This window comes from Rutidosis leptorrhynchoides, chromosome 2 (genome assembly GCF_046630445.1).
Source record: "Rutidosis leptorrhynchoides isolate AG116_Rl617_1_P2 chromosome 2, CSIRO_AGI_Rlap_v1, whole genome shotgun sequence".
NCBI classification, from domain to species: Eukaryota; Viridiplantae; Streptophyta; class Magnoliopsida; order Asterales; family Asteraceae; genus Rutidosis; species Rutidosis leptorrhynchoides.
The window spans coordinates 711,898,636-711,970,724 of NC_092334.1; the positions used below are offsets into that span (position 1 = coordinate 711,898,636).

At 33.0% G+C, this 72,089-nt stretch overlaps 1 protein-coding gene and 1 long non-coding RNA gene across 7 annotated transcripts; both read right to left on the minus strand.

Moving 5' to 3' along the window:
• Window positions 1-38,041: 38,041 nt before the first annotated feature.
• On the minus strand, window positions 38,042-40,126 carry LOC139894213 (E3 ubiquitin-protein ligase RSL1-like). Of its 3 annotated transcripts, none has more exons than XM_071877428.1 (3): window positions 39,839-40,126; window positions 38,430-39,273; window positions 38,042-38,306 (listed from the first exon to the last, which is right to left on the minus strand). In XM_071877428.1, exons 2-3 carry the CDS (start codon window positions 39,269-39,271, stop codon window positions 38,237-38,239), a joined length of 912 nt encoding a protein of 303 aa, XP_071733529.1. In that variant the 5' UTR covers window positions 39,272-39,273; window positions 39,839-40,126; the 3' UTR covers window positions 38,042-38,236. The 3 variants fall into 3 exon arrangements, with proteins under 3 accessions (XP_071733529.1, XP_071733531.1, XP_071733530.1); XM_071877430.1 differs by lacking the exon at window positions 39,839-40,126 and adding an exon at window positions 39,503-39,665; XM_071877429.1 differs by lacking the exon at window positions 39,839-40,126 and having other exon boundaries at window positions 38,430-39,496.
• Window positions 40,127-60,619: 20,493 nt separating this feature from the next.
• Window positions 60,620-63,160, minus strand: LOC139894214 (uncharacterized). 4 transcript variants are annotated; one of them, XR_011774851.1, is made up of 6 exons: window positions 62,971-63,160; window positions 62,026-62,894; window positions 61,802-61,847; window positions 61,526-61,671; window positions 61,353-61,430; window positions 60,620-60,922 (listed from the first exon to the last, which is right to left on the minus strand). It is a non-coding gene; the product is annotated as an uncharacterized lncRNA (long non-coding RNA). The 4 variants fall into 4 exon arrangements; XR_011774853.1 differs by having other exon boundaries at window positions 61,526-62,470; window positions 62,859-62,894; XR_011774852.1 differs by having other exon boundaries at window positions 61,526-62,181; window positions 62,306-62,894.
• Between the last annotated feature and the right edge of the window lie 8,929 nt (window positions 63,161-72,089).

The window sequence follows — 72,089 nt, forward strand, 5'->3', positions numbered from 1 at the left end:
CTGATCCTTGTCCTCATCCTTACTATCGCAACATTCCTTCTCCTTTTCCAACTTCCACCAGAGGAATCTGCTTTCTTCTACTTCGCCCTTGGGGTTATAGTGTTTTTAATTTTCCCGTGTCTTTATGTTGCGATAAACATTGATATACATGGTTTGTAATTTATGTGTTGTTATCAGGCTTTATATTCTCCCTTATATTTCGAAGCTCTATGCTTTTGTTTTCTCTTCCCGACTTCAAGTCAAGCGAGTAATGGTCCAGAATTTGTAGATATAAATTTTCAAATGATTATAATGTTCTAAGCAGGAAGGAACGTGATAGCACGATTTGATTTTCAAATTTATCAACATCACGGAAGATAGAACCATCAAGTATACATTTTCTTGATATGTTCAGAAGTTAAATAGAATGAAAGAGTTATGTAACATGGCACATGATGACGTTATGATCTGTGAATCATCATGTTCCAATAGAAGCTCAGCATGACTTACTGTAATATAATCACGTTGGCCAAGCGTCATTATATTATACTAACTCATGCTTCAATTCCCAACACTTCTCCACAATTCATTCATAATTTATACTTAGATTTTACAGAGGTTTCCAATATAATGGGGTACAGAAAACACGAAGAGGTAGATAATTTCGAACAAGAATATTTATGAAAATATCCTCAGAAATATCGAAGATATTTATGATGATATTTTGGAGTTTCTAAGTTCGAAAGTTGATAAGGAAAAATTTTCCGCAAGATTTTAACATGACTTCGGAGCAAGATATTCTCTAAAGATTTCATCAGATCCAGAATTACCTGGATTCTTTGAATATAGGGTTTGGTCCTTGTATTTGTCCTTGGTCTCCTTCATGGTTAGCTCAATTTGTTTTTCAATACCAAATTTTCTATTGAGTGTTTCTAACACTCCATTCTTTATCATCAAGCTCTTGGCCATTTAGGCCATCTACAATTTTACTGTTTCCTCTGCATTTATTGCAGGCATATCTGAATCGTCGGTTATCAATCCGAGGTGGTTTCAGGAGAATTGTGTTTTTAGATGATTAAACGCTGATGGTAATATGGTGGAATATGAAAGGTTCCCCAGTAACAATAAAGAGTACGCATATATATCAAGGTTATAATAAGGTTGTTTTGGATGAAAAGTCGGAGTTGACTTGCTGGAGCTGTGACAAAATTTGCTACTCTGAAAAAGATTACCAAATTATTTTGGGTAATAATAACACTAAAGGAATTAGCACAGCTACGTATTAAACGTTTACTCAGTTTCCGAGGGTTTTTCAGGTGCGTAACTATATGCATTAATCTTTTCTTCCGTAGATGAAGTGCGACTGGTTCATCCTCTAGATTGAGGTGTTTTCAAGTATCATGAAAGGTTTGAACGCAGATTGAAATCGTCAGGATACAAATGAGGTTTAAGATGAAATCAAGTGGCAAATTTGAAGAATTGTTTAGTTTCATATGTTATAATCAATATTTTAATTCATTTTAATTGTCCAATGTCATTAGTCCACAGTCGATAGTCCACAGTAACAGTCCAATAATTCATATATAGTTTAATATATAATATACGAATTAATTAATACGTGTCGTGACCCATATACGTCTCAGACTCGATCACAACTCAAACTATATATATTATTTTAGAATCAACCTCAACCCTGTATAGAGAACTCGATCATTACTGCATATAGAGTGTCTATGGTGATTCCAAATAATATATATAGATGCGTCGATATGATATGTCAAAACATTGTATACGTGTCCCGATATTTAAAGTGCGTAAAATAATTACAGAAATTAAATGACGATAAATAAAAGTGCGATAATTAAATTGCGATAAATAAACTGCGATAAATAAAATGTAATCAGTTAGCTAGGAACAGTTAGCTGGAACAGTTAGCGTGGATTCTTAACAAAATTTTTCATAGTTAATTTTTTTGTTTCTAACAGATTTTATTTTGTCATATGTTTTCTTCATATGCCACTTGTTGGATTCTGGGAAGTCAAAATCCAAATATGAAATTGAATGAAAATGGTTATTCTGTGGTGAACGGATACGTATATCGGTGGTTGTAAGTAGGATAGTAAATGACTGTTGAATCAGCTTCGACGAATGTACAATGTAACTTATTAAGATGAAATCTAATTATTCCTCGGGTATTACCTACCCGTTAAAAAAAAATTCACCATTAATATTTTGTACAAAAGAACTTTTAATTACAATCTTTATGAAAACATATATACATATATATTTTCTTCAGATGAAATCATGAATTTAATGAGTTAATATGATATTAATCTCATTTGCTTTTCGGTTTGAGCTAGAATAAGAAATCTCTAAAACTTTTTGAAACCACATATTCTTCGCAGAATATCAATGAAGTTATGGATCAATACTTCATCGTTCATTATTGTTGGTACTCCTTGGTATCTATGGTGCGTATGATGTTGATGTTTGTCGGACAGATTATGATGTCGAGACGTGTGATGCGGATGTTGTTTGTTAGTGGTGATGATGGTATTGTTGATGTTATTGATGGTGGTGCTGATTATGCTGCTGGTGCTGCTGCTGGTGTTTGCAACCTTCGCACCATGTTCTCCAAAGCCGTCACGCGAGCGCGAAGTTCGTTAACTTCTGCTAGTACACTGGGATGATTGGCGGTTGGAGCGAGCGAATGAACAAGATTTGTAATATGGGATAGTATATAATCGTGACGAGATACTCTAGAAATGAGAGAGAAAATGATGTTTCGAATATGTTCGCCGGTAAGTGCTTCAGGTTCATCGCCAAGAGGGCAATTTGGTGGATGGAATGGATCACCTTCTTCTTGTCTCCAGTGATTTAGTATATTACGAACCCATCCCCAATTCATCCAGAATAGATGATGAGAAATTGGTTGATCCATTCCGGTGACGCTGCTTTCGGAGCCCGAATGGAAATCCATATCGGCATAACTGTCGGAATCTGAAGAATTCGAACTAGATGCGGAATCCATCTTGTATAATGGGGAAAATGAATTTTTGGTATGGAATAGATTATAGGAGTTAGATTTGGTACTCTTCAATACATAATTTACATATGTATATATAATACCAAAATCCCGTAAATTACGGAGAATCTTTGAAAAGGTATCAGTCAAAGTTCGCAATAACAGATATGCTAAGATAAGAATTCGTCTATATACTATTAATGCAGTAAATGCAGTAAAATGTGTCTAGACTTATGAATGATAAGCAGATAATTTCCTAAGGATGATAAGCAGATGATTAATGCATCCTAACAACTACTAGTTAGACACACTAATGCAAGACCTGGTTCGCTACGACCACCGCTCTGATACCAACTGAAAGGACCCGTCCGAATCCACCTGGACGAAGTCATCAACATTTGGTCCCATTGCGATGATCGGCTCCAAGTAATGTCCTTATATTGAGCAAATGCACAGCGGAAGACTTAATTCGTACCTGAGAGTAAACATGCTTTAAAGTGTCAACCAAAAGGTTGGTGAGTTCATAGGTTTATCATAACAATCATTTCAATATGTTAATAGACCACAAGATTTCATAATCATAAACATAATACACTCGCAAGTGTATGTAAAGCATTCTAAGTGGTTGAGCACTTGGTAACCATACTTAACATTTAATCAACGTCGCATATTCCCTTTATTATGAAATCTCACTACACCGTACCAAGTGTAGTCACCAAAACGAAGTACTGTGCAACCGTTGAATACTGGTCGTCCAGTCCGGTTGGGGTTGTCAGGCCCGATAGATCTATCAACAGGATTCGCGTTTACAATACCCATGTAAATAATAGTTACCAAGCTACAGGGAAATATACCAGTGGTACAACTCAACGTAGAATATATTTTTAAGTACTTGTGTCTATTTTGTAAACATTTATAAAAGCAGCGCATGTATTCTCAGCCCAAAAATATATATTGCAAAAGCAATTAAAAAGGGAGCAAATGAAACTCACTTTTGCCTTGAAGGTATTTAATTCGACTTGGTCTCCGATAGATATCACGAACCTAACCATATATATAATATATCAACATATTTTCTTTTTAAGTAATCGTTACATATATATATATATATATATATATATACTTTTAATACTTTTAATATTTTCTTAGTCCGTAGTTAGCAGTCCGATGTTAGTAGTCCACAATTAGTTGCTTAAATAAAATAAATAAAGACCCAATCGTATTCGTATTGATCAGAATTGATCTCGACCCATGGTACCATGTGGTCAAATGACGTGTTGCGTACATAAAGTACCGTGTTGTCAAATGACGTGTTGCGTACAATCATGAGGTCTTATGATTAATCTTCTCGTGTTGTTTACGGGTGGTCCTGAAATATATAAAATCAAATCATAAGTAATTATATATAAAATATCATATTAATTAGAAAAGATATGATTAATTTACTTTTTCTCCAAATATTTTCGTAGCTAAACTAGCTTCGGATACCCAATCTTGTTTTAGTCGTAGTTTCTTCATTACAACTCCGTTTTTGTTGGTTCAACTTGCCACTTCCTTGGATCAAGTCAAATTTTAAGAATATGAACTGAAAATACCTTAGTTTGTATTCAAAATCATAGGTTATAGGTCAAACTTTGGTGAAACTTATGAAAGTGATCATTTTCCATCATAAAAACAACATTTAATGATCATTTTTCTAAAAATACTTACACTTTGAGTTAAACCATGAAATTTTTATGTGTTAACATATTCATAAGAAATATCATTTTTCCAGAACATAAACTTCCAATTCAAAGTTCAAGATGGTTTTTAATTATTCAACCCAAAACAGCCCCCGGTTGCACTCCGACGACGTAGATTCAGTTTTTAAGATGTTCTTTGTAAAAACAAGTTGTATCTTGTTAAGTTAGCATATCATTATGATATATTACAGGTCTTGAAGTGTTTTAAAAGTTAAGTTAGAAGGATCTATTTAGTTTGCGAACAAATTTGAAATCATTCAAACTATGTTCTTGTTGTTAAAATTTTACAACACAAAATAAGATAGCTATATAAATATGAATCGAATAAGGTTATGAATAAGGTTACTACCTCAAGTTACTTAGACAAAGTTACTGCAAAAGATAAGAAAAATCCTAGAACCAAAAGAGTGGTGGAGTGGGATTGAAAGATTGGACGTAAACTTGTATTCTTGGAAGGATTATTGAAGTGTTCTTGAAAGGTTTTTCTTATGATGATTATAGATTGGTTTTTGATCTAGTTTTTGATTTAAGTGTTGAAGGTTTGCTGAATGGTTTGAGTATATAATTAGAGAGTGTTTTAGAGATATAAAATTGGAGTTAGAAATCAAAAACATGAAATGATATATAAATAAATATGAAATGTGCTATATGTATGTAAAAACAAAATCCTAATTTGTAATTTTGTATAATTATTGTATGCTAGAGGTCAAAAAGTGTTTCCCTCTCATTTAGGGCAGTACTTTTGGTGATTAAGATTTTGATTTGATGTGTATATACTAATAGTAAATACGTATAGAAGCTGGGTATGATACGGGTACATATACCCTTGATATACGTATAAAAATCTTGAGAAAACGGAACGAGGATTCAAGTATAGCTATCTTTTATAAATATACTTATATTGTTTTATGTATAAAAGCCCTTTAAAAGTGATTAAATACATATTTATACGATACATGTATAAGCATTATAAGTTATAAGTATTTATGTCAAAGAACGTTACGTATAGTTATCGTTTTGAAAACTTAAGTTAATAGTTTCAAAGTATACTTATAACTCATTGTTATTAGTACACAATGAGATGTTAAACCATCCTTAGATCATGTTAAATATATATAAATACATATATATACACAAATGTATAATTATCGTATGTTATATAGTTCGTGATATCATCGGTTTGGACGGTCAAACGTTGTGTAAAACTCTTTTCAAAAACATAAGTCTCAACAATTTAGATTGCTTATCATGTTGATAAGGTTTAATTTATGTAAATATTAATCTTATAAGTATAAAACGATCGGAAAAATCCGGGTCGTTACAGAATCACATAAGGGTTAAGTTTAAATTTAGTCAGAGATTTCCGGGTTGTCATAGTCTAATTATTGATAAAGTTACGTGTCGCTAAACGTAAAGTACAAGTTTCCTAAGCGTACGAAAGGACGTTCGAAAAACCGGAACCGGTACGTAAGTCGAGCGTCAACGTACAATTCATCGGTGCTAAAATTAAATATATTATATATTAATTTTATAATATAATATTTAATTATAATATTTAATATAATATAATATAATATTTAATTAATTCTAAAGATTAAATATATTATATATTAAATAATATATATAAAGTTATTTATATTAATCAAAGGATTGGAGTGTCGGCAGGTAATGACTTTGAGATGTATTTTTAGGCCATGCGATCGCATGGCCATATAGGCAAAATCCCATGCGATCGCATGGGGGGTAGGTGAGGTTAACATGTCTTTATAAGTCGATCGTTTTTGCTCAAATCACTTCACAAATTCAATCTCTCCCTCTGATCTCTATATTACTTCGTATTTATTTTATTTATTTTATTATTAATTATTATTAGTAATCTAAATATATTATTAGTAGTATTAGTATTATTGTTATTAGTATTATACAAAAAATATTACGGCGGAGTGCTGTCCAAGTGATTTAAAAATGGTTTTTCGAGCGGGATAGGGCTAAGGAAATTATGGGTTATAGCTATGGAGGTTATGGGTATGGTTCGGGGGTATAGCTCGTGAGGCCAACCTAGCGTTTATCATTTCCGTTGCGTCTACGTAATTTCCTGCAATATTGAATCACAATATTGATACATGAGCATTCATATCTTATCTTTTATATATTAATAGTGTATCCCTGACTAGTGCTCGAGTAGATATGATTATGCATGCTTGTATTCTAAATTTCGTCGTTAAATAGTCTATTATAGATCACGAATTTGATACATATGCTACTGATATAAAGTATATGATATGCATGTTTTTGGAAAGCTGGCGAAAAACTATTAACTTTTAATTTAGAAATCGCGTGATTTCGATGAACGGATTAAAAGATATGGTCAACTGAATTATGTTTGACGTTAATTAAAATTGTGTTTGAAACTGTAAATTAATATTTAAAGAACTTGTCTATGAGATTGATAAACTGAATTTTTAGATATTACTAATCGAGTAAATGAATTTCTATATAAGGCACGGCTCGTTTTGTTGAACAATTGTCAAAGTTGACTGTCGTACCATGTTTTAAAGCTTTATAAACACTATGATCTGATTCTACAAGTATTGGAAAACTATGTGAAATAATAAAATATTTTCGATTGCCATGATAATTCAAATATAATATAGCTCCTGAAATAAATAATATTTTGAGTTTGATAAACTATAAATTCGTTCAATTATCAAGACTTATATTATGTTAATAAACATGTATAGATTTAAAGATCATATTGGGTCAGGTTGACTTTTGAGATGACTTTTGTTAACTTTTGCATGTCGGTCTCGAGCATTAGGATTGTGATACACTATGACCCGACCTAGCTTGTTAGACATTTATTGACCAACATATGTTCTCTAGGTTGAGATCTATGGTTACTTTGCATTCCAAGTTTCGGTCACATTTCGATGAATGACCTTATGTGCTGCTAAGGCGAGTTTCATATGCTCCCTTTTTACTTGCTTTTGCAATCTATATTTTTGGGCTGAGAATACATGCACTTTATTTTAAACACAATGGATACAAGTACATACTTAAATTCTACACTGAGTTTGAACCGAAATCCCTTAGCTTTGGTAACTAGTAGCTGCCGGTTATAAGAACTGGTGGGCGCGAATAGTTGTATATGGATCCATATGGCTTGGCATCCCCGTCTGTTCTAGGTATAGAAACCCTAGCCTGAACTATAAAACAGACGTATGCTATTTGAGTTTAGTACACGTTGGATTTCGTGTATTGTACATGTTGGTTGCATGTATGTTAAAACAGGGGTACTTATTATAACGTTAAAGTTTAGTTACCAGGGTGCTCAATTACGTAGAATATTTTGATAAACGTTTCGGATGAACAACTGAAATCTTGTGATCCATCTTTATATACGGATTATGTATAACCTTAAAACTATGAACTCACCAACCTTTGTGTTGACACTTTTAAGCATGTTTATTCTCAGGTTTCTAGAAGTCTTCCGCTGTTTGCTTATACGTTATACAAGCTATGTGCATGGAGTCATACATGCTTTATTCGAGAAAACTTTGCATTCACAAAATCATCACCATGTATCTTATTTGACTGTATTGTCAACGGATGTATTGTTAAAAACTATTATATACGGTGATTGTCTATACGTAGAAATCATCAGATGTCGAAAACCTTGGATTTATATATTCATTTATGGTGTGCCTTTTCAAAAGAATGAAATGTTTACAAAACGTATCATATAAAGGTCAAAACCTCACTATGAAATCAATGAATGATGTATTCGTCCATATGGATTTGGACGGGTCATCATATATGTGGAGTTCACTTCTACAAGATACCGAACGACACAATATTACCGTTCCGAGACCCGCAACATATTCTATCCCCCAACAACATTTCACTCATCCACGAGGCAGTTTCGGAGGTCCTCAAAATTTCGGTTACGGAGGTCCTCAAAATTTCGGTTTCGGAGATCCTCAAAATTTCGGTTTTGGACATCCACAAGGTGGCGGTTTTGGTGGATGCGGACCGCCACAAGGCGGCAGTTTTGGCAGTTTCGGAAACCCCAACCAAAACATGTATCAATCACAAGTTAACCCACCGTCAGAAGGTTCAGAACCCGAAATTAATGCGGTTCAAGAAACGCAATTTGATACCGAAGAAGTTGAAGAAACACAAACACCCGAGTCGCGTGGAAAAGGAAAACGGGCAAAGGTTATGTGGTTCGATGAAGAAAGTTGAATTTTAGCCGAGTGTTGGGCGCGAGCTTCTGAAAACAACATTATCGGGAACTCGCAAACTACCGGGACATTTTGGTCCACCGTCCGAGAGGAGTACAACAGTTTGGTTACCAAGTCTTACCGACAAGATCAATTAATGGGAAAGTGGAGTAAGACGTGTAAAGACATCAAGATCTTCATTGGAATTTATGAAAAGCTAAAACAACATTGGAAAAGTGGAGAGAATGACGCAGATCTTATGAAACACGCGAAACTTGGAGTCTTTCTTCCGAGAGAACGACACCGACCACGAATATACCAAACTTGGAGCCTTTCCTCCGAGGAGATCCTATCAGACGTCCTCGAGGTCGTGATAGTTCAAAAAGTGCTAAAAGTTCCGGTTCTTTGGATGCGGCTTCTCGACTTTCTTCGGACGAGGCTCGAGCTTGCGTTATTGATTCGTCGCTATCTACAAGGCAAACTATGGAGGAGTTACGAAAAGAAGCACAAACGCGTATGAAATTTGATGGTTTGAGGCTTTTATCTCAAGAAGTTTCTCCCAACATTCCTCCGGACCAATATGAGTTGGTCATGAAATATCGGAGCCAGCTCACCAAAAAGTACATAGCGGAGTACAAGTCCGACGATGAAGAATAAATTATGTATGTTTTTTAATTATGTCTTTTTAATTTTTAGCTTTTAAAAATTGTATTGTTTTTTATTTTTATTTGTACCTTTTTTATTTAATGATAATTTATATTTTATTAATTTTGTTAAAAAAAACGTCTAAAAAATTAAACAACTAAATACAATACTTATAATAAAAGTAATAATAAAAATAATAGATAAGAATAATAAAATATTAATTACTGAAAGTGGGGTCAATGTGGTGGGTCTGATGGATGTTAGTGAATGTGGTTGGAAGAAGCTACTGACGATGGTGTGACAGCAGTGTGGTTCCATAACAGGTGTCATGAATAAGAGTGGTCTAGTATGTAACTATAGCGGGATAAAGAGCTAAAAAGTAGGAAACTTGAGAACCTAGGATCTGACCATGAGTAAAAAAGTAGAAATAAAATAATGCAATGCATACACCTCATTATAATGGTTAATGTGACGATCGCTCCAAATCCATATGGACGAACACGTCATTCATTGATTTCATTGCGAGGTATTTGACCTCTATATGATACGTTTTGTAAACATTGCATTCTTTTGAAAAGGCACACCATAAATGAATATTTAAATCAAAGGTTTTCGACATCTGATGATTTCTACATATAGACAATCACTGATAATGCTAAAAACGAACATATATTTCATAGCATTATTCCTCAAGAAAGACAAGCTTTTAGTTGCAATTGTTCTATTTACAAGTGATATTCGTTTAAATAATAAAAGGTGAAGACAAAAGACAGATTCGACGAATTGAAGACGCAAACGACCAAAAAGCTCAAAAGAACAAAAGACAATCAAAAAGGTTCCAATTATTGATAAGAAACGTCTCGAAATTACAGAAGTACAAGATTCAAAACGCAAAGTACAAGATATTAAATTGTACGCGAGGACGTTCGAAAATCCGGAACCGGGACTAGAGTCGACTCTTAACGCTCGACGCAACGGACTAAAAATTACAAGTTAACTATGTATATAAATATAATATAATATATAATTAATTATATTAATTATATATATATTATATATATATATTAAAAACCGTCGGCAGCAAGAAACTCCAAGGGTGTGAGCTGTAAATATATCTCCGCGACTCGCGGAGTTTGAAGGGCATTTTGCCGCGAGTCGCGGAGCCCCAAAAATCAAGTCTGGCTATAAAGCAAACCGAATTCTGATCAAATTTCATATCTTATTTCTCTATCTCTCTCAATATATACGATATATATATATAATTTATATTTTAATTTTAATTTTAATTTTAATTCTAATAATAAGGGTATGTTAGCGAATGTTGTAAGGGTGTAAGTCGAAATTCTGTCCGTGTAACGCTACGCTATTTTTAATCATTGTAAGTTATGTTCAACCTTTTTACATTAATGTCTCGTAGCTAAGTTATTATTATGCTTATTTAAAACGAAGTAATCATGATGTTGGGCTAATTACTAAAATTGGGTAATTGGGCTTTGTACCATAATTGGGGTTTGGATAAAAGAACGACACTTGTGGAAACTAGACTATGGGCTATTAATGGGCTTTATATTTGTTTAACTAAATGAAAGTTTGTTAATGTTAATATAAAGATTTACAATTGGGCGTCCCTATAAATTATCATATACACTCGATCGGACACGATGGGCGGGGTATTTATATGTACGAATAATCGTTCATTTAACCGGACACGGGAATGGATTAATAGCCACTAGAATAATTAAAACAGGGGTGAAATTACATTCAAGGGTAATTGGTGTAATTGTTAACAAAGTAGTAAAACCTTGGTTTACACGCAGTCGATAACCTGGTGTATTCATTAAACAAAGTATTAAAACCTTGTTACAATTCGAATCCCCAATTAGTTGGAATATTTATCTTCGGGTATAATAATAATTTGACAAGGACACTTGCAATTTATATTTATGACTGATGGACTGTTATGGACAAAAACCAGACGGACATATTGAATAATCCAGGACAAAGGACAATTAACCCATGGGCATAAAACTAAAATCAACACGTCAAACATCATGATTACGGAAGTTTAAATAAGCATAATTCTTTTATTTCATATTTAATTTCCTTTATTTTATATTTAATTGCACTTCTAATTATCGCATTTTTATTTATTGTTATTTAATCGCACTTTTAATTATCGTACTTTTTAATTATCGCAAGTTTATTTTATCGTACTTTTATTATTCGCAATTTCATTATCGTTATTTACTTTACGCTTTAATTTAAGTCTTGTATTTATTTTATATTTTACATTAGGTTTTAACTGCGACTAAAGTTTTAAAATCGACAAACCGGTCATTAAATGGTAAAAACCCCCTTTATAATAATAATATTACTTATATATATATTTGTATTTTTATAAAAGTAAACTAATATAGCGTTGAGCTTTGTTTAAAGATTTCCCTGTGGAACGAACCGGACTTACTAAAAACTACACTACTGTACGATTAGGTACACTGCCTATAAGTGTTGTAGCAAGGTTTAAGTATATCCATTCTATAAATAAATAAATATCTTGTGTAAAATTGTATCGTATTTAATAGTGTTTTCCTAGTAAAATAATAACTATTTTATATACACCTCGCTTCGCATCAAGTTATTTTTGGCGCCGCTGCCGGGGAAAAAAAACTCTTAAACGCCGGAAGCGCAACGCTAATATAAAAAAAAAAAAAAAAAATTTTAGTTACTTTTATTAAAAATTCGCTTTTGTAAAAATACGTTTTAATTATTCAAAAATATAAAAAGAAAAACAAAAATATATGTATTTTTAAGATTTTGTAAATATTTAAGTTTTATAAGTTTCTTTATTTCTATTTTAGTTTATAAAAATATAAGTTTTATTTTAAAATCGTTTATTTAAATATAAAAAACAGAAAACATAAAATTAAAAAAAAAAAAAAAATTAAAGAAAAAAACGCGTAAAAACACAAAGCTGTCAACTGAATTCCTGAACCCCGCGACTCGCGGGGTGTTCTTCTTTATTTGCCGCAACTCGCGGAGACCTTCTGACACACGGACAAAACCCTAATCAAGCATTGATTACGGGTTATTTTTAATTATTATTAATTATTAAACCTAATTATAATTATTATTATTATTATTTTTAGTTTTAGTTTTATTTTTACTTTTTATTTATTTATGTATTTAGTATTAATTAAGTTTTTATAAAATTATAAAATTAATAGTTTTATTAAATAAATAATATAAAAATAATATTTTTATAAAAATTGTACTTTTTACAACTTTTTGTATATTTTTATATTTTGTCCCTTTTTAATCGTTGTAGCGTAATATTTGTATTTTTAGCTCATATTTAATTTTAAACTTAGTTTTTGCTATAGTTATTTTTACTCCTAGATTTTTAGGCTTTGCCATAAAATTCCTTAAGTGCTTTTTCTTTAGACTAAGATTTAGGTGCTTTAGAATTTTGCGACGCCTTTTTAAGTTTTAGTTTCTTTTTAAGTTATTTCCATTTGGGATTTAGTTTTTCCTGTAAGCTTTAATATTTTTAGACCTTTTACTATGTATCAATTATCATTCCAATTAGTAATTTCAATTTGCGATTATAATTTTAAGTTAGTTGTAGTAATAAGGTTAAATTAGTTAAGTATTTTTAAGTTTTGATAAGTTTCTTTTATTTTTCCGTCACCTTTTATTTTTCAATCATTTTTTCTTTTTCGACCTTTTTCGACGAACTCTTTTTCTCTCTTATTTCTCGCCATTCTAGTTTTTAGGACTTAGAATTTTTTCTACTTCTTCTCTAAATTTCTTAAAATTACGAAAATTTATTTTAAGTGGTTAAATTAATAGACATCAAAATTTTCTGGTTCGTAGTAATAGTTGGATTTGTACGTGGACCGGGTTATTGGAGCCAAACAGTCCTCAATTATATTGAGACCAAACGAATCCTGCCCCTCTGCTGCATCTTTTGGCTATTCGAAACGTGGGCAAAATCAGAAAAGTCTATTGATTGGATAACTTATTATAACTTTTCTTTCCTTTTAAAAACTAATAGGATATTCTGTGAATGCACCGAGCAAGACGTTCATCACCTTTTGTACGTTCACCACCTGTAACTCGATCAAGACATCGTTTAACAAATATAACCGCCGTTGATTTTTCTTTAGAATCGTCATCCAGTCGACCAAGTACTTCAGTTCAAATTTCCGATAATCCATTTTTTGAACCCAACCTCACAATTGAGAATCCAGAGAATATTCAGGAACGGTTCATAGATCCTGAACCATTAAACTTTCCTTCGGAACCAACAATCATTCAAACAGAGATTGTTGAGGAACGAACTATTAAAACAGAATCATCTAGTGATACCGATTCAACAAATTCAATTATGGAGAATCTGGAACCTTTAAGTATGGAAGACCGAATGAGAGCTAAACGCACTGGCCAAGGTCACGCAATTACTCATCCAGACATTAATGCGCCAGATTATGAAATCAAAGGACAAATTTTACACATGGTGACTAATCAATGCCAATTTAGTGGTGCGCCGAAGGAAGATCCAAATGAACATCTACGTACCTTTAATAGGATCTGCACACTATTTAAAATACGAGAAGTGGAGGATGAACAGATATATCTCATGTTATTTCCCTGGACTTTAAAGGGAGAAGCCAAAGATTGGTTGGAATCGTTACCTGAAGGGGCGATCGATACATGGGATGTTTTAGTTGACAAATTTCTTAAACAATTTTTTCCTGCATCTAAAGCCGTAAGACTTCAAGCAGAAATTGTTACGTTCACACAGAAGCCAAATGAAACTCTATATGAGGCGTGGACAAGATATGGAAAGTTGTTAAGAGGATGTCCGCAACATGGTTTAGACACCTGTCAAATAGTACAAATATTCTACCGAGGATGCGACATCACTACAAGAAAAGACATAGATATAGCAGCTGGTGGTTCTATTATGAAGAAAACCGAAACTGATGCTTACAAAATTATTGATAACACTGCTTCCCACTCACATGAGTGGCACCAAGAAAAAGACATCATTAGATCATCTAAAGCAGCTAGAGCCGATTCTAGCCATGACTTAGATTCCATTTCCGCAAAGATAGATGCTTTCGAGAGACGAATGGAAAAGATGACTAAGGATATTCACTCTATACGAATTAGTTGTGAGCAGTGTGGAGGACCACATTTGACAAAAGATTGTCTCAGTATTGAATTAACAATGGAACAAAGAGAGAATATTTCATACATAAACCAAAGGCCTGGAAATAATTATCAGAATAATTATCAACCGCCAAGACCGATTTACAATCAAAACCAGAATTATAACCGAAATATTCCATACAATAACCAACAAGGTCCTAGCAATCAACAAGTATCCAATAATACTTATAATCAGCAAAGACCGAATTTTCAAAACAAACCACCACAACAAACCGATGATAAAAAGCCGAATTTAGAAGATATGATGACGAAGCTAGTTGAAACTCAAACGCAGTTTTTCACATCTCAAAAACAAACAAATGAACAAAATGCTCAAGCATTTAGAAATCAACAAGCTTCTATTCAAAATCTGGAACAAGAAGTAAGTAACCTAGCAAGGTTGATAGGTGAAAGAAAACCGGGAAGTCTACCTAGCGATACAAATGCTAACCCCCGGAATGAAACAGCTAAAGCTATTACCACAAGAAGTGGTACAACACTTAAACCACCTGAAATACCTGTAACTTCTGATGAAACTATTCCTACTCCACAAGAACCACAACCTGATCAAGATAAGGAAAAAGAACCGGTAGTTGAAAAGGTTAATGAAGATAACACAGTTAAGGATAAACCTTATGTTAAACCATACCAACCACCACTTCCTTATCCGAGTAAAATGAAGAAAGAAAAACTTGAAGCCGAGCAATCCAAATTCTTGGATATGTTTAAACAAATAAATGTAAATCTTCCTTTCATTGATGTGATTTCAGGAATGCCAAGATATGCTAAATTCTTGAAAGATCTAATCACGAATAGAAAGAAAATGGAAGAACTCTCGGCTGTTACTATGAATGCTAATTATTCAGCAGTGCTGTTGAATAAGATACCAGAAAAACTATCTGATCCAGGAAGTTTCACAATTCCATGTTTTCTGGGTAGTCTTAGTTCAATAGAAGCATTGGCAGACTTAGGTGCTAGTATAAATCTAATGCCGTATTCACTATACGCTAAACTAGACCTTGGAGAATTGAAACCAACCAGAATAAGCATACAACTAGCCGATAGATCAATAAAATATCCTAGAGGGATAATGGAGAACATGCTAGTTAAAGTTGGTACTTTAGTATTTCCAGTAGATTTTGTTGTTTTGGACATGGAAGAAGATTCTCAAGTTCCTCTCATATTAGGAAGACCATTCTTAAACACGGCTAAAGCAATGATAGACGTGTTCGGTAAGAAACTGACCCTAAGTATAGAGGATGAGAGTGTTACCTTTTCAGTTGATAGAGCAATGCAACAACCACAATCTGCAGATGATACATGTTATTATATTAAAACTATAGATGCACATGCAGAATTATTAGAAGAATTTCCAGAATTACAAGGAACAGGAGAATGTTCTTTAGGAGAAAGTAATGAACCAATTGATGAAGCTGAAATGTTAGCTACACTTATAGCTAATGGATATGAACCAACAACAGAAGAAATTCAAATGCTAAAAGAAGAAGACAGATATCGATATAAATCATCGATAGAAGAACCTCCGAAATTAGAGTTAAAGCCACTTCCAAACCATTTGGAATACGCTTATTTACATGGTGAATCTGAATTACCTGTAATAATATCGTCTTCTCTTACTGAAAATGAGAAATCACAACTCATTTCTGTGTTGAAAGCTCATAAACCAGCCATTGCATGGAAGATTCATGATATTAAAGGAATAAGTCCTTCGTATTGCACACATAAAATCCTTATGGAAGAAGGTCATAAAACGTATGTGCAACGTCAACGAAGACTAAATCCTAATATGCAAGATGTAGTCAAGAAAGAGATTATTAAACTGCTAGATGCAGGTTTGATATATCCAATTTCTGATAGTCCATGGGTAAGCCCAGTTCAATGCGTGCCTAAGAAGGGTGGCATGACTGTCATCACAAATGAGAAAAATGAGCTTATTCCTACTAGGACTGTAACAGGATGGCGTGTATGTATTGATTATAGAAAATTAAATGACGCCACCAGAAAAGATCACTTTCCCTTACCTTTCATAGATCAAATGTTGGAAAGATTAGCCGGAAATAGTTACTATTGTTTTCTAGATGGATTTTCCGGATATTTTCAAATTCCAATAGCACCCGAAGATCAAGAGAAAACCACATTCACGTGCCCTTATGGTACTTTTGCTTACAAACGCATGCCATTTGGACTTTGTAACGCCCCTGCAACCTTTCAAAGGTGTATGATGGCGATTTTTCATGACATGATAGAAGAATGCATGGAAGTATTCATGGATGACTTTTCAGTCTTCGGTGATACATTTAAATCATGTCTAGTTAATCTGGAACGAATGCTAATTAGATGCGAAAAATCAAATCTAGTACTTAATTGGGAGAAATGCCATTTCATGGTTAAAGAAGGCATCGTTCTTGGGCATAAAATTTCAAAAGAAGGAATTGAAGTGGATAGAGCTAAAGTAGATGTAATTGCTAAACTTCCACATCCCACCAATGTTAGAGGAGTTAGGAGTTTTCTAGGGCATGCCGGTTTTTACCGACGTTTTATAAAAGATTTTTCTAAAATTGCCACTCCTATGAATAAACTCCTAGAAAAGGATGCGCCATTCATCTTTTCAGATGAGTGTATCAAATCTTTTAATATTCTTAAAGAAAAACTCACTAATGCACCGATCATGATAACACCAAATTGGAATCTACCATTTGAACTAATGTGCGATGCAAGTGATTTTGCAATGGGAGCCGTTTTAGGACAAAGGATTGAAAAACGATTTCAACCTATATATTATGCTAGTAAGACGTTACAAGGAGCACAAACGAACTATACAACTACTGAAAAAGAACTCCTTGCTATTGTCTTTGCTTTTGACAAATTTCGATCATATCTCGTTCTAGCAAAAACGGTGGTCTATACCGACCATTCTGCTCTTAGATACCTATTTTCAAAACAAGATGCTAAACCAAGATTAATCCGTTGGATCTTACTCTTACAAGAGTTTGATATTGAAATCCGAGATAAAAGAGGAGCAGAAAATCTCGCCGCTGATCATCTTTCTCGTCTTGAAAATCCCGAATTAGAAGTTCTAAATGAATCGGCCATACAAGACAACTTTCCTGATGAATATCTATTGAAGATAGATTATAAAGAAATCCCATGGTTTGCAGACTATGCAAACTACTTAGTTTGTGGATTCCTTGAAAAAGGATTATCGTACCAAAGACGAAAGAAATTCTTCAGTGATATAAAACACTATTTCTGGGAAGATCCACATCTGTTTAAAAGTTGTCCCGATGGAATAATACGCCGATGTGTATTTGGAGATGAAGCTAGTAAAATTTTAAACCATTGTCACACAGGACCAACAGGAGGGCATTATGGGCCTCAACTAACAGCAAGAAAAGTTTATGAAGCTGGATTCTATTGGCCTACAATTTACAAAGACGCACACCTTCTTTGCAAATCCTGTGATGCATGTCAAAGGGCCGGAAAAATAAGTCAACGTGATGAAATGCCACAAAATGTCATCCAAGTATGTAAAGTATTTGACATTTGGGGTATTGACTTTATGGGTCCATTTCCAAAATCTCATAATAATCTATATATACTCGTAGCCATTGATTATGTATCTAAATGGGCGGAAGCACAAGCTCTCCCAACTAACGATGCACGAGTTGTAGTCAACTTTTTAAAACGTCTTTTTGCAAGGTTTGGAACACCGAAAGCTTTAATAAGTGATCGGGGTACTCATTTCTGTAATAATCAACTTGAGAAAGTTCTTAAAAGATATGGAGTAACTCATAAAATCTCCACCGCATATCATCCACAAACAAGTGGACAAGTTGAAAATACAAACCGAGCTTTAAAACGTATTCTAGAGAAAACCGTAGGATCAAATCAGAAGGAATGGTCCATTAAATTGGAGGATGCACTCTGGGCTTTTAGAACAGCCTACAAAACTCTAATTGGAACCACACCTTTTAGACTTGTGTATGGAAAAGCATGTCATCTTCCAGTAGAAATTGAACACAAAGCATTTTGGGCTTTGAAGACATGTAATCTTGATTTACATGAAGCTGGACGTCTACGATTAAGTCAACTAAACGAATTAGAAGAATTAAGACATGAAGCATACGAAAATTCGTTAATCTATAAAGAAAAAACGAAGAAATGGCATGATAAAAGAATCAGAAGTTCAAAAGAATTCAAAGAAGGAGACAGAGTTCTTCTTTTCAATTCACGATTCAAGCTATTTCCTGGAAAATTGAAATCAAGATGGTCTGGACCATTCATAGTCAAAAGAGTTTTCCCATACGGAACGATAGAATTGATAAATTCAAATGGGATTGAATTTAAAGTTAATGGTCACAGAGTTAAACATTACATACATGGTCCGATGGAAGTCGACAACGAAGTTAATCACAATTTCGACACCACAGCTAACTAAGTGTGGGGAGAATCAAGTCTTTAAAGGATAATATATATTTCTGTTAGAGTTAGATTGTCTGTTTTCGTGTAGTTCTCGAAAATGGAACACGTATGGTCTTTCTCTAGCAGACCCTAAAGAACTAGTCTTCTCCCCCCATTCTGAATTTTTATTTTTTTTAGGTTTTTACAAAATGAAGACTGCCTGTGAACTAAACCATGGTCTAATGCTACACGCTTTGATCACTAAACGTAATAATGACATACTACCGAGTGAATTAGTATCAGTAATCAGAGAAAGAATGGACGGAGTTAGAAAAGGATCCAGATGCGAAGATAATAAGTTACAATTTGGTAAAGGAAAATCAAAATCCGCAGCGAAAAGAAGAGCACGACACCTAGAACGATGTCACAAATGCGGAAAATGGTCACATGGAGGTAAATGTTCAAATAATCAAACCTATTCAAATACCGAATTTGTTACTTTATGCAGAGACGGACCGTTCATATGTTTAGAAGAAAAGACAATGAATGCTCGAGGTTACGCCTATGCAGCCATGGAAAACCAATTAAACCGACTATCTTATGAATATAATAGATCATATAACTAAGAAATCTATTTCACAGGTATGTCTGTACAGTTTTTATTTTTATTTTTATTTTTAACCTTTTGATAATAAACGCTAATTTGTTCGCTAAAAAGTATTAAATTGGTATTGAATAAAATTAGGTTTGGCGACCGAAATTATTGATATCATTCAAAAATTTATTACATCACTGCGAAATTTAACGTTTATTCTTAAGGTATAAATATCTTTAATCAATCAACCCAAAATATTTCAAAAATTCGTCATGAGTTAAATTAGGTCTTGGAACCGAAATTACTTTACCGAAAAGAGGGGCGCATATTTTTGATAATATTTGATTGATTAAAGTGGGATAAAAAGACAAAAAGATTTTTAATTTTATTTTTACCATGTTTTTAAAATTAATATTTAAATCTTAAATTAATATTGTAAACTTTGTAAAAACAATATATTTAAAATTGTAAATATTTGATAAATTAATATAAGTGTGGTATGAATTTATGAATTTTTAAATTAAGTTTGGTGTGAATTTTTAATTTTTAAAATATGAAATTTAAATTTTATGCATTTCAAATTTTAAGTTTGGTGTGAATTTTTAATTTTTAATTTTTAATTTTGAATTTTATATTTAAGTTGTGTGAATTTAAAAACAAAAATTTACTTTATCTCATTAAGTTAAGAATATGATTTTTAAAATTCGTCGTAAGTTGAAGACTAGGTCTTTGAACCGAAATTGCTTTACCCGAGGGAGGGACGAGAACTTTTATTATCATTATTTTTAATCTTATTGATTTAAAGTATGCCAAAAACATTAAAAAACCCAAAAATCTTAGCTTTTAAAACAATCGCTACAAAAAGACAAATTTTAAAATTTTGTCGAGGGACGGACTAGGACATCGATCCGAAACGACCTCATCCTAAATAACAAGGGAAACAAAATTTTAAAATTAATTACTAAATTGTTTTAAGAAGTTAAAGATTAAAAAAAAAAAAAAAAAAAAAAAAGCAAACTCCGCGACTCGCGGAGTTTGAAGTGCAAACCTCCGCGACTCGCGGAGTTTGAAGTGCAAACCTCCGCGACTCGCGGAGAGACCGGATTACAGAAAAAAAATAAGAGCTGCAAACGATCAGTTCACTCCCACAAACAAAAACACAGAAAAATACTGCGAAAAAGAACCCGAAAAAACCCGAAAATCACCCCCAAAAATCCCAATTTTTAACCGTTAATCACCAAATTTTTTGCTAAAATCATGTTAAGAAGGATGATATCTAAGAACTACTCAAGAAAAACGGTAAATTTCTACACCTAAACACCATTTAATCCGAATTTTGGTGTTCTTGAGCTATTTTTCCCCAATTTGATTTTGATGCTTTTTAGTGTAATTAGACTTAAATTGTTTATGTAGTATGCTTGTATAACCTAGATTGATGCTGTTTAACATGATTAGAAGCCTTAAACTTCAAATTTTGAATAATCTAGGGTTTGTGTTCTTGAGCAATTTGGGGCTTTTTGATATAAACAGGTTATGGCCGATTTTTGTCATGAATTGTTGCTAAATTGAGTAGTGTAACATGTCTAGGTAGTTAAATGATCCAAACTTTGAGCCTAAACATGATTTTGAGAATTAAAGTGGACTTTTTCAAGTCCAAAATTCATGAACTTGATTTTTGAAAGATAATGCCATTTGAGACTTGTTTATTTGCTAGTAATGATTATTTTGACATGTTATTTGAGTTGAATGCTTATGAACTTGGCGAAAATTTTCGTATATGCTTATTTGAAAAAGTGTAGATTTGATAAAAATGTGAAAATAAGCTTAAGTTTGATATAAATTGATAATGTCATTGTAATTATTTTGATTGATGATTTTGCTGACACTAATGCATATTTGGATGCACAAAATTTGTGTTTGATGTGTTTTGCAGAATGAAAGGGGCGAATCTTCATCCCAAGCCCGCCATGCTCCTGCTGAGAACTTGGAACAACAGGAGGTAGATAACTACTACAAGCAGGATGTACCTCATCCAGTCATGACCTTTTCAGATATGCACTTGGAACAGTTGCACCCGAACCTGAGATTTGACAGACTTTGGATTGATTATCCAAAATATCAACGGGGTTTGCATACTCTTCATTCCAAGGTTGTTGAGGTACCGAGGGTCATAGAATGGGGACCCTTAGAAGCTGTAGAATTGGCCGGGCCAATTAGGGAATTACTGGTACAGAGGTATGGTAATTCTTCTTTTAATGACTGGATATGTTTATTCACCATACGCAGACCTGTATATAAAGTATGGTGTGAAGAGCTGTTATGTAGTATAGAGTTGAATGATCGGGTAGCTAGTTTAACCGATCGTTCTTTTATTAGATTTTTGTTAGGCGGTTCGATGCGCCACATGTCTTTACTAGACATGGCTCAGGCTTTACGTATATATACGCCTGAGGAGTTAGCGTCTGCCGATTGTAGAGGATTGATACTAAACGGTAGAAAGATAGATGAGAATTTTGATACACACGGTGTGTGGAGTCAAATGACAAGCCATCACCGTTTCAAAGGGGGAAACTACTCTTATTTGGATATAGATAGAGCCGAATTAAGAGTAATACATAGGTTTTTAGCTAATTCGATTACACAAAGGGGTAAAAACAAAGAAAAGGTAAATGAACAAGATTTGTTTTACCATATGTGTATTCGAGACCCACACAGCGCTGTAAGTATACCATATTGTGTGGGTTATTATTTATCAGCTATGGTTCGGGGGATGCGTCCACATAGCATAATAGGAGGTGGTATTTTTATTACTTTGATTGGTGAATATCTCGGTGTGGATATAAGTCGGGGGGGATTATTAGTAGAAGAGCCGGAACCCCGCGACACTATAGGTTTAAATGTATACCATGGTGCGAAAGTTTTGAAGCGGCGAAATAACGCCGCAGTACGATACAATGGTAGACATCCACAGGTAGAGAGAAACCAGGAACAAGGTAATGTAGGAGGGGGGAATGAGATGCAAGAAATGCATAGGTTTATAGCTTCTCAGGAATACGAAAATGCTAGACAGAGAGCATTTGAAGATTGGCAAGTTCATCAGAACCAGATCATAGCGCATTGCCAACATATAGGTAGAAACTATATTCCTACACCGAAACCCGTCTTCCCTCCTTGGTCGATAGAGATGCAGCCACCATATCCTACGTATGACCCTGCCGAAGCATTCTATAGCACTTATGGTTATGCGTGGAACCCCTATTGGTACCAATATCATCCTTAGTTTACTTATTTTTTTATTATTTTGTAATTTGTAATTATTGATATGTTTAATACTTTTGTTAATATTGTAATCATTTTTATAATTATCTAACTTTTATTCTTAGATTTTAATAATTTTTGAATGTGGGGTAATAAACCAAACTTCAAAAATATGTATATATGTTTGCAGTTTATCTTATGTACACAACAGGGTAAAACAACGCATTTTCAAAGACTGGCATTAAGTTCAGCAAAAGCAACTAATTTTGACGACAAGATGCAAAATATATGTGAAATAACAACAAGACGGAATGAACAAATGATGTGCACCATTTATCATTCAGCAAACAAACGCCAATATATTTGGAAACTTTGGTAAAAATTTAATCATTTTCACACAAATCACCCTCAATAATTTAAATTGTTACTGATTTCTTGCAAATGAGGGCATTGCAATATCTTAAGTGTGGGAAGGGGTTAAATTCTTTCGGATTTTAAAATTTTTTACTTTATACACTTGGTTACCATTAAAAATACTAGTAAAGCAGTAGTTGTATTAGAATCTAGTGCTCTCTGATAAAAAAGAACAGCCCTAGTCTTATATACTGACTACCCAATTCTAGTAAAAATTTTCAATTAAATGAATTCAAATCATGTTTATACATATTTATGAACGATAAAACTAGGTTTTAACACCGAAATTATTGTTACCTCGGAAAGGACATAAATTGAGAAACAAACTAAAATGTTAAAATTCATTTAAAATGGAATAGAGGACGATAAAAAAAAAAAAAAAAGCCAAGTGTGGGAAAATTTACCAAGTTATTTTAAACATATGTCACATATATTTGTAACAAATAACTGAAAATACTTTTGCTTTGGACTAAACTAAACTGTTTTACCCAATGAAAGAAAAGAAGAGATGGATCTACACGATGAATCAATTCCATCATTAAAAGGAAGTAAAGTCTTCCGAAAAAGACACGCGCTTCTTGATTTAGGTCATGAAGTTGTCGTCCAGACCAGCTGTAGGTTGACGAAAAATCTAGAAAAGTCATCACTAAAATCAGCAGGAAATCCACGGACCTCAGCATTAAACAGGGTCGCCAAGTGGTCAGATTTATCCTAACCATGAGAAGGATTTATCTCATACAATGGGGGGGCACCGTGCAAATTAGCTGGATAAGACTAATAAATCAGATCCCCAGAAAGGATAATCTCCTTAAAGATTAAAAATCAGCTTTTAAGACTGATATTACTCAATCCTAGAGATTGACCTTAAAGATTGAGAATTCAAACTCATGGAATTCAATGATATCTAAACTCGAGCTTAAACGAGAAAATATTTTGATCAAAATTATAAACCGGTTTGTTTTCTGAAAACCCTATTTTCAATGCGTTCATTACCATTGAACGTAAAATCCTAGGAATTCACCTGGAATTCATTAGGTCACCTGAACCAAATCGGGTGTCAACCGTAAGAACGGTGGTTGCATAGCATGGTCAAAGACAGGACCTTGTGCCAGACCGACAAATTATAAGGGTGAGCTTTACTATTGCTCCTACCAAGGATAGTAATTGCGTCCGACACGTTATAGACCATAATCAAAAGCATGTCACGGGACATTGCCTTAAACAGTTGCTTGTTCAACGCTTTCCTTTACAACCGGACGGTAGTTTGCCGAAAGGTAATATACGGAACAAGTAAACTGGACGTGTTGCTTTCCAAATACAAGGTTAGCAAGTGGGTGACACAAAACCGCAAGTTTGAGCTAAAATTTTCAAATCTGAAACCCACCAAACCCACAAAAATATTTTGCAAACACCGGTAAAGGGTTATTCCGGAAAACTTATCTAGGGTAAAAACTAGATTTAATTTTCAAAAGATCAAATGTTTTCATAAAGATCCAATTTCCTTAATGGATCTAAATTTTTATAGTCATGTGGGACTGTAAACCATATCGTTACTACCATTGTTTATACCGCCGTATAGAAATCACTGATGTACAAAGTGTGAAGAATAAAGAAGTGATTCTAGTATTTCAAGACGATATTGCTTGAGGACAAGCAACGCTCAAGTGTGGGAATATTTGATAATGCTAAAAACGAACATATATTTCATAGCATTATTCCTCAAGAAAGACAAGCTTTTAGTTGCAATTGTTCTATTTACAAGTGATATTCGTTTAAATAATAAAAGGTGAAGACAAAAGACAGATTCGACGAATTGAAGACGCAAACGACCAAAAAGCTCAAAAGAACAAAAGACAATCAAAAAGGTTCCAATTATTGATAAGAAACGTCTCGAAATTACAGAAGTACAAGATTCAAAACGCAAAGTACAAGATATTAAATTGTACGCGAGGACGTTCGAAAATCCGGAACCGGGACTAGAGTCGACTCTTAACGCTCGACGCAACGGACTAAAAATTACAAGTTAACTATGTATATAAATATAATATAATATATAATTAATTATATTAATTATATATATATTATATATATATATTAAAAACCGTCGGCAGCAAGAAACTCCAAGGGTGTGAGCTGTAAATATATCTCCGCGACTCGCGGAGTTTGAAGGGCATTTTGCCGCGAGTCGCGGAGCCCCAAAAATCAAGTCTGGCTATAAAGCAAACCGAATTCTGATCAAATTTCATATCTTATTTCTCTATCTCTCTCAATATATACGATATATATATATAATTTATATTTTAATTTTAATTTTAATTTTAATTCTAATAATAAGGGTATGTTAGCGAATGTTGTAAGGGTGTAAGTCGAAATTCTGTCCGTGTAACGCTACGCTATTTTTAATCATTGTAAGTTATGTTCAACCTTTTTACATTAATGTCTCGTAGCTAAGTTATTATTATGCTTATTTAAAACGAAGTAATCATGATGTTGGGCTAATTACTAAAATTGGGTAATTGGGCTTTGTACCATAATTGGGGTTTGGATAAAAGAACGACACTTGTGGAAACTAGACTATGGGCTATTAATGGGCTTTATATTTGTTTAACTAAATGAAAGTTTGTTAATGTTAATATAAAGATTTACAATTGGGCGTCCCTATAAATTATCATATACACTCGATCGGACACGATGGGCGGGGTATTTATATGTACGAATAATCGTTCATTTAACCGGACACGGGAATGGATTAATAGCCACTAGAATAATTAAAACAGGGGTGAAATTACATTCAAGGGTAATTGGTGTAATTGTTAACAAAGTAGTAAAACCTTGGTTTACACGCAGTCGATAACCTGGTGTATTCATTAAACAAAGTATTAAAACCTTGTTACAATTCGAATCCCCAATTAGTTGGAATATTTATCTTCGGGTATAATAATAATTTGACAAGGACACTTGCAATTTATATTTATGACTGATGGACTGTTATGGACAAAAACCAGACGGACATATTGAATAATCCAGGACAAAGGACAATTAACCCATGGGCATAAAACTAAAATCAACACGTCAAACATCATGATTACGGAAGTTTAAATAAGCATAATTCTTTTATTTCATATTTAATTTCCTTTATTTTATATTTAATTGCACTTCTAATTATCGCATTTTTATTTATTGTTATTTAATCGCACTTTTAATTATCGTACTTTTTAATTATCGCAAGTTTATTTTATCGTACTTTTATTATTCGCAATTTCATTATCGTTATTTACTTTACGCTTTAATTTAAGTCTTGTATTTATTTTATATTTTACATTAGGTTTTAACTGCGACTAAAGTTTTAAAATCGACAAACCGGTCATTAAACGGTAAAAACCCCCTTTATAATAATAATATTACTTATATATATATTTGTATTTTTATAAAAGTAAACTAATATAGCGTTGAGCTTTGTTTAAAGATTTCCCTGTGGAACGAACCGGACTTACTAAAAACTACACTACTGTACGATTAGGTACACTGCCTATAAGTGTTGTAGCAAGGTTTAAGTATATCCATTCTATAAATAAATAAATATCTTGTGTAAAATTGTATCGTATTTAATAGTGTTTTCCTAGTAAAATAATAACTATTTTATATACACCTCGCTTCGCATCAATCACCATAAATAATAGTTTACAACATCATTTCTGTTGACAATGCAGTCAAAATAAGATACATGGTGATGATTTGGTAAATGCAACGTCTCCTTGAAAAATATGTCATGCAAGACTCCATGCACATAGCTTGTTTAACATCTAAGCAAACAGCGGAAGACTTCTAGGAAACCTGAGAATAAACATGCTAACAAGTGTCAACACAAAGGTTGGTGAGTTCATAGTTTTAATGTTGCTCATAATCTGTATATAAAGGTGGATCACAAGATTTCAGTTGTTTAATCCAGAAACGTTTATCAATAGATTCTACATAACAGAGCACCCTGGTAACTAAACTTTAACGCTTATATAATTTGTACCCTTTGTATAATCATCTTAATAATACACGCAAACCAACGTGTACGCTTCTCAAATAGCATACGTCCGTTAAAAGGCTAGCGCTCTAGCTCGGACGGGGATGTCAAGCCCTATGGATCCATATACTACTACTCGCGCCCACCAGTTCTTATAACTGGCAGTTACTAGTTACCAAAGCTAAGGGATTTTCGGTTCAAACTCAGTGTAGAATTTAGTATGTACTTGTATCCATTGCGTTTAAAATAAAGTGCATGTATTCTCAGCCCAAAAATATAATTTGAAAAAGGGATCATATGAAACTCACACATATAAATATTGTAAAATAGTTAATAAAGCATTTGCATGTATTCTCAGCTCAAAAATGTAAAGAGTAAAAAGGGCAAATGAAACTCACACAAAATCAGTTTTAGTATTTGTATCCATTTAGTAAAACAGTTTATAAAACTGCGCATGTATTCTCAGCCCGAAAATATATGTAAAAAGGGATCAAATGAACTCACTATTTAATATTGATATACAATATTGTAGAAAAACACGTAGACGCATCGGAGATGATAAACACGAGGTTTGATTCACAAAAATACCCTCGAACATTACCCATAATTTCCTTGGCAATAACCCATATTTTCCTTAGCTCTAGCTCGCTTGGAAACACGTTTTGAAAATTACTTGGACAGCACTCCGTCGTAATATTTTATGTACATTATTATTTTTGTATCTCAAAAATAATAACATTAATAATAAAAATAATAAGATTAATAATAATCTTATTAATAATAATAATAATAATAATAATAATAATAATAATAATAATAATAATAATAATAATAATAATAATAAATAATATTACGGAGTATATCTATATTTGTGTATGTGTGTGATTATCTCGAGCCAAAAACTGCAATTTATAGAACCTGGCCTGAAATCTGGAGTCATGCGACTCGCATGGAAATGGCCTTCTGGCCATGCGACTCGCATGAGGACCAGGGACAGCTCACATTGTTTTGTATTTTAGTTTGTCGACATATTTAAATATAATATATATTATATTTAATTTATATAATTATTTATATATTATATTATATTTACGTGCATAGTTAACTTGTAACTTTTGTTCCGATAAGTCGTACGTTGTTACTTGACTTATGTCCCGGTTTCGGTTTCTCGAATGTCCTTTCGTACGCTGAGAAAACTTGCATTTTACATTTCGTGACTCGTACCTTTGTTAAAATATAGCCTTAAATTATTCCTAAACTATACCACTCAAAGTATATCTTAAACTTTCGAGTATTTTGGTCATTTACTTCTATAAATCATCGTCTCACTATTTGTTAAAATACATTTTTAAAATAGTGGTTTACTGTAGCAATTCACTGTAGCAATTCACTGTAGCAATTCACTGTAGCAAAGTCAATTTTACTGTAGCAATTCACTGTAGCAAAGTCAATTTTACTGTAGCAAATAGTGATTTTCGAAAATACTGTAGCATTTTGGGTACTGTAGCAATTTGAAAATACTTTATCAAATTAGTGTTTTACTGGTTCATCTTAAACGTTTTAGTTAACTTATCTAAATATCAATCAAATCAATAATCGAATGTTACTATCGTTTACTAAATAACTTGAAATCATATATATTCAATTAGATATATAAACCAATAAGTTTAATGTACGGTATTATGCAATGAAAACTTTGTTACGTTTTCAAGTTATAGTATATATATGTATCTATTTACATATAATTGTTCGCGAATCGTTGAGAAAATCGAAGGGTACTTGAATAGTTCAAAAATTTTGAGATTCAGTTTTACAGACTTTGTTTATCGTGTCGAAATCATTAATCCTTTAAAGATTAAGTTTAAATTTAGTCGCAAATTTTCGGGTCATTACAGTTAATGATTAAGTAACTAGTTTAAGGTAATTGAATTCCATTATAGATAACCCATCAACCACAATTATTATCACCAAGCATACCCTTAAATTGTTTGGGGTCTCAAATGCACATGGTTATCGTAAATCAACTAAAATTGTGAAGGTTTTTCGTATGCCCGAGAGCGTATGCCCGAGAGACATATTAAATTAATGTGGCTAATATGTTTTGATCCAAGTCGGGTCATACCCAATAACAAGCTTACCGACACCTTGTTCGTATTTGATCTTAACGATTGGATCATTGATTAAATACGCGACACTTGAATTTTAAGGAAAAGGTTTCTTAAATAATATTACTTGATATGTTTATATATAAGTTATGGAACAACTTATATAACAAGGATTTAATTATTTATAGGTTAAATAATTTATTAAAGTTATGTTACATTTTATAAAATTGGTTTTACAAAATATACATAACAAATAATATACAAGTTTATAAAATGTGTTTTATAAAATCATGTTTAAAAAAAACTGATTTTATAAATTCAGTTTTTATATTCCACAAGTATATTATATGTGTTTAAATGGTAGTGGCATGGGGAGTTTAAGAGCATGCACAAGATTCTTCATTGAAGGTGCAATACTTTTCCAAGTCTCTATAAGCATGCTCCTTGACAAAATACCACAACACACATGCAAAGATATCAAGTATTAGTGCAAAAAAAAAACTGCTTCTGCAGCTGATTTGGAGTCGTGGCCTTTGAGGGTCAAAAGGGAGCTCATTTTGTTCTTTGCAAGCTAGTTTTTCAAGTGTCAATTAATCCTAACATAAGTACTAAGTGTTGGTCATAAGTTTGGGGTATAATCTCTTGAGGTTTCATGCTTTTGGAACTCCATTCATCATCATCTTTTATGGTTGCTGCTGTCCAAAATCAGTGAGCATATTAAAGGGGTCTTCAAGCTTGGTTGGAAGGTGATTAAGTGTCTAAAGTCTATTTAACTCAAAAGGTGGTGTTGGTGCATCAAAGGCTTGGAGTTCTTTACACTTGTTCATCATCTTCATCATTAATTAACCTCCTAACTTGGAGTAGGTACATCCCTTGAACTAGCTCTTTTACATTTGAGCATATTTTCTAGACTTGATCTATTTTGGGATTCATGTTTAAATGGTTAAACTTTGTAAAGATTGTTTTAATATGCTTCCGCTTTCTATGTTTATAAAAATGATTTTAGACATATACATATATGGATATGGAAACTTGGTAATCTTTTGAATCTCTACAATGGTATCTAGAGCCAAAGTCTTAGAAATATGCTTCTTGTATTTGGCTTTAAAACCCATTTTCTTTACAATCTAGTAACATGCATGAAACTAGAAAGTAAAATTTTGGGTTTTGGGTGGGGGTCCTTTTTGGCCGAATTTTTTGGGGTTCCAAATGGGTTTTGGAGCTTCAAGTTTGGCCAAGATTTGTTGTTGTTTTGGTTCACAATCATGCCTTGACCTTGTGGTTGGATTTGTGTGTGATTTGGTTGTATTTTGATGATTGTAAATTCATTCATTTGGTTTGTAATAATCTTGTAATTTTGGTGATGTAATTTATTTTATTTGGTATGTAAAATAGATTAGGTTGTAATTACCTTTTCTAGAAAAATGTATTAGGTTATATATTTTGTAAAAAGAAAAGTGAAGATTCAAGAAGATTACAAGATGGAGCATAAGGATGCAAGAGTTAGTGGGAGATTTGTTAATCTCCTACTTTGTGGTCTTAACCCTTTAGGTAACACTTGTTTTGGCTAAACAAGTGTTTATCACTTTGGCATGATTGTGGACTTTTATTTTGCATGCTTGTATGGTTTTGTGTATGTGTTTGGTTGTTACAAGATCTCATGAAACAACTTGCAAAAATGACATTATAATTGGTTATAATTAAAACAACAAAAGACACTAATAAATGGTTATTAGGTACTAGATGCAAAATGTATATAAAATGGTTTATATCAAGTAAAATTTGGTTATTTTACTAATGACATGAAATGGGTTTTTCATTATATACCATACATCAAATGCATGTTGGTGTATGGCACAATGTTGGCTTAAACTAGAATTTAAGAAAGACTTAAAATCCCTTTAAAACTAAAACAAGGAAAACAAGTTAAACGCCATCCTATTGTGGGACACTTGAACATAGTAGTGAACTCATAATGGGATAAAGGTCACCTAACCGTAATGAGCAAACTAATATGGTTAAGGTAAAATTCACATGCTTGTGGGATAAAGGTCACCTAACCACTTGCATGTTAATTTTACATGTTTACACAAGTAAGACGACTTGATTTGGGAATCATGAACTTAGGGTCACCGAAGCATGAGGAACAAATAGGCGTTGATGGGATAAATATGCCATGCAAAAGGATTGCATGATCCCATAATTTAGAAGTTGCAAAAGGATTGCAATTGTCATATAAATGACTACCTAGCTAAATCAAATAACGGGATAAAGGTCACCTAACCGAAATTTGATTTACCGTTGGATTCTAATATTTAATAAGACAATTATAATATAAAAGGGTATTGTTTATTAAATTTGAAATCAATACTTAAATGAACTTTGTTAATTTTGTAGATGGCCGCTAATAACAACAACAACATGCAAAACGCACCACTTAACCTAAACAACCTATCGTTAAGGTCTCTCCTCGAGAAGGACAAACTCAACCATACGAATTTTATGGATTGGTTCCGTAATCTTAGGATTGTCCTCAAACTCGAGGATAAAGCGTATGTGTTGGAGGACCCCATTCCCGATCAACCCGACATGGATGATACGGAGGGCATGGCTTACTATGACAAATATTGTGCCGATTCGGTGCAAGTTGGTTGCCTAATGCTTGGGACTATGATACCCGAACTCCAAAAAGATTTCGAACATCATAGTGCATATGACATGATAACGCAATTGAAGGAGATGTTCCTTCAACAAGCACGTGTCGAGCGCTTCGAAACGGTTCGAGCGCTACATGCATGTCGTATGGATGACACCCAATCCGTCTCCTCCTATGTCCTCAAAATGAAAAGCCTCATTGATCGCGCAAACCGTCTTAACCTCAACATTTCCAATGAGCTAGCCACCAATCTTATCCTAAACTCCTTGTCAAAGAGGTTTGACCAATTTGTAATTAATTACAATATGAATGGGATGGATAAGACCATCGGTAAGCTTCATGGCATGTTAAGGACGGCCGAAACAAGCATGGGTAAAAGGGCTTCACCCGTGCTAATGATCAATGATGGCGGGTCAAAAGGTAACAACACCTCTAAGCCTAAGGTGGCTAAGAGAAAAGGACCCGCCTATCAAGGCAAGGGAAAGGTGAAGATGGTTACCCCAACCAAGAACAAGAACAAAAAGCAAAAGGTTGCGGAAAAGGCAAACCCCAAGGAAGACCCATGTTTCGGTTGCGGTGAGATGGGTCATTGGAAACGAAACTGTCCGGTCTACCTTAAGGAGTTGAAGGAAAAGAGGGATGCGGGGCAATCCTCAGGTAATATATATATGGTATATATAGAGCTTAGTATTACTTCTTATAATATTTGGGTATTAGACACTGGATGTGGAACTCACATTTGCAATTCTTTGCAGGGGTTCAAAAGAAGTAACAAGCAAACGGGAACATCAAGTCTCTTCATGGGGAATGGAGCTAAAGTGCAAGTGAAAGCTCAAGGAGACTTTGTGTTAAAACTTCCAAGTGGCATGGAACTTATTTTGAATGATGTTTTGTATGCACCCGACTTGTGTCGAAACATTATTTCTGTTTCCCGTTTGAAACAATATGGTTTTAATGTTAATTTTATTAATGATGATATCCATGTTTGTTTAGATAATGTATTCTATTTCAAGGCTTCGCCTTCAAATGGAATTTATGAATTGGTTCATGATGACACATCATCTAGTAGCTCAATGTACCATACAAGCACCAAGAAACTCAAATGGGATTTGAGTGATTCCTACTTATGGCATTGTCGCCTTGGTCACATAAACAAGAACCGAATGCATACACTTCAAAAGAATGGACTTTTAAAATCAAATGAGATGGACTCGTTTGATGTATGTGAATCTTGTTTACAAGGCAAAATGACTAAAGCACCTTTCAAAGGGACCTATGAAAGGGCTAAAGACTTATTGGGATTAATACATTCGGATGTGTGTGGACCCTTTAAGCCCATGACTAGGAATGGTGAAAGATACTTTGTTACATTCATTGATGACTTCAGTCGTTTCGGATATGTCTACTTGTTAAGGCATAAGGATGAAACTTTTGAAGCATTCAAAGAATATCAAAACGAAGTACAAAATCAACTCAACAAGACAATCAAGGTACTGCGTACCGATAGAGGAAGTGAATACTTAAGCGATGCCTTCCAAGATCATCTTAGAAGTTGTGGGATTATATCACAACTCACTCCTCCTGGAACACCCCAACTGAATGGAGTTTCCGAAAGGAGGAACCGAACCCTAATGGATATGGTTCGATCTATGATGGCTAGAAGCTCGTTACCTCTATCATTTTGGGGTTATTGTCTATGCTCCGCGGCTCGTATTTTAAATATGGCCCCAACCAAAAAAGTGGAACGAACACCTCATGAGATGTGGTTTGGAAAACCTCCATCTCTATCATACTTAAAGGTATGGGGATGTGAAGCTTACCCTAAGCGTTACGTCCCTAATAAGTTGAATGCTCGATCCACGAAGTGTATCTTCATAGGATATCCCAAGAATGATATGGGATATTATTTCTATGATCCATCCGAGCAGAATGTATTTGTTGCTCGGAAGGCGGAATTCCTTGAAACTAAGTTCCTAATGGAAGGAAATAGTGAAAGGAAGATAGATCTTGAGGAGGTTCAAGATCAAGTAGATGATACACAATTGGTTAACACTAGCACTCAACATGAAAATGTTGAGAATGATCAAATGGATGATCAAAATACACAAGACGTTCGCAGATCTGGTAAGATTAGTAATCCTCCTGAGAGATATGGGTTTCTCATGGATGGTTGCTATGTGGTTGATTTGGATGAACCAATAAACTACCAAGATGCTTTATCAAGGATTGATAAAGATAAATGGCAGGAAGCCATGAACGCTGAGATGCAATCCATGTATGACAACCAAGTTTGGGAACTTGTTACACAACCTGCTGGCTCAAGGCTAGTTGATTGTAAATGGCTTTTCAAAATGAAAACCGACACACATGGAAACTTGGATACATATAAAGCTAGGCTTGTAGCAAAAGGTTTCACTCAAACTCAAGGGGTTGACTATGATGAAACTTTTTCGCCTGTGGCAATGCTAAAGTCTATTAGGATATTACTTGCCATTGCTGCTCATTATGATTATGAAATATGGCAAATGGATGTCAAGACCGCTTTCCTAAATGGACATCTTGAGGAAGATGTCTATATGGTTCAGCCTGAGGGTTTTGTTGATCCGAAATATCCTAAAAAGGTATGCAAGTTAAAGAAGTCAATCTACGGATTGAAACAAGCATCTAGAATGTGGAATCATCGTTTTAATGAGGAGGCCAAGAAATTTGGCTTCATTAAAAATGGTGATGAAGCTTGTGTATACAAGAAAGCTAGTGGGAGCACTATCATGTTCCTTGTACTATATGTGGATGATATATTGTTATTTGGAATTGATATTCCGGCAATGCAAGGTGTTAAAACTTGGTTAAGCAAATGCTTCTCCATTAAGGATCTTGGAGAAGCACAATACGTTTTGGGGATTGGGATCTACAGGGATAGATCCAAGAAACTGATAGGTTTAAATCAAAGTGCATACATTGAAAAGATCTTGAAAAGGTTCAAGATGGAGAACTCTAAGAAAGGTTTGGTACCTATTCAAAAGGGAACACTTCTCAGTTCATCTCAGTGCCCCACCACGAAAGATGAACAGGAGAGAATGAAGAAAGTCTCATATGCTTCTGCCATTGGGTCAATCATGTATGCAATGATATGCACTAGACCGGATGTGTCATGCGCTCTTAGCCTGACAAGTAGATACCAGAATAACCCAGGAAACGGTCATTGGATTGCTGTTAAAAGTATATTGAAATACCTTAGGAGGACTAAGGATATGTTTCTGATATATGGGTCTGGTGAGGAGGAACTCGCTGTAAAAGGTTACGTGGATGCGAGTTTCCAAACGGATCGTGATGATTCTCGATCACAATCCGGTTATGTCTTCACATTAAATGGAGGTGCGGTCTCTTGGAAGAGTTCAAAACAGGATGTTGTTGCTCTATCCACTACAGAGTCGGAGTACATCGCCGCATCATTAGCAGCTCAGGAAGCTGCATGGATGAAGAAATTCATCGACGACTTAGGAGTAGTCCCTTCCATTCAGGACCCTCTTGAGATCTTTTGTGACAACGAGGGTGCGATTGCACAAATCAAGGAACCTCGTGCTCATCAAAAGACCTGTCACATTGAGCGGAGATTCAACTACATAAGGGATGAAGTTGAAAAGGGAAAGATATGTATTCGCAAAGTTCACACAGATCTTAATATAGCGGATCCTCTCACGAAGCTCTTACATGGATCAAAACATGCAGGACATGTTTGTGCATTAGGGCTTCGATATTCTAGTGATTGGTCATGATCTGTTTTAAGTATTGTAACGGAACGAATTTGTTCAAACTCATTAATATAATTATGGTTTAATTTATTTTGAGTTAAGTTCCTATTTTGCATATTTTATCCATGAATAAGCAATTATTCTAAATTCCGTAGTTGATCACATTTGTGGGAACAAGTGTGAGGTTTAGACTATTATGAACTTGGATTGGTATACATTCACGGACTGAATGTGGGGCAAGGTTGCAACCAAGGTTCATAGATATTTGTGGGATACAAATATTGGAAGACCCGCCCTCAAGATTTACTAAATGGAGCCTTTGTGGTTGATCACATGTAGTCTTGAGTAAAGGCGAATATCATTGTATCCTCTGACCTGAGATACATATTGGGTTCGGATATTTACCAAGTATTGTGCCTTGATTCATTCCTTCACTATTCTGAAATATGGTAGTTCATAAGGAAGAGCTCAGGTATAATACAAGGTATATATTTAGGACGTATGTAGTCAAGATGGAATTTGTCCCTCTTATTCGTTGAGAGTCGGATGTCTAAGGCCTGATAAAGTTAAATCTAGAAGAGAGTGATCACTCTGTGTCTCTTGGATTTAACATGACATCTAGGACGAAAGGATATAATGAAAAGATTCACCTATTCATATTCGAGATGGGAACTCGAAAGGGATGATGTTATTGAATGGCACAAAGTCATAACATATTGGGGGTGATGGACGGTCGTTAGGTGGTATCCGTCACTTGCATTAATTTCTTATGTTTCTCGTGCAAGTGGGAGATTGAAGGTTTTTCGTATGCCCGAGAGCGTATGCCCGAGAGACATATTAAATTAATGTGGCTAATATGTTTTGATCCAAGTCGGGTCATACCCAATAACAAGCTTACCGACACCTTGTTCGTATTTGATCTTAACGATTGGATCATTGATTAAATACGCGACACTTGAATTTTAAGGAAAAGGTTTCTTAAATAATATTACTTGATATGTTTATATATAAGTTATGGAACAACTTATATAACAAGGATTTAATTATTTATAGGTTAAATAATTTATTAAAGTTATGTTACATTTTATAAAATTGGTTTTACAAAATATACATAACAAATAATATACAAGTTTATAAAATGTGTTTTATAAAATCATGTTAAAAAAAAACTGATTTTATAAATTCAGTTTTTATATTCCACAAGTATATTATATGTGTTTAAATGGTAGTGGCATGGGGAGTTTAAGAGCATGCACAAGATTCTTCATTGAAGGTGCAATATTTTTCCAAGTCTCTATAAGCATGCTCCTTGACAAAATACCACAACACACATGCAAAGATATCAAGTATTAGTGCAAAAAAAAACTGCTTCTGCAGCTGATTTGGAGCCGTGGCCTTTGAGGGTCAAAAGGGAGCTCATTTTGTTCTTTGCAAGCTAGTTTTTCAAGTGTCAATTAATCCTAACATAAGTACCAAGTGTTGGTCATAAGTTTGGGGTATAATCTCTTGAGGTTTCATGCTTTTGGAACTCCATTCATCATCATCTTTTATGGTTGCTGCTGTCCAAAATCAGTGAGCGTATTAAAGGGGTCTTCAAGCTTGGTTGGAAGGTGATTAAGTGTCTAAAGTCTATTTAACTCAAAAGGTGGTGTTGGTGCATCAAAGGCTTGGAGTTCTTTACACTTGTTCATCATCTTCATCATTAATTAACCTCCTAACTTGGAGTAGGTACATCCCTTGAACTAGCTCTTTTACATTTGAGCATATTTTCTAGACTTGATCTATTTTGGGATTCATGTTTAAATGGTTAAACTTTATAAAGATTGTTTTAATATCCGCTTTCTATGTTTATAAAAATGATTTTAGACATATACATATATGGATATGAAAACTTGGTAATCTTTTGAATCTCTACAAATTGTTCAAAAGCCACAAAACTTAGATTCCCTAACTTTTTCATATCAAGACGATTATCATATGACAAAACTAACTCCAAACATTCGAACATCTATTTTTTTTTGAATGAAAGTTGCACCAAATTAATAAAAATGCCTTACATGCAAACTTAACATAGGGTATAGGTTTTACGGAGTCCAAATTAAAAGAATGAAAAAGTAGCCAGAAATTAAGTTTGCTTTGTAGGACTCATACGAAGCAATAAAAAATGATAAAACCCCAACGCGATAATCGATCAGTAGCATCTACATTGATTTCTTCCACTATACTTCTTTCCACACCTATAACAAAATTCATAACCGCATCTGCAACAACGATATGATCATCAATCAATTAACGTATTGATCAACTTATTAGTTTTCAAAGAATGAATGAATGAATGCGCTCATTAATTAATAAAGTAATAACTTCATGTAAAAAGTAATAACCTGCATTTGATGTGGTTACATCCATCAATTTTTTCAACATAATAGGCGCAACTTGGGCACCGCTTCCATTTTTTATTCTTAGCCATTTTCTTCAACTTCAAATCCGATGCATCAACATCTTTCTTTTGATTATATTCGATACAATCCATCCCTGCATGCCACGCCACCTTACACTGAGCACAAAACAACCTATGACAATGAGGGCACTCTGATGATGTCACCTTTAACCCACCATTATCCACTAACATTGCAGAACAATCCTTAAACGGACAGTAAAACTTCTCAGATCCCATGATCAAAGACTCACAAAGAACATCCTCCCATCGATCCAACACTTGTTTCGGTACAATAGAACGACACACTTGAGGTCCTATTTCCCCTTTGCATTCTGGTTCAGGACATACTACTACGGCTACGTTTTCCTTAATCCTAGCAGCGACGTGTTCACGGATGCATTCTAAGCAAAATGTATGACTACAAACACCAATGTTATGAAACATTTCAGAAGATGTCTTTCTGTCAAAGCAAATAGCACAATAGCTATCAAGTTGTTGTTGTTGTTGTTGGTGGCTGGTTTTTGATGATGAGGATGATGATAATGATTCAATCTGAATTGGTGTTTTAGAGCATGAAGAAGCGATAAGTGTCTCTTGAATTTGTAATTTTTCCGCGTATGTCTCGTCAGAAATGAGAAAGATTTCATCTTGATCCAGAAGAGCTGAAAAGTAGAAATCATCAGCAGTTGAGGTGTTAACAGAATCATTCCTCGTCCTTTTCCCAGTTCTTCTGAATTCCTCGTCTCTAATATTTGTTCGTTTTACATTCCTCGTCCTTCCGTCCATTTCTGTCAATTTCAGCCGTTAAATGCAATCATGTCAGGGGTATTTTCCACATTTTAATCATTATCCTATCTTCTTTTTAATCATTATCCTATCTTCTAACCTCAATCACTAACATATCTTAGGAATCTTCTGTATGTTAGTACAAAATACTTAACTAAAATGCATGCAAAATTCATTAATCTATGAGTTTTGATCGTTAATTAACTACTTAATGGTTGATGGTTTACTCACTTAATATCTCGAAGTATTCGTCTTCCAAAACAAGATAGTAAACCCCGATTTACAAAAAATCCTAACATGTGAAACGTTATGTTGTTCATCATCTTAAACCAACATCAACATCAACAAAACCAACCTAATTAGCACAACCATGAACGGATCTGTTCATCCTTTTTTTTTTTCTCGTGTTGGGGGGGGGGGGGGGGGGGGGAAGCGGATCTGTTCATCTTGTTCGTCAAAAGCCGCGAAACCTAGTTGAATAACAATACTTACAAAATCGGAATCAAGATCAAAATGGGGTTCATATCTGTCAAAATCCACCAAACCTAATTAAAAAACAAAACTTACAAAATCGGAATCAAGTTAAAAATCAAGCAGTTCTCTGACGACGGCAGGAAGTTTATTAAGAAATCTTGGTTTGTTATTAATAGATCTGTTTTGCCATGGTTACGCCGGTTGTGGTAAATCGTTCAATCTACAACCCATTTTCGTTTTTATAACCGGTCAACGCCCTATTCATCGTTTCGATTCCCATACTAGATCTGATCTTGGTTTTCGATTTGCTTATGGTGTTCCTTTCGAATGATGAATTCGTTTTTGATTTACTAGATCATATCTTTGTTTTCGAATAATGAATTAGGTTTTTGCTGCTGATCCAAATTAGTTTTTGCTGAAAAATGATGATTTCGTTTTTGAAAGACAAAATTTCACTACTCGTCCCCGATGTTTACGTCAAATTTGATTCCTTGTCCTTTTTCTTTTTTTTGTGCATCCCTCGTCCCTAATATATCACATTTCTACATCTCTTGTCCTTCCGTCCATTTCACGTTAATTTCAGCTGTTATCTTCAATCATGTGGCATGTACATGAGGGTAAAATAGTCCTTTTTATTTTAATTCCTAATTTATACTCCGTATTTATTAATCTACCTATCTACTTTTATGTCATATATATCTCTATCTACATTTCTCTTTTAACTATCCAGATTATAAATCAACAACCACCACCTAATTTATTCATCACTTTCTCACCCTCATCATTTCACCTTCATCTTCATTGTCTCAAAATCAAAAACATTAACTTTAAAAAGTCAACAAAACAAAATTACACATCTGGATTTACATGTGCCCACTGAGATTTTTGTTTAGATATACTCGAAATTTTTGTTTTACCTTCATCTTCATTCTTTTTTTGACTAGATCTACTCGAATTTTTGTTTAGTTTTGCATATGTGATTTCGATTAGTAGATCTGGAATTGGTTTACCTTTCAATTTACAGACTGCAATCGACGACCATGGCCAAAGATGCTGATTTGAGTGGATACCGTGGTGGCCGGCTGCCCGCGACGGTGGTATGATGGTCGAAGATGATCGATGGAGGTGATGTCGGTTATTCTTAAAGAAAGTAATGGAGTTCGAATCAAAAGGGAGTAATTGTAGCTGCTGCAAATACCATTAAATGAAATTCACACTTGTTACTTGTGTTCTTGAATCGTAAAATTCATCCAGATATAGTATTTGACCCACAAAATTCATATCTAGAATTCACACTTGGTTGGCATTTGTTTTTGTTTTCCCTACTGTACTATTCGATGCAACCTACACTTATATCATAAAATTTATGGACGATGTTGATTATGATAATTATGTTAGATTTTATGTTTGGATTAGTTTTAGGGTTAGATGGGTTTGATTTGGGGGTTTATGTAGATGAATATGAAGTTTGAAGTATTGTAAGGGTGAATATGAAGTCTATCAAAGAAAAAGGTAAAATCACCAGTGTAGTGACCCGAACTTTTCCATGTTTATATATATTAATTGAGATTGATGTTTACATGATTAAATGTTTCCAACATGTTAAGCAATCAAACTTGTTAAGACTTGATTAATTGAAATAGGTTTCATATAGACAATTGACCACCCAAGTTGACCGGTGATTCACGAACGTTAAAACTTGTAAAAAAATATATGATGACATATATATGGTTATATATATAGTTAACATGATATTATGATAAGTAAACATATCATTAATTATATTAACAATGAACTACATATGTAAAAACAAGACTACTAACTTAATGATTTTGAAACGAGACATATATGTAACGTTTATCGTTGTAACGACATTTAATGTATATATATCATATTAAGAGATATTCGTACATCATAATATCATGATAATATAATAATTTAAAATCTCTTTTGTTATTATAAACATTGGGTTAACAACATTTAACAAGATCGTTAACCTAAAGGTTTCAAAACAACACTTACATGTAACGACTAACGATGACTTAACGACTCAGTTAAAATGTATATACATGTAGTGTTTTAATATGTATTTATACACTTTTGAAAGACTTCAATACACTTATCAAAATACTTCTACTTAACAAAAATTCTTACAATTACATTCTCGTTCAGTTTCATCAACAATTCTACTCGTATGCACCCGTATTCGTACTCGTACAATACACAGCTTTTAGATGTATGTACTATTGGTATATACACTCCAATGATCAGCTCTTAGCAGCCCATGTGAGTCACCTAACACATGTGGGAACCATCATTTGGCAACTAGCATGAAATATCTCATAAGATTACAAAAATATGAGTAATCATTCATGACTTATTTACATGAAAACAAAATTACATATCCTTTATATCTAATCCATACACCAACGACCAAAAACACCTACAAACACTTTCATTCTTCAATTTTCTTCATCTAATTGAACTCTCTCAAGTTCTATCTTCAAGTTCTAAGTGTTCTTCATAAATTCCAAAAGTTCTAGTTTCATAAAATCAAGAATACTTTCAAGTTTGCTAGCTCACTTCCAATCTTGTAAGGTGATCATCCAACCTCAAGAAATCTTTGTTTCTTACAGTAGGTTATCATTCTAATACAAGGTAATAATCATATTCAAACTTTGGTTCAATTTCTATAACTATAACAATCTTATTTCAAGTGATGATCTTACTTGAACTTGTTTTCGTGTCATGATTTTGCTTCAAGAACTTTGAGCCATCCAAGGATCCATTGAAGCTAGATCCATTTTTCTCTTTTCCAGTAGGTTCATCCAAGGAACTTAAGGTTCGTGAATCAACCAGTGGCCAAGTCTTACTTCCCGACGAAGTAAAAATCTGTGAAAGTGATTATTAAGAGCTTCCGCTGTCGCATACTTAAATAAGGACAAGATTTGGAGTCCATGCTTGTATGATATTGTGTAAAAACTGCATTCAAGAAACTTATTTTGTTGTAACATATTTGTATTGTAAACCATTATATAATGGTCGTGTGTAAACAGGATATTTTAGATTATCATTATTTGATAATCTACGTAAAGCTTTTTAAACCTTTATTGATGAAATAAAGGTTATGGTTTGTTTAAAAATGAATGCAGTCTTTGAAAAACGTCTCATATAGAGGTCAAAACCTCGCAACGAAATCAATTAATATGGAACGTTTTTAATCAATAAGAACGGGACATTTCAACCAGAATATCCTCACATGTCTGGCACATGACTTAACATAATGTCTAAAACTAACGAAAAATAGACGGAAGGACGAGGAATGTAGAACGTTCAAATATTAGGGATGAGGGATGCACAAAAAAAAAAGAAAAAGGACAAGGAGTCAAATTTGATGTAAACATCAGGGACGAGGAGTAAAATTTTGTCTTTTTGAAAAGGTTTCCATGTTTGAGTGGGCAACTTTTAGTATGGGAGAAGAAATAAAATGTCGAAAATACACGCTCACATGCGTGTCACATGACTAGATTTAACGATTGAAATGGACAGAAAATTGACGGAAGTTCGAGGAATAGAATGTTAAATATTAGGGACGACGAATGCAGAAAAATTAAGAAAAAGACGAGTGATTTTTGATGTAAACCTCAGAAATGAGGAGTGAAATTTTGTCTAACATAAAACTAATTTTATATTTTATACAAAGTAGACAAATATTAGAAATGGTAATTTCGGTTGACATAACTTTTATTTTTGTTTTAAATAAAATAATCGTGTGAACAGTAACACAAATGTTCTCAATTGTAATTGTAATAATAATAATAATAATATACTAATTATGAAGATGTTGTCACTATTCACAATGACAAATCACAAAAGGGTAATTATACTCGAGTTTAAGGGTAAAGATTTTTCTCTTAAAAAAGAAAAATTCCTTTATTTACCACGTTTTTCTTTTTTTTTTTTTCCTTTACAAGAACCCACCAGCGCAAGTTAAACCCCCTCATTTAAACTAATTCTCCACATAACAACGCAGGTAAATAACTTAATTTAACTACATAAATCAGGGAATTACTAAAGGGCTTTTGTCATATTCGCAACGAGGGACTCGTCAACTTTAAAGTTGTGAGTTCGAGTCTGGGTGGACGAAGAGTATGTATTTGTCGTTACTAAAAAATAGTAAATTAAGCAATAACACGTACATGGTATAGAGAATATATACCTTTCTTGTTGAAATGGTTTCGCTTTGAGTTAATTGTATCGATAGCAAACTTAAGAGCAACGGATAAGAAAGCGTCACCTCCGGATATGGCTAAAAAATTTATTTTGCTTCCTTTATGTGACGTCATCCTAGCGGATGTGGCATGTTGGTTGCCAAAGGCCGTGTCTGTTAAATGATATGATAGGAGGGAAATTGAAGGAAAAATGAAACTTGGTTAAATGAAAATATTATTATTATTAGTAAATTTGTGGCTGGAACATATGACCGAAAATGTGGCTAAAGTTTTGGTCGGAGAAGATGACCGGAAAGATGACTTATGAGTGTTTGACGCGTGGAATATGCACTCGGCAGAAAAAATAAAAATATCACATGTCAAATATTATAGATCTTCTACTGACAAGAGTGGATTTTCTCCCCTTCTTGGTCCACGACACCCCACTCCTCTCACAAAGGCACACTATTCACGTTTTGTGCAACTCTCCACCACACAATATTTTTATTGCTTTATCTACTGTCATCTTCTCCTCATCCACACAACTTCCCTCTTAATTCATTACAACTACTGCAAGCTTCTCAAGATTAAATACCTTGGACATCTCCTGGGTATGTACCTCTTCCACACTGACCCCAAATCGATTCCCATGCTGGCGGTGGTGGCGAGCAGCCGTTTAACGGATTCTTCAGACGGCACCTGTTTCTTTTCTCTGATTCATTAGATCGAGTGAAGATCTGGGTCGAAAATTAGAGTTTCCCCTGATTGAGTAAAATCGAGTGGAGATTTGTGCGGCAATTAGGGTTTCGATCGACTAGCGAATGTCTGTGTCAGTTAAAATCAAAGCCTGACCATCGTTGTTGTAGTCACCATCGCCATTGTGACTGCTATTTCCGTTGTTCTAATCAATTTACGGTATTAGTTCTTTATTAGATTGTGTAGTATTTCTGTTACTCAGTATTATTATCTTTGTGATCTCGAAATCAAATTTAATTTTGGTGTTTTATGTGTTGAGTAAAATAACTATTGTTATATTTGTTAGTCAACAGATGCTGGGTTGAAGATTATACGCAGGTTTGTATAAACAGGTTACTAAAATTATAGTCAGCAAACTTATTTATTTATTAATTGGTGTAAATTGCATAATCAACATCGAGATTGTAGTTAATGAGGGCGTAAATTGGTCACTTTTACCTACTTAAAAACTGATTACTGATTGATTGTTGTAAACATAAAATGGGTCGACATTTAAGCTGAAAGTTTTGCTTAAATTTGGTTACTAAATGGATCACTCAAACATCTGTGGATTAGAATCCCTACATATAATGCAATCTATCTAGGTGTAAACTAGGCATGACAACCTTTCAACGCAATATGGGTGAACTACCAGAGTTACAAAACACATAAAACATTAGTGTTAGTATGTGACTAGCAATTTAGGCTATGCTTTCAATTATGTTTTTTATATTTGTTATGATACGCTACCAGTTGTGTTGTTTTATACACTCGAAAGTATATCACTAGCAACGTACACCATATTTTGAATTTAGAATTTTTCTATTAGTTGCCAACATATCATAATGGATATGTCAATTTGTTGTATTTAAGAGTTTATCATTGGTAGGTTCTTGAGTGAATACTTTTGTCTTACAGACATCTATTTATTGTAGCAAATGTAGGTCGATGGTGACTTTTTCAGTTGACGGTCATTGATTCTGATGACTGACCTCAATGCGTTTCAAGGAGCTTTGTTGCCGTCTTAGGACATGGCAACCTTTAAGTGGAGTTTGCCTGCAGTCCTCGGAAATGATAGCATCTCCATTTGTAGACGACTGAAGTAAATGTACGGTGCTATTGATAGCTCCGGAAAAAAGGTAATAAAAAAAGTTTTAAAAAGGCGATGATGATGAATATGTGGGAGTTGGGTCTAGCAATGAGAAAAAACAGGTTTGTATCTTGGCGAGGCAACCTACAGGTTGTAGCCATGACGACTCATGTTTCTTTGCTTGATTTCAAACCAAAATCTTAGCTTTATTCCCCTTTGAGTCTGTTGACCGACTTCGATTCGTTTCAAGGAGCTTTTTTGCCGTCTTAGGACATGTCAACCTCTCGGTGGAGTTTGCTTGCAGTCCTCGGACATGGTAGCATCTCCATTTGTAGACAACTGAAGTAATTGTATGATGCTATTGATATCTCCGATATAAAGGTAATAACAAAGTTTAAAAAAGTCTATGATGATGAATATGTGGGAGTTGGGTCGAGCAATGACAAAAAAATGGGTTCATATCTTGACGAGTCAACCTACCGGTTGCAGCCATGGCGACTCATGTTTCTTTACTTGATTACATACAAAAATCTGAGCTTTATTCCCCTTTTATATGTTTATTAATTTCTATTTATCATACCTCTTTTATTTGTTTATTAATTTGTATTGTCTTTGTTATTCATTTCGAATAATAATATATAGTCAAAGGTAGATTTTATAATGCATTTTCATTTTGTACTAACATGCCTTTTTTTAGTTGATTTTGTGGTTACTCAGTAATTATACGAGTGGTGATCCTTCCGGTTGGTTATGAGAGGGTGCAGGTATGTTTGCTTCTAATGTTGTTTTTAACAAATTGATGCACACATATGCTATTTTGTATCCATTTCTACAGACCCACGTTGCACCAACAGGTGAGCTAATAGCATATACGATAATAACATTATGAAGTTGTAGTAATATCATATGTTTTTGGTGTTGGTGTAGGTCAACTTTAATCTTCCACTCGTCTTATTTATAAACATTGATAGTGATAGTGGTTTACAGAGTTGCGTTCAGATTTTGAACCTTCGGGATGCTGGTATGAATTTCTGATAATGATTGTTTTGATATGTCACTATAAAACATTAACATGCCTTAAAATTTTCATTTGTTTTCTTTTCAATGGATTTGTTTGGCATCGGGATACATGATTATCTATTCCAAAGATCCAAATAGAAAGACAGGGAGCATTCAGGCAGACCATTTGAAATGTAAAATCCAGAAGTCCAACCTCCTCAAAATGAAAAAAAAAACTATCGTCAACCTTTACCGCGCCAAATAATAGCTTCACTTGAACACTTTAGCAACTTTAGATATCTTTTTTGGGATAAGCACCTAAAAGGCAACAACTCAAGTACCTTCATATAGTTTGAAGGCCTTTTATGATGTTATAAATTATGTGTGTAATAACTATGTATGACTATCTAAATTATGGATGTAATAAGTACGGAGTAGTACTCAAATAGTTATGTACCACCACTAAATAGTAGCTGCTGCCAAGTTTGTAAACATGCAACACTATGCCATGTAAATCACATGTGTAATGAAAATCCAGCGTTATAATCGCAGGTAATTTTGAGGAGCAACGCGCGCACCTCTAATTCTTGTTATCACCATTGGCACCCTTTTCCAAACAAAGACCCTTCTAAGTATCTAAGTATCAAAATGAAATCAAAATCCTTTATAGACAAATGAGAAGAGATGATATTTTTTTATCGAATTTTTGTTCCTTTTGTTGAAAATTTAGTGTAATTGCGGGATTTAATCTACACTTGTAAATGAATTAGGCCATACGGAGTAAACACCCATTAAATGATAGATTACCCGGACTCGAAAGTGGTTTTCCATTATTTACTATCTTGACTTGGTCTACTCAAAATTTGACCAAGTGTTTTTGTGCAATGTCTTCTTAGTCAGCTAATATTTGACCAAGTATTTTCTATTTTCTGTGTTGGGTCTTATTTGCCAGCTGAATTTTGGCCAAGTGTTGGTGATCCCTCTAAAGAGGGAGCACGAGAGGCAGAAAGGATTCCATGCTCCCTCTTAGAACATGATTAACGCGCAGTTGGACTTAATGTGTACACGGCGTGTTGTGGTGTGATTGGTTCTTTTTTATTTTTATATCCTTTTTTTTCAACTTCCAATCATATTTTAACACATCACCCAACACACCACTCAATACACCACCCCATTATTTACCAGTTGAATGTTGAGTACATAACTCGAGGATTATCCTCAATGGTATGTCGGATTCTCTTTTTATTACATACTTAAATGTTGAATCTGCTAAAGAACAACTGGACTATTTAGAAACCAAGTATATGTGTGAGGATGCTTCTAGTAAAATTTTCTAGTGAGTAATTTTAATAATTACATGATGGTCGATTCTAGACCGGTCATGGAACAATACAATGAGCTCATTCATATACGTGGTCAATTCACACAACACAAGATGCACATGGACGAGTCTATTCAGGTCTCAAGCATCATTTATAAACTCCCTCCATCTTGGAAAGAATTTAAACATTCTTTGAAACATAATAAGGAGGAGTCAACTCTTTTTTAGTTGGGCAGTCATTTGTGTATTGAGGAATCCCTCATGCAGCAGGATAATGATAAGCCAAAGAGCAACTTCGTTGCTGGTATGGTGGAACATAAAAGGTTCATTGGTAATAATGACTAAAAAGGCAAACATAAACAAGAAGGTTATAACAAAGCTGATCCGAACAAGAAGTCTAAATTGACTTGTTGAAAGTGTGGTAAATCTGGACACTTGAAGAGGGATTACAAGGTTATTTTTGGCACTAACAATACCAAAGGATCTAGCACAAGCGGTTCGGGTAATGGTTCGAACAACCAAACCTCGAAAGGTCAGATTATGTTTAGTTATTTAATTCATAATTATTATGTTTTGTATATATCTGAGACTTATTTTGTGCAGGATGATGATGATGTTGCGTGGTGAGTTGACTCTGGAGCTACTACTCATGTATGCAAGGATAAATGTTGGTTCAAGACTTACAAGTTTGTGACTGATGGATCAATTCTTCATATGAGAAATGAGTGAACAGCCTCTGCTCATGGACGTGGAAGTTTAGATTTAAGTTTTAGTTATGGAAAAGATTTTTCTTTGTTTAATGTTTTGCATGTACCACAAATTAGAAAAAACTTGATTTCTAGTAGTATGTTGAATAATTGTGGTTATAAACAAGTTATTGAATCTGATAAGTTTGTTTTATCTGAACATGGTTTATTTGTTGGTTTTGATTATTTATACAATGAAATGTTTAGGCTTAACATTGATCATGTGAATGTTAATATTGCTTGTATATCAACTGTCAGCATTAATGATTCTATTCTTTGGCATGCGAGACTAGGACATGTACACTTTAAAAGAATGAAAGATATGTTTAAAGATGGTTTAATACCTGTCTTTGATATGAACAATGAAAAGTGTAAAACGTGTATGTTGACAAAGATCACTAAGAAACCTTTTCAAAATGTATATCGTGATACTAAAATTTTGGAATTAATACATAGTGATTTATGTCATTTGCATGCAACTCCTACTTTAGGGAATAAGAAATATTTTGTGACTTTTATTGACGATGCTTCTAGGTTTTGCTATGTTTAGCGGTACATAATAAAGATGAAGCATTAGATAAATTCAAAATATTTAAAATTAAAGTAGAATTGCAACAAAAGACTTTAATTAAAAGACTTAGAACAGATAGGGGAGGTGAATACATTGACAAATCTTATTTCCAACCCATTGATATTATCCATGAGACCACAACTTATATACCACAACAGAATGGTATATCTGAGAGAATGAATAGGGTCCTTAAGGAGATGGTTAATTCCATCTTACCCTGTTCGGGTTTAAGTGAGGATTTTGGGAGGAAGCTATGTTGACAGCTTGTTATTTGCTTAATAGAGTTCCTAACAAAAGTAACAAGATTAAACCTTATAAACTTTGAAACAAAAGGAAACCTAACTTGAATTATTTCGGGTATGGGGCTGCAGGGCTGTTGTAAGATTTTGGAATCCCAAGAAGAAAAGTTTAGGTGAAAGATGTATAGATTTCATATTTATTGGATATGTTGAACATTCCATGGCATATAAGTTATATGTTATATGATATAATGAGTTTGTCTCAATCAATTATGTGATTGATTCAAGGGATGCAATCTTTGATGAAAATCGTAGACTAAAGGATATGATTCCAAGTAACAATGAAATTAATGAGTATTGTAATGTCGAAGTCTTTGAAAAGGCTGTTGATCAGTCACTTGAGCTTCGAAAAAGTAAAAGAAGAAAGAAACCTAAATTATTTGGACCAGATTTTAAATTATACTTAGTTTATGGTTCCAGAGATGATGTTTCTACCCAATAATCATATTGCTTCAATGTTGAGGATAATCCTAAAACATATGATGAAGGATTGGCAAAATGAATGATTTTAGACTTAAGTGTCTAGACTAAAATCATATGTTTTAGGATTATCCTCAACATAGCTTACCTTGGGATGATACAAAAGTTTATGTACTCCAATTTCTAAGTATAAGCTTTCCACATTGAATTCAACTTATGATTTTCATTAGTATGGAATTGGGTATCTTATAATTAGAAATTTATGTAGACTTTAAACTCATCCTCATAGTAGACTTGTCAACCTAGTCTCATGCCAATCCTTTGATCAAATGATAAGCTAAATTCTGTTGTGACCTCACAAACACTATAGAATGATTTTAGACAAGTATGTTAAAACTTATATTTTCTTTTATGATTTTCTTCTATATTTACACATATAATTTAAAATGTATTATTCAAATATATAAAAAGTACAATCCAATAAATCTCCGATTTTCCGATTACTCCTTTCAAAGTTCTGACCGATTAATCCCCGAATAGCGAATTTTGCAACCTTAGCTATGGTTATTACTCCCTCCGTCCCATTATAAATGTCATGTTTTTGACTTTTCAAGGTCTTATTTTTAAAATGTGAACTTCCAATATTTTTATTTGTGTTATATAATATTTGATGAAACTTATATGAATAGATTCGGTAATAAATGTATTTTCATTGATATAAGTTTTATCAAGTATTATGTAACACAAATAAAAATATTTGAAGTCAAAATTTTAAAGATAAGACCTTGAAAAATCAAATATGACAGTTATTATAAGACGGATGGAGTATTATATTATTTCTTCGAAGGTAGTCTTTAAAGATATCATCATATCTCACCCAATATAAATTTTATACGAATATATACAAACTAGTAAAATGACGCGTGAAATCACGGGTTTGTTTAAACGAAATAATTTAATGACATGTTTTAGGTATTAAGTGAATGTAAATGTTAAAGTCATTTATTTTAATGACCCTTTGACTAAGAAACTTGTCGTTATTTTTACAAATATATAGAGACATGTATTTTCGCATACATACGTAACGTAATTAATTTCGTAAAATGAATCCATATTTGAATATAATAATTTAATGATTATTATAATTATAATTGTTATATTAAAAGTAAATAATAATAATAATAAAGTTCGCTCAAAGTTGAGTATTTATATTTTTAATAATAATAATAATTATTAGTAATAATAAATGCCTTTTAAATTTTTTTTAGAAAATTAAAATTACAATTTAGGAGAGATTAGTATTTCCTTTTATAAAAAATTTCATATTATTTTTTTAATTAAGTTAATATATAATTATGACATCATCATTATGAAAATTAAGGGGTAATTAGCTTAATAATGACATCATCATTTTAGAGTTTTATATGACTATATAGATATGTTACCCCTGAATTTAAATTCGCAATCTCTTGATTGGGGTTCACTCGATATGGATAGGTCAATGAATCTTTGGTTATTAGGAGTAATAAATCGATAGCATGAAGGAATGATACGACGCTTATTTGCGACGATATGTCTCGCGAATGAAGTTTCAATGTTTGACCAAAATTTAATATGAAAGAAAATGAAAAAGAAAATCTATTAATTTATTTGTGGCGATGTGGTAAAATGTCATCGCCGCAATTGCTTGGTGGACCCACGATTCTGGTAAAAAACCGAAAATTTTGTCATTTAGCGAGTTATTAGCGACACGATCTCAACGCCGCAAAAGGCCTTGGTCTTCCGTCCTCATTTTTCTTGTACTGGTTGCAACATAAGTACACGGATCAATTCCTTGGGCTTCCGTGCAGTGGCGACTCTAGAAGTAAGCCCGCGGAGTCACGTGACACCACTAGTTTGAAATTTTTTAGTAAGAAATAACCTTTAAATTGTATTGGACACCACTAAATTTAACTGCATGACCCCATATATTTTTCTAAAATTTATAGTTTTTCTTTTAAATTGTTTTGGACACCACTATATTTAACAATTCGGACACCGTATATTTTTCGAGTTTGTAGTTTTTTGAAAATAAACTACCACCAAAATAGCATTCGGATATAATTAGCACTGGAAAAAAATTTCGGAACCTCATTACATTATAATTCAGGAATCGCCGCTTCCGTGGCCTAGCTAGTTTTTAATTACGGATCTTAAAACAATCATACCATATAAGTTCGTGGAAAGCTTCCAAAACCTGGAAAGTTAAGCAAGGATCTATTCGCTGAGAATCTAAGTGTTATATGAGCTTCATTTGTGTGTTTTTTTATGGGTGGTGTTCATTGGTTTTTTTTATTTTTTTTTTGCTTATTATTTCAGTTGTTTTTTTGTGTAGTTTTGTTTATTTTATCTTGACTCACTCTTAGATATGACTTTGTTTTGTTTAGTTAATTTGATTTGATGTAGTTTTCTAGTTGTGAGCGGAAACATTTTTTGTATTCTTTGTTGATAATGAAAGATTCTTGTCATTCTATTTAGTTCGCTCTTTTACAAACAAAAATGCATATATTCTTAATAAATTGTTTGCATTTGCATATGATTCAAAGTGTGGCCATGAAATATACTTATACTTAATTATAAAGTTCAATATATTTAACAGAACAATAAGAAGTTGGGACGTAAATCCGTGATTTTTCTTATTTATAATTGTGCTTCCAGGATGATGTTTTAGTATATAGTATTACTACATTTTTTGGGAAAAAAATAATGAAATTTTTTATGGAAACGGAAAATCTTTTCGAGAAGAAAACAAATTCAACAAGACATACAAGAGAGAACCCTGATAAATCTGTACCTGAAAAGCGCTAACATAATATCATCTACCTAAACTGAAACAAAACCAAAAACAAATTTTAACTAATACAAACAAGCCATGAAACTAAAAGAATGCTACGAAATTACATGAAACCGATATAAACGAAATTAAATATCTTTAATGAATACGCTGAATGTTTCCAACTACGCACCTGAACCAATTTATTCATCCGCTTTTGTTGATACTTATTTTTAACCGACACAAGCCGGATTGCTAGAATTAATTAGATTAATCAACTGCTACTTAAAATATAATCAACTTCTTTCCAGGCAATTATTATTATTGTTGTTGTTACTATTATTTATTATTATTATCATTATCATTATCATTATCATTATTATATATATAATATAATATTATATAATATAATATTATATTATATTATGTTATGATATGTTATATTATATTATATTATATTATATTATATTATATTATATTATATTATATTATATTATATTATTATTATTATTATTATTATTATTTTAAAGGAAAAAAATAAATTTAAAATATATGGTATTTTAAAATTACTCAAAAGAAAAATAGAAGAATTTAAAGAATTATTTTAAGGTTTTGAGAAAGAATAAAAAATAAAAGGGAGAAATGAAAAAATTGCAAAAAAATGAAAATCAAGTCTCCAACTTAGGTTTTTTTTTTTTTTTTTTTTTTTTTTTTTTTTTTTTTTTGAAAGGCAAACACACACCCCTACACGAAATTTAAACACGAATATATACATGTCCACCCCGTGACTCGAAGCCCCCAACTTATAGGTTGAAGGAGTCACCTCAATACCGCTAGGCCAATAGCCCTTAGGTTGTCATGTGCCAAATATTCTACATTCTTATTTCTTCCTAACCAGCTGAGCTAAGTTTATTATAGTTCTAATTTTCTCACAACAATTATATTTATATGTATATGTATGTATGCTTTAAATCAGTTATTTAAAAAATGTGAAAAGACATCAACACTCAAAATGAACAGTTATTGCTTGTTTACCAAATGATATACAGTACAACTATGAGTTTTTATATACTAGAGTTCTTATATACACTAACTAGTTTATAACCCGCGCATTCGCGGGATCTTTTCTATAACCATCTTATTCGCGGGATTTTTTTCATAAATGATTCTTAAAAGAAATTTCTTATTAGGTCATTTATAAATGATTCAACAAACATTAGTGCAACATTGTCAATATTTTCGTTTGACATTTTTTTCATAAATGATTCTTAAAAGAAATTTCTTATTAGGTCATTTATAAATGATTCAACAAACATTAGTGCAACATTGTCAATATTTTCGTTTGTCGTCTGCACAAAAATAAACTCAAAAGTAATGCTGAAAAATGTAAAGATCAACCTCAAGATAACTTCCAAATATAAAGTGCACTATAGTCAAAAATTAAAGAAGATTATACAAAACTGAGTTTAATGATAGTAAACACTTCATTATATAAACTAAGTCACTAATCAACATTTACATAAATACCGATGCGAACGAAAACACCTAAACTAAGATATCGGGATTGATAGAGAATTAAACAAACGAAAACAAAGTACTGAAATGAAGCAAGCAACCTAAACAACTTCCACAAAAACATACTCAAAGGAAATCCTAAAACATCATCAAAATATTGATCCACGACATTTAACTTCTCATATGTCCTCCATCTTCTGTAACTTCAAAGACATAAGACATTTGATCACCTTTAAAGACGATTTTAAGCATGTCAAGTCAATGGCTTTATGTGGACTTTTGCTCTTACGTTTACGTTTGGCATTATCATTCTCGGGTGAAATATCAATATCCTGATTTAGAGCAGAAAGATCAACAAAAGAAGATGGTACCTACACATAATGTCCTAAACAACATGTAAGTATGTTAATGAGGAACAATTAAAAAAATGTGTCATTAAAGCATATAGCAATCTGATACTCATTATTTCTCAACTTACATAACCTAAGTTATAAATTACATTTAAATTTAGTCAAGTGAATGAAAAGGCTATTAGTAAATAATTTGTATATGATTATAAGTTTATAACAATACACATGTCAAATTATACGTAGTATGAGCATGGGAAGAAATGAGCATGAGAATAAGTAAGCATTTTTCGGTCTTATTACTCTTTGAATAAGAGGGTAGTGCCATACTCCAGAACTATATCCAATTTCTCCAATCCTATGCACTTATTGTCTTTTATAATTCAAATCAAAATAGCATATAAGCTTGTGAAGAAATTCAAGCCTGCATGTTCTATAATACACTCTCAGCTTGCTTAGAATAAAATGGACCAATAGTGACAAAATCTACCTAACTCCCTATGTCTCATATAACCCTATTCCAATGACACAAAATCATGACAAACTCTAAGCCTGCGACTCTTGGGTTTAAAGATTGAGATTACGCTCAGTTAGTACCCATAAAATGTGAGTGACCTTTACTGATATTGTAGCCTGAATCATGAATGGAGTCATTAACTGCTCTCCATACACCTTAACGTAAGGGAAACTGCAACATCTCCCCTGTACCTCAAGTTTTACCCTAGTCATATCCATCCCACCTACAAATGAAAAGCTAAGATTAAGGCCAATTTTTAAAGCAGAATCACACTCTTTCATTTAATATACTCTATTCCTCCTTAAATCATATTAAGTTTTTATAAAATGGTATCATGACCCTGCACCCGCTTTCACATCAAGAACCTATGCAATTGAGCTCCTAAACCATCCTTTTTACTAAGAAAAACTGCTTGTGAAATATAATTAAGTAGTTTAGATTTAATGCAACATTTTGAAAGAAGCATAATCAACCTTTTAAAACATTCAGACCTAAAACATTTAAAGATTCAAGTGTTGGGAGATAAATAAAAGAATGGTTGATCACATACCAAATTCACTTGCAACCGTGGGTTCCGAGCTAGATCTATCATGATGACAATGTCTGCCTTAGTAAGGCTAAGCCCAAAGATATCGACGCAGGAGGTAAAATAAAATATAGGAGGTCCAACACCCTCTTGAAAATCCTGTTATGAATATCATGTCATTATTTAATCGAATATAATATAAGCAACACTTATTTTTCATTTACTTATATCTAATATTTTATTTGGTAACTCCCATCCAACAATATGTACTTCAATGACATTCATACCTATTCTCATAAGAAGCTGCACCTCAAATAGATATGTACTTCATCCATTGCATTGAATGACCATATAAGTATTTCACAAACACTTCCACCAAGTATCTGAAAAGATATTTCACATAAACTATAATGTTTCTGCAATGGTGAGCTTAGTAATTTTCAACATAAGACCAAATGATAAAGTGTAATATATAATCATATACATGTACTCCGCAGTGTAATTAAAAATCATTAATAACAATTTATAGTTAATACAATAAACTTATAGACCTTGTGATAGAAAGTAAAAAAATGTTAGTCTTGTAGCATAATTATACCTGATGCATAACATAACTAAGGATCATTTGATTTGTGTTGACTTAGCCAAAAAGAAGTCAAACTCCAAAGTTCCGAATGAATAAATATGCACTGGCTACTCAACTCAACCATTTGGAATTCTGTATATTGAGTGACGCATTATCCATTTCAATCGACAGATAGTAACCAAAAGCATCACCTATTTGAAGATATTCAACAACAATTACATAAAAACCTGCCAAAAGAAAATCAATACATATACATATATAAATAAATTGAAATTAAAAACAAGATGATGTTTAATATAGAATGATAATTGTTTAAAATCGAAATGAATAAATTCATAATAAATCCATTAACCATTAGAAACGAACCCAATCGTTGGATATAACCGACAAAAATAAAAAATAAATGGATTTAACCTAGAAATCGAATTTTTGTACCTTTTTCCATAATTTGAATTGAAACGAAGCAATCAGGTATGTCGATTGTTTATGACGTTGGATTGATTTCTGAATGCGTTCCGATCTAACTCGATTTCATTGCCGGATAATTTATTATATTATTGTCGATTTCATTGTCGGATTCAAACGCAAAGCGAGACGTATTTGCAGATTCCAACGAATGGAGACGAACGCAATGAAGTTGAACAGATTGAGATTTAGGTGCACCGTTTGGCCTAGAACGGTTGTTTCCCTAATTAATCGGCTGGTATTTCTTTTAGTAAATGACACAAGGGCAGAAAAGTAATAAATCTCCTCAACTGCCTCTACAAAAGCTAAATGAGGCTATCATGAATTTGGACGGATCAGATTTATATTAAGGGATATAATCTAATGGTGGGAGTTTTGACATGTAAGCTTTTTTCAAAAACTATGACATCATATTTGTTTTCTTATTATAGTGTAAAGAGATTTGGTTTAATAATAATAACTTTATAACTACTCAATGAAAACAAGAATGATAATGATAATAAAAACACCCCTCAAGTAATTTATGGAATAAAATAATCTCATCAACAGTAATTGACTTGTTTTCAAATGATATATAGAATAATAACTACTCAATGATAACAACAAGAATAATAATGATAATAAAAACACCCCTCAAGTAATTTATGGAATAAAATAATCTCATCAACAGTAATTGACTTGTTTTAGAATGATATATAGAATTATAATTATTAGTATTATTTACTTTTTACTATATATCATTCACATGAATAAATGTAAACCTCAGTCCTTAAAATGCATAATATAGCCGATACAAAGAACACCAAGTTAGTTCCTCATTAAACTGACGTATTAAAAATTATATAAGAAACAAAGAACCATTCAACTGACCTGGATAAGAAGCGTGTTTCGTTCGTGGTCTAGCGGATAATTAACGCCGACCAATTGATCCGATCAAGTATATATTATAATACCTGAAAGATTCGGGTATGAATGAACCGTAGTTAACACCCAGGGTACTGTTATATGGGCTAAAGGCTGATGAATTTAGACGGATCGTCACATTGACGATCGTAGAGAGGAAGACTTTTCACCGTATGTAGGCTAGGTTTTATTTAGTACTCCGTATAGTATAGTATAATATATATGTGATATGTGATATATTAAGATTTATGATTACTATAATATATATATCTATATCTATATATCTATACTCGTAGAATTAAGCCCAATGAGAATGTGAGATATTGGGTCAAGTAGAAGTAAGCCCAATGATATACATGGTAAGTCCAATTTAATAAATTTTTTTAACGGCTAACTTGCATCAGTGTATTATTTATTTCAACGACACTCATCATTCGCACATACACACACACGCATTCGGGAGGAAATTCGAATCGCATTACAGAAACTCGATCCTTTAACCATCCCAAGGGGCAAGCGGACCGGGTTTGAATCCTGAATGAATCCAGGAGAAAACCTCTTGGAGTCAATCTGGATTTCCATATTTCAGACAGATTAATTAATAGGATGGGCAGAGAGGCTCGAACACATAACCTAACACCAGACTCAACACACAAGGTGAAGAGGATGGATGGTAAGTCCAATTTAATAATTAATAGGTCAAGTTCTAGAGATCACTCATGCTAATAAAAAACGAATGTTGTATCAAAAGGAATTCATTTAATTCATAGTTAAAGATGAAAGATTAACAGGTTTAGTTGATCAACTGAAGAATCATACAGTACATTTTTTTCTTATTGCATTGCTATATATATATTTGGGCAAATAGCCCGAAAGGGTAACCTATGTTGTCAAATTTGACATTCAAGGTAACCCTCAATTTGCCTAAGCCCGAAAGGGACTCTATTTTAATTTTTGCTCGCTAAAAGAACTGCGTGTTTGAAAATTTTAAAATTGAGGTAATTTTTTGCCATTTGGCAAATTTGTCATTAAAAAAGTTCACATGGATTTTCCATGTGTATTTTAATTTTCCCATCTGTTTGTTTGTTTTTTTTTTTTTTTTTTTTTTTTCTATTACTAATGTATAAGATCAGTCAATCAATATCCAATTCGTTATAAACATTCGTTCAAAATTACATGATTTAGTCAATCAAGATCCAAGATCCAAGATCCAATCAAGGCCACTTCGTTCAATCAAGATCCAAAATGAAAACCCATTTCATCCTTGTTCATCCCTTCTTCATCAATTGAACAAATTATGATTGAAAATCAGCTGAAAATCCATCCTTATGCAGCGATTAGACAGTTTGTTGAAGGAATCGGCACTAAAACAGCAACTAATTACCAGAATCAGTGAAGAACACGAAAACCGGCCATGGATGAACTTGAAACCAATTTCCAAAAATCGAATGTTTTTAGGCCATGAATTCTTCATGAAACTTGTTCAAAATCATCATCATAACACCCGTGAATCAACAATTGAACCTGATACTCACAGAATCATTCGAATCAAAAGTTTGACCGAATTCTCATGAACATTGACTTGACCGATTCGAGCACAAATCTGAATTATCGAAGCTGTAAATTTGTAGAAAGCATAACAAGATGAATTAATAGACTTCTAAAATTACACTTCTCATTAAATCGTTGCAATATGATCCAGAGGCCAAATCGCTGTGAAAAATCTTGAACGAGGAACACTAACCGTATTTGCCCAATTATGTTGTTGTTAATCAATATTGATGATCGACGAGGCTTAGATTTCAGATAAGAATCATGAATCTCAGCTCAATATGTGAAGAACAACAGCTAATCAGAATGTAATTATGAGCTTGATGAAGAAGAACACATTGTAGCTGAAGGAATGAGAAATTGATTTTATTTTGTTTCTGAAATCTGAATCTGAATATGTTTTGCACCTGAATTCGTTTAGATTCATGTTAATCGCTGCTTATGAAATACTTTTCAGCAGATTTCATGATTCAATTTCATTGATTGATGAACATAATACTATACATGTGGCAGAAATAATATACAGGTGTAAAATAAAAAAAACGGATGGAAAATACATGTGGCATATTTTTTAATAAAAATTTGCCAGATGGCAAAAAATTACTCCAATTTTAAAATTTTCAAACACGCAATCCTTTTAACGAGCAAAAATTAAAATAGACTCCCTTTCGGACTTAGGCAAATTGGGGGTTGCATTGATTGTCAAATTTGACAACATAGGTTACCCTTTCGGGCCATTTGCCCTATAATTTTTATGCAAATAATATACGGAGTATAATAATGTCAACCGTAGTCGCTAAGGTTTTAACCCAGCTTAAGTACGTTTATCTACTCTGTATATAATAATTTAGCAGTTTATATACAGCTCCAAGTTTGTTTTAAGTTCTTTTTTGTGAGCGAGGAAACCCTCTTATTAACGAGCACATTGGCTACCCCATAGAAGATAAATTCTCGGGTAATCAAGCCCCCGAACGCGAGATCTGGTACCGGATGAATTGTGCATTATGCGCACCCCTTTTTAAATAATTTGGCATAGCCAGGAATTGAACCCGAGTGGTGTGTATTACACTTTGAGTATGTATTACACTTTGAGTCTAATCCAAATTATTTATCACTAATGTTATCACTAACTAGTTTATAACCCGCGATTTCGCGGAGTTTTAAATAAGAGATTATGAAACTTATTTTAAGAGGTGTCGGAAATGTATTTGAATGAATAATCATTGGCAAATGAAAAAAAAAATGATGGAATATAATTCGACATGTTATAAAAGAATTTGTGCAGGTTGTTCGAAAAAGAAAAAAAAGCACGTGTACAAAAAATCAAACAATTAAAGTAACACGATACAATACCATGGTTTAATGAATTTGTGGATAATATGATGGAATATAATTCATATTTTCTTGATTATCCAAGTACCCAACCTTTAGCGGTAATTGTTTAACCCGCTTAGTAAACATGTCCGATGATGGCAGAATAGTTTCATCACATGTTTATCTGATTAAACCTACAAGCTATCAATATCATCTCCAACTTTGCAGCCATACCCACCTCTAACTCGCCTGACAATAAATTGTATAAAAGTTAAAGCACATCTCATTATCTATAATGGGTTTGATTTAATTTAAACAAACTATGTTAAAGATTTACGGGCTATGACGAATGGTCTAGTAAACAAAATAAGCTCAACATTTCTAAAGCTTCATGAAGTGCCAACATACTAGTTGATTCTTTGTTTCTATCTATTGTTCGGAGCCCACTATATTTCTAGACCTCTTTCTTCATTATCTTTACTTTTGTAGTACTTTTGATCTTTAAAAAATATCAAGATTCACAAGGGGAAGAACACTCATTGACTATTAGTTAAAACCCACGAAAATCTTAATAAAAAGAGTGTAAAAATGGATGCTCTTTTATATTTGTAAATTCTAGCCTAGTATATAAAAATGTTGAAACTTCATTGCACCAAATAAAAAAACCATATATGCGTACCCTCGCAAAAAGAGCTGCATCTTTTTCCATTGCAACTTTCTTAAGAGTTCTTCGGAATAAAGGTACCGTGTTTTGTTCCTGGAACAAAAAAGCATTAATCCTATAATTATAAAACTATACATATATTAATAATTTCATGCAAACATTTACAGCTTGGTATATTTGACACATACCAAGTCGTTCACACGCTTCTGGACCAATAACACTCTCCTATAATTTCATAGTGAGAATGCTTGTAAACAAAGCATACACATCCTCTCTAAAATCGAACTTCAAAGCAGTTTTTCTTAAACGTCACGGCATCGTCCAATAGTAAAGCCTGTAAAAAAACTCTCAATTTAGCACTTGTTTTCTTTTTGAGAGCAACTTATATGTTGTTTCATAAGTAATGTCAACGAAATTTAACTCAAAAATCTATTTAATAAAAGGAGAAAAGGTATTCGACTAACTCATAAATAGGTCGATCCAGGTTCTGTTTTTTCCCTAATAAGTAAGCTTAAAAAACAATAAAGAAAAAATGGGTCAGAAGTTTCCCTAGTGTATTAGTGATGCATACAAAATCCTACACCTATCATTGAAATATGACAAATCTTGTAATCATTCTTAACACACTTATTACTTATATATATATAAAACAAATAGGAGAAAAACTGCCTTAGGTCAACCAGTTTACCTATTTCAACATGTAGAAAACTACCCATTCACAGAAGTAACACAAGTATCCAACCTACCAATATTTCCACCTCATAATGAAGAAAAACATTCGACAAGTGAATTGAAGGAGATGGTTTATTTGAACCCCTTTCAAACTGATTTTGTCACTCAATCTCTGCATGAAACCAATTTCGACATATAGTAACTTGAATGATGCATGAATCATCAACTAGAAAGTCAAATGAACCGAAGAAAATAACCAGTTAAATACCAATTTAGCGGATTGCAAAAATAATTACATGTTGAAGAACATAGCCTATATGTCCGTCTTCAATTGTATTTCGTCATGTCTTCATATCCGTAAATAATCCATGAACATAAAAACATCTTGAACTTACTTACCTGCTACTTGATAGATCGTTTCAATGCTTCAACGCTTGATTAAGTTGGATAATATGCATCAACTACATATAACGATCGTAAGTTTCAGAAAAATCAAACTTTATGAAGAAAAAAAACTTGCATCCCAAACCCATTGATCAAATTTTCCACCAACGAATTCAACTCATCTTCTGATATGTTTAGGCTTACTGAATCTTTAGTTGCAGTTATAGTTTCCAAGACAGTCATCTTTATCAGTTTTCATGTTGAGATTGTTTTATCTCAACTCTCATATTATCAGACCATCATAAAAAGGAGAAGGGTTTTGCACTATTGAATTAATTCACGAAAAAATATCAAATCATATTTAGATAATGACTACATCACATAATCAGTTCACCCAAACATTTAATCAAACACCTTATATGCATAAACATAAACAAAAAACGAAATCAATAATCTCAACATTACTTTGTATGTATTGGCTCTGGTTTATCATCTGTAAAACTGCAAAACACAAAGAAACAAATCAGTTAATTAAACGTGAGTTTTCGATAAAAGATTTTGGATACTAATAACATACACAGAGATACGGAATGTGAATTTCTTGATCGTAGATATGCTTAGGGTTTGATTGTATCAAACATTCTCGCAAAGGTTTATTGATTCGCGATTGAACATTATATTCTTCATGATTGAGAATTAGTCTCAGAAATCGAGAAAATGGCTGCTTAGGGTCCAGTCTTTTCCGGAGAGGGTAGAGAGAAGCAATGTTTTTTTATGTAACGACCCCAAAACATTATATGAGAAAACACGCTTTTTTTACAGCAAATATTCTAGCCAGGCCAAAATGCGCGGTGCACATCTATTTGCGCGGTGAGCGCTAAAGCGCGATTTGAATTTAGAACTTGAACTTGCCACCAGCTACCTGCACTTGACCACTTGCGCGGTGCGCACTAGTACACAATAGTCACTGTTCAGTTTTCTAATGTACAAAACACAACTTCGCAACCACAATTTCCTTAAATGGTAACTCGTTCAATGACCGACTTAGTTCACATAATATATATGATTATGAGTTTACAAAAGGGTACCCGTAAATCACCAACAATATTTTCGACCCTAGAGTTTAAATGCCAAACAAAAGACGAGCATGGTGTTTGGGATTGAACTACCCAAACCTAGGTCGAATCACAAAAGCGTCCGCTATCATATCAAAAGTGGGAGATCTATAATCCAAACGTATACCCTTGCCTTTATCCACGTCGGATCCTAAAAAGAGTAAACAACGAGAGGGTAAGCAAAACGCTTAGTGAATGCAATAATTACACATATACATATATAATCTAGTTACTTGCAAACACTTACACAAAAACCGCATACACGCTAGCAATTTAATTAGCATACCATTGTCAAGTATAACGCTAAAATCTCCAATACCGCAAGTTAGCACAATCGATAGCATATAACCCATGCAACATGATATGCTAAATAATAAATCAACACATAACCATGATTAACCAATCGTACAAGGGAATGGTGCTCGCGAAAGACCATCGGTGTTCACAACATCCGTCAGTGCACTTAACACGTCGTATCACTACCCCCCCCCCCCCTCCGGGGTTGGTGTCTTAACATGTCGACACTTCACCCACCATTCTTCCCGGAGTGGTGTCTTAACACATCGACACTTTACCCACCATTCTTCCCGGAGTGGTGTCTTAACACGTCGACACTACACTCGTCACGTGAAATGTGGTGTCTTAACACGTCGACACTTCACATCTCATGCTACACAAATAAAAACATCATATACATACATGTATAATTATTCCACTCACCTTTTAACCAAATAGTGAAGGTAAGCAAATAAGTTCCTCAACCGTCAATGCAATTCACCTATTTCATTAACATAAAATCAACACACATCTAAATAGAGCTTCCGACCCGCCCAATTAGACACTTAGTGCAAATATTCACCATTTGCACTCACGACGCCACCCTTAGGCTTAAACCACCAATAGTCACTAAAGCAAGTGACCATGGCCCTAATTCACCCAAATATACATCATGAGGTCATTAAGTTCACACTAGTGCACTTTTGACCCAAAAACCCATTTTGACCTAATAATAGATCAAACGCTAAACTTGCAAGTCTTACCCCCAAATCACTAGTTAATCAAATTTATTAGTGAACTTAACCAATTTTAATTTATATTACTAGCAATTTCATCCAACAACTCAAAATCGCCATTATTGGGTTTCTTTTGTAAACCCCAATTTTACACAATCTAGGGTTTAACTACTTGCAAGTCTCAATTATAAACCCTAAACACAATTAATTCACAAAACTCGATTTAAAGACTTACCACAACACTTAAAGAGGTGCTAGAAGGTAGAAACACGAAGGATTAAACCCGATCTAGCAAAACCCACTTGAAAAGCTTCACTAACACCTTTCTCTCTCTAACTTTCTCTCTATACTTGAATGAGATGAAGATAAGGTTGGTGGATGAGTGTAAATGAGAAATGGATAAGCCCTAATCAGTTTTGTGGCCTCAAACCCGAATTTAATGTGAAAAGACCAAAATACCCATTCTTAAAATGGAGGAAAAACGATATGTGCTGTCAGCACCATATGCGCGCCGCACATCCAGACGCGCGATGCACGTTCCTTCAATTCACAGTTTCAGCATTTTTTATAATATGTACAATATATATACGTTCGAGTTTTGGGTCTTACATTTTATGATGTAGGTGTATCGGTTATACGGTATTTCTGCCCCCAATCTCAGACGCGCTCCGCGTGTTCCTTTAGTTCACAATTTCAACATTTTTTATAATATGTACAATATATATACGTTCGAGTTTCGGATCTTACAACTCTCTCCCACTTGAATCGGTGATGTTAAAGCGAAGGGTACAAAATAGTTATATATTTACTACGAAATACTATTAAATACAATACAATTTTACACAAGTTATTTATTTATTTATAGAGTAGATATACCTAAACCTTGCTACAACACTTATAGGCAGTGTACCTAATCGTACAGTAGTGTAGTTTTTAGTAAGTCCGGTTCGTCCACAGGGAACTAGCCAAGTTTAACGCTATATTTTTAAAACTATATTTGTATAAATATAAATAAATAAATAAATAAATATATATATATATATATATATATATATATATATATATGTATATATATATATATATATATATATATATATATATATATATAAGTAGTATTAATATTATAAAAGGGGGTTTTATCGTTTAATGACCGGTTTGTCGATTTTAAAACTTTAATCGCAGTTAAAACCTAATGTAAAATATTAAAAATAAATATAATTTAATTTAAAGCGTAAAGTAAATAACGATAATAAAAGTGCGATAAATTAAAGTGCGATAATTAAAAGTGCGATGAGATATAAAATAAAGGAATTATGCTTATTTAAACTTCCGTAATCATGATGTTCGACGTGTTGATTTTAATTTATTACCATGGGTTAATTGTCCTTTGTCCTGGATTATTCAATATGTCCATACGGTTTGGTTCATAATAGTCCATCAGTCATAAACATAAAGTGCGAGAGTCTTCGTCAAATTATCCTTATACCCGAAGTCAAATATTCCAACTAATTGGGGATTCGAATTGTAATAAGGTCTTAATACTTTGTTTAATGAATACACCAGGTTATCGACGGCGTGTAGTCCAAGGTTTTACTACTTTGTTAATAATTACACCAATTACCCTTGAATGTAATCCACCCCTGTTTCAACGAGTCCATTTACTATTAATCCATCCCCGTGTCCGGTAAAATGAATAATTATTGGTATTTATAGATATCCCGCCCACCGTACCCAGTCAAGTGTATGTGGTTATATATAAATACGTCAAATTATAAGTCTATATATTAAATTAATGAGGTATCATTTAGTTAATATAAAGCCCATTAATAGCCCATAGTCTAATTTCCACAAGTGTCGTTCTTTTATCCAAACCCCAATTATGGTACAAAGCCCAATTACCCCATCTTTAATATTTTAGCCCAACATCACGATTACTTCGGCTTAAATAAGCATAATAATAACTTAGCTACGAGACATTAATTTAAAAAGGTTGAACATAACTTACAATGAATAATAATAGCGTAGCGTTACAAGGACAGAATTTCGACTTACACCCTTACAACATTCGCTAACATACCCTTATTATTATTAAATTAAAATTAAAATTATAAATTATATATATATATATATATATATATATATATATATATATATATATATATATATATATCGTAGAGATAGAGAGGATAGAAAAAGTGTGTTACATTCGACCAAAAACTGCGAAATTTATAGGATGTCACCAACATTTTTGCTCCATGCGATCGCATGGCATTTGTGCCTTCTGGCCATGCGATCGCATGGCCTGGGAATCCAGCTCACATTTGCTTGTTTTCTTCTTGCTGACGGTTTTAATATATAATATAATATATATATAATTTTTAAGAATTAATTATATATTATATTATATTCATGTGCATAGTTGACTTGTAATTTTTAGTCTGTTGCGTCGAGCGTTGAGAGTTGACTCTGGTCCCGATTCTGGATTTTCGAATGTCCTTTCGTACTATTTAATATCTTGTACTTTGCGTTTTGCGGCTCGTACTCTTGTAATTTTGAGATGTTTCTCATCAATAATTTGAACCACTTTGATTGTACTTTGTACTTTTGAGCTTTTTGGTCGTTTGCGTCTTCAATTCGTCGAATCTATCTTTTGTCTTCATCTTTTATTATTTAAACGAATATCACTTGTAAATAGAACAATTGCAACTAAAAGCTTGTCTTTCTTGAGGGATAATGCTATGAAATATATGTTCGTTTTTAGCATTATCAAATATTCCCACACTTGAGCGTTGCTTGTCCTCAAGCAATATAGTCTTGAAATAAAAATAATAGAATCACTTCTTTATTCTTCACACTTTGTACATCAGTGATTTTTATACGGCGGTATGAACAATGGTAGTAACGATGTGGTTTACAGTCCCACATGACTATGAAAAATTTAGATCCTTAAGGAAATTGGATCTTTATGAAAACATTTGATCTTTTTGAAAATTCAATCTAGCTTTTACCCTAGATAAGTTTTCCGGAATAACCCTTCACCGGTGTTTGCAAAATGTTTTTTTTGTGGGTTTTGTGGCTTCCAGATTTAAAAATTTTAGCTCAAAACTTGCGGTTTTGTGTCACCCACTTGCTAACCTTGTATTGGGAAAGCAACACGTCCAGTATACTTGCTCTGTATATTACGTTTTGGTAAACTACCGTCCGGTTGTAAAGAAAAGCGTTGAACAAGCAACTGTTGAGGCAATGTCCTGTGACATGCTTTTGATTATGGTCTATAACGTGTCGGATGCAATTACTATCCTTTGTAGGAGCAATAGTAAAGATCACCCTATAATTTTTCGGTCTGGCACAAGGTCCTGTCTTTGACTATGCTATGCAACCACCGTTCTTACGGTTGACACCCGATTTGGTTCAGGTTACCTAATGAATTTCAGGTGAATTCCTAGAATTTTACGTTCAATGGTAATGAACGCATTGAAAATAGGGTTTCAGAAAAAAATCGGTTTGTAATTTTGATCAAAATATTTTCTCGTTCAAGCTCGAGTTTAGATATCATTGAATTCTATGAGTTTGAATTCTCAATCTTTAAGGTCAATCTCAAGGATTGAGTAATATCAGTCTTAAAAGCTGATTTTTTGATCTTTAAGGAGATTATCCTTTCTGGGGATCTGATCCATTAGTCTTATAAGCTAATTTGCATGGTGCCCCCATTGTACGAGACAGATCCTCTCATGGTTAGGATAAGTCTGACCACTTGGCGACCCTGTTTGATGCTGAGGTTCGTGGATTTCCAGCTGATTTTTGAGAAAACTTTTCAAGGTTTTTTGTAGACTCTACAAATGGTCTGGACGACAACTTCCTGACCTAAATCAAGAAGTGCGTGTATTTTTCTCTCGAAATACTTTACTTCCTTTTAAATCAAGTGGCACATTTCTTTCAAATATATTATAAGAAATCGGGTAAAACTGATAAAATTGTCCAAAACAAAAGTATCTTCAATTATTTGTACAAAAATATATGACATATGTTCTAAATAACTTGGTAAATTTTTCCTACACTTGGTTTTTATTTTCCTTTCTTTGCCTTTTTATTTTCCTCTATTCTATTTTAAATGAATTCTAACATTTTGGGTTGTTTCTCAATTCATGTCCTTTCCGTGGTAACAATAATTTCGGTGTTAACACCTAGTTTTATCGTTCATAAATATGTATAAACATGATTTTGAATTCATTTATTTGAAAATTTTGAAAATTTTTACTAGAATTGGGTAGCCAGTAGACTAGGGCTGTTCTTTATTATCAGAGAGCACTAGATTCTAATATAACTACTGCGTTACTAGTATTTTTAATGGTAACCAAGTGTTTAAATTTAAAATTTTAAAAATCCGAAAGAATTTAACCCCTTCCCACACTTAAGATCTTGCAATGCCCTCATTTGCAAGAAATCAGTAATAATTTAAATTATTGAGGGTGATTAGCGTAGAAAAATGATTAAATTTTATCAAAGTTTTCAAATATATTGGCGTTTGTTTATTGAATGATAAATGGTGCACATCATTTGTTCATTCCGTCTTGTTGTTACATCACATTTGTTTTTCGTTTTGTTTTCAAAATTAGTAGCTTTTGCTGAACTTAATGTCAGTCTTTGAAAATTCGCTGTTTTACCCTGTTGTGTATAATTGACAATATACATACATACAAAATACTATGAATTTTAAAATTTGTCACTTTTTAAGCGTTGTTTTAAAAGCAAAGATTTTTGGGTTTTTTAATGTGAAGACCCGTCCTAATCCATCCAGACGAAGTCCATATTGATTATAAATGATTCATAACAGTTGATTACATCGCGAGGTACTTGACCTCTATATGATACGTTTTACAAACATTGCATTCGTTTTCGAAAAGATAATCTTTCATTACATCAAAAGTTGACGGCAGGCATACCATTTCATAATATATCTAACTATAATTGACTTAATAATAATCTTTATGAACTCCATGACTCGAATGCAACGTCTTTTGAAATATGTCATGAATGACTCCAAATAATAACTCTAAAATGAGTAAATGCACAGCGGAAGATTTCTTTCGTACCTGAGAATAAACATGCTTTAAAGTGTCAACCAAAAGGTTGGTGAGTTCATTAGTTTAACATAAATAATCATTTCATAATTTTTAATAGACCACAAGATTTTCATTTCTCATAAACATACGCCCCATGCATAGAGACAAAAATATCATTCATATGGATTGAACACCTGGTAACCGACATTCACAATATACATATAAGAATATCCCCATCATTCTGGGATCCTCCTTCGGACATGATATAAATTTCGAAGTACTAAAGCATCCGGTACTTTGGATGGGGCTTGTTGGGCCCGATAGATCTATCTTTAGGATTCGCGTCAATTAGGGTGTCTGTTCCCTAATTCTTAGATTACCAGACTTAATAAAAAGGGGCATATTCGATTTCGAACATTCAACCATATAATGTAGTTTTGATTACTTGTGTCTATTTCGTAAAACATTTATAAAAGCGCATGTATTCTCAGTCCCAAAAATATATATTGCAAAAGCATTTAAAAAGGGAGTAATGAAACTCACGCATATAAATATTGTAAAACAGTTAATAAAGCAATTGCATATATTCTCAGCCCAAAAATGTAAAGAGTAAAAAGGGATCAAATGAACTCACCAAATGTATTTTGTAGTAAAAATACATAGAACGACATTGAAATGGTTGGCCTCGGATTCACGAACCTATTATTCAATCATGTATATTAATAAATGTAATGGTAATCGAACAAATATATATATTATTAGAGATATAATTATTATATTTAATAATTCATAGGTTTCATTAATAATTTAGTTAGATATATTCATGTTATTTAGTTTAGATGTATTAATGATAATGATACTTATAATAATAATCATAATGATAATACTAATAATAATGTTAGTCTTGATAATAAAAATGATAATAATAATAAAAATATATGAAAATTTAATAATGATAGTAATAATGATAAAATAAAAAAATTGTATTATTTTTACAATAAAACACTAACTTTAATAAAAATTTAATACTAATAATACTTAATAATACTTGTTAGTAATTATATTAATGTTAATAATAGTGATAATAATAATAATGGTAATAATAATTATAAAAATGATAATAATGATAATATTAATGATAATAATAACTAATTGTATGATGATAGTAATAATACTGATTAACTTAACAACAATACTAATAATAATCATAATTGTAACTATAATCATAATAATAATAATAAATGATAATTAATACTTATATTAATAATAATAATAATAATAATAATAATAATAATAATAATAATAATAATAATAATAATAATAATAAAAATAATTATAGAATACAACCTTTGAAGAAACAAGCTCCTAAAAATAAAACGCCATTGCCAAGGCTCGAACCCAAGACCTCTCATTCACCCACAAACATCCTCAACCATTCAACCAACTTGACATCTCGTAAATGATACCAAACCCAAATATATGACCCGTTTTCTGTTGCATTTCGGCCCAACAAGAAATCAAAATAAATTTCGGCCCAATTATAAAAATACACGGCCCAAGTTTTATAACATGATCACGGCCCGACGGAAATGAACTCTTCGGCCCAACAATTCTCGTACCCGTTTTTCATACGCTGTATGTGTTTTCTAATTCCTCATAGCCCTATTAAATAGAAAACTCCTTCTGGCCCGAAAACCCTTCTACAAAATTCGCTGGAAAGGGAACAAGGATCGTGTATTCAATTCAATTATTTAACAAGTGGGATTAGGATGATTTAGGTGGGGTTATTCGGTGGAGTAGAATAATAAAAAAAATATCATTAAATCTCCATTGTCGGCCAATAAGTGTTTCCTAGTCCCACAAGCATATTGATAAATGCCATATTTACACATACATATATTTAAAATCAAGTTGGCAGCTTTATTCATCTGTTTCAGTTTATTAGTAAATCGAATAGTTAAAACAGAAAGGATAGTGAGTGGGAGGAGAAGTACGGTTGTCAGTTCAGTGAACAAACTGTCGTGGTTTATAGTTTAAATCGAATAGCATATTAGCAGGAAGATGTATAGCAGAATTTAATCAATAGAGTTTGTTCGGTCAGAAGTAAACAGAAAATATAGGTGTGAGAGAGAAGAAAAGAAAGAGAGAAAAAAAAAATGAGAGAGAAAAGGTGGTTTTGGGTTGTTTAAGTGACGATTGAAGGTTGAACAGGAATCAGGAAACACAAGCCGTTGTAGTTGGAGAAGCCGTTAGGATAGCAGCCAACAGAAAGACTACAGGAATTTGCAGCAGGGTTAAATGAGATAGTTGATGATGATGGTACGAAATATTTGATGATGTTCATGGTGAACGGTTCAGTAGTTAACGAGGATGGATTGATCAGATGAGAGTTCGTTGATCACGAAAAAATATAGAAGTATAACAGCAGCATAAATAAAGTGATCTATACCCGTTTGGATTTAGTTGTCTTCTGCATCAATAACTATAGGTACATTGCATTCGATG

Excerpts from the sequence above, each read along its gene's own strand:
- LOC139894213 (XM_071877428.1), bottom strand. The coding sequence starts at position 39,271 with ATGGACGGAAGGACGAGGAATGTAAAACGAACAAATATTAGAGACGAG. Across the intron at positions 38,307-38,429 it reads TGTAACCACATCAAATGCAG|ATGCGGTTATGAATTTTGTT; the intron begins GTTATTACTTTT and ends TCGTTGTTGCAG.